This window comes from Coffea arabica, chromosome 11e (assembly GCF_036785885.1).
Source record: "Coffea arabica cultivar ET-39 chromosome 11e, Coffea Arabica ET-39 HiFi, whole genome shotgun sequence".
In the NCBI taxonomy this organism is placed as follows: domain Eukaryota; kingdom Viridiplantae; phylum Streptophyta; class Magnoliopsida; order Gentianales; family Rubiaceae; genus Coffea; species Coffea arabica.
In genome coordinates, this window is record NC_092331.1 from 43,184,731 (window position 1) to 43,256,819 (window position 72,089).

Genomic DNA, 72,089 nt, shown 5'->3' on the forward strand with positions numbered 1-72,089 from the left:
TTTTATATATGCCTATAAAATTTCAGCTCAATCGGAGCAACGTAGCTTGTGAAAAGACGAAAATACCCTCGCTGATCTAGGTTACTTTCCAGAATTCCGCGTGGACAGTTTAGTCTCTTTGGTTGTGTTTGTTTACTATAATCCGTTCAGATTTAGCCAATTGTCAAAACATGAAAGTTTTATTACCCTGTATTAGCTTTTCAACGCCGCCAAGAACGTCTTAAACGGACCTCGGTAGACTGGGATATGGTCATTTGAATGCAGTGCGGTTAATTGACCAACTAGTTGGATTTTGGATCTGTAAAGTGGGCATTTGACTAGATTGCACTGTAAATCTGACTAAGTCATCTTCATGAGAATTGTATACATTTGTCTTAGCTTTCATATGGCTTTGGAATTATTGGATTTGGAGTTATGTGTGCGGAGATTAGAGTGGATGAATCAAGACTACCACAGTAAACCTCGAACTAGAAAATCTGGGATCATTTTGATAAATTTGACCTAGATACAGGGCAAACTGGACTGAGTGGCCTTCTTCAACATTGTAGTCCTGTGTCTTAGCTTCGAAACGGCTTAAGTTTCATCCCAATCCGATAAGTGTAACTCCGGTTGTGACCGTTATGCATGAACCCGTCAAAGCTGTCTTTTGTCAAATTGCATTTCCGCACTTGTTATTCCTTTGATTTTGTTCTTATATTGTCTTGAGCCTATGAAATGGCTATTATGATGAGTTTGTGCTGTACATGACTTTGGGATTGGCTGAGAAAAATCATGAAGCCATAAATGGCTGGAAATTAGGTAAACACAAAGGGCATGCTGCCCAAATTTTCGCCCGAAAGCTAAGTTCTATTTGAACTTGTATAATACTATGACCGTTTTTCCATCTTAAAAACATGATCCTTCTTCAATTGGAAACTCCAAATGTTTACTTACTCTTACCAAATAAAGAGGAGTGGTTTAGGATTTTCTTGAGTATTTTGTCCACGGGTCCAAATGTCCTCGTTCCACTTTAAAGTCTCTTTTTATACGTTCTACTCATCATTCGTCGAGTTTCTTTGATTGCACCTAATTGTTTGTGATAAATGAGTGGTAATATTCTTTTCATTTAATTTTAGGTTTTCTCAGTGACTAAAGATAATATCCGGAAGGATATTTTGCACGTTGTTGTGCGTAAATAGGTGAGTGTTCTATATACCCGTGTTTTCTGTGACTACCTGATTACTTGACTATCTGTTTACTCGATTTCCAATTTATGTGATTACGTGATATCCGTGAATTACATGCTCCCATGAAATCAATTTGTATTGCTTACGTGCTAAGTGTCCACTTGATTACTTAATTATCATGAATCACATGCTATATGAAGTTGTCCATCATTGTTAGGCGAGTGTGTACTTTACCTCATTCGACCTATTCAATTGATGAATTTTACCATTTACCGTTTACCGATTTACTTGGTTAGTTGTGCATGTTGTAAGCTCTAAGCTGAACTTGGGCCCCGCCTCGGTTACCGACCTACTCGAGCCAGGACTGGGCTCGGTCGGGTAGGTTGGAACCCTGGACAACCGTCGGTATACTCGAGTATTACCACTGGAGGGATAAGGTGATGGCCAGTCAACCGTGGGGATTCGGAAGTTATAAGGTGCAGAGGACCGACAAAGTTCCACCGGAACACCGTATCCTTCAGTATATGGTTACCGTGTATCATGATAATTGTTCCATGCTAAAATGCCAACATGAAATCATGTGTTATACCTGTGATATGCTCCATACCTGTAATAAGTCCCAACCACTCATGATCTATACATAAAGTTTTCTGGATTAATTGTTATTACATGACTAATGTTCCTTGTTTAATTACTTGTTTATGTATATAGAACCTCACTGGGCTTTTTAGCTCATACCACGTCAATTGTTTTCCTTAGCAGGGGAAGGCGAGCAAGGACGAGAGTTCTGTATAGTCTAGTTGATCTAGTTCTTTGGCCTTGTAATGGTTCTCGCCCTAGTGCTTGGCACGGGCTGGTTGTATGAGGAATGAGAACCCTTGTATATTCGATGGTTGTACTTGAATGGTAAAAACTTTGAAGACTTCTGGTGTGTAGAAGTTTCTTATCTTTTACTTGAGCATCTATTGTCTATGGATGTATATACATGATTCGAGTTCCATAGTGAGTGAGTCCTGGCGAGAGCTGGGCAGGCGACCCGCTGAACCCTTTGGTACGCCCTAGGGGGAGGTGGGGCCGTCACAGGCTCCTTGTTTTTTTTTTTTTTCCAAAAGATCTTCCTTCAAAACCTAGCCGTAACCCCTTTTTCTTTTTGATTTTTGTTCCCCCAAAATTACCTAAACCAACCAAGTGTCCCAACATCTCACCTTCTAGGTGTTGTGTTGTCAAAGACACAAAGGGACACTTGTTCCACATGCAAGCTTATACATATTCACATATTTTTTCTTATTATTATTTTTTGTGTTTTTCTTTCAAAAATTAATTTAAGTAAAGAAACAAAATTATATATATTTTTCAAATTGAATCTAAAATGATTAAAACAACTTTTTGTGGAAATTTTCTTTTTCTGAAATTTAAATACTAAAAATGTCTTAAAATAAAAACTAAGAGACTAAAAATGAATAATAATTAACATTTAATCAATGAAAATAAAAAAAAATAAATAGAACTAAATACAAAATTTAAGGTGATAGTCGTTGTGATGTGTTTTCCCAGCTGTCGCGCCCCATTTTTTTTTCAAAAAATAAAAATAAATGACAAGTTTAGGAAAAATGGATTTTGATTCAATTTTTTATTGGAAAATAAAATTTTGATTTAAAAAGAAAATGGGCCTAAATGGGACTTGTAATGTGACGATTTGGGCCCAAATTATAGTTTAAAAAGGGGTTTTGAATAAAAAATCGGAGTCGTCACTTGGTATAGAGTTAAGGTGTACCAAGTCACCTAAAAATAAATTTTAAAAGAAAAAATAGAATACCCTTTTTAAACGGCTCCAAATCTACGAAAATCAAAGAAACGTGTTCGGGAGTCACATTTGAAGAAAGGGAAGGCAAGAGTAAAATCCAATGCACCCTTTCAACCTAACCAAAACTAGTTGCGTGATTTAGTCAAAGATTTTCTTATTTTAACCTAAGAATTTATCACATTTTGACGTACTATATGAATGCAAACCTTAGATCTAGGAGGGTGTCGGGGGGTCGAAATGTATCTTCAAACTTATTTGGTATCATTCACATTAATTGTGACACCTAATAAAGACTCTTCAAAGAAGTCACGAATAATGCAAAAATATGAGACCCTAAGAAAAAGGAAGGAAAATAATAAAAATAATCATAATTATACAAATATACATGTGCTAGAGGAATGCATCATGTCGGGTACGGGGAACTAATGTTTGTGACTCAATTTTCCCTTTAACAGAGGGAATATGAGCGTGCTAAGGCTAGAAAGTCAAATTCGTCCATATCCCATATTCAAGGGGTTTTCGCTAATCTAATCAAGGAAATGTACTAATCTATCTCTAATTTTTCCTACATGAAATGCAAATATAATGTCATGTCTCATGCATAAAATTATATAAAGAAAAAATAAAAATAGGGGATATGGATATAAGAGGGAATATGGGATAGGGGATATATATAAGGGGAACATGCAAAAAATGATAAAAGACCCTAGAAAGTGAAAAATATGCATGAGATGAAATGATTTTATCACACAATCATGATCTAATGCTCGAAGGGCTCTTAAGGGTATAGCATTGGACTAACCCACATCTATAAATCCTCACTAGCATTGGACTAGTGAAAAATCGGGGCAAAGGGTCACAACTAGCATTAGACTAGTGTGGAGTCGAGAAAGGGGTCATAACTAGCATTGGACTAGTGTGGTGACGTCACACATTAATTATAACTAACTAATTATATAAAACATAATAAAAGCATGTAAACACATAATATCACATAAACACATAATACATAATCATGATATCTAGATTCAAGATCCTAAGAAAGCGGTAACACATAGCACATAGGCATGCAAATCATACAAGGCAAATAAAGCAACTAAAACCCTAACTATTACATTTAGGGGATCCTAACTACAATTTAAAAGGGGAAAGGAATAAAAATAAATAAATAAATAAACTCCTAACTATTACAACTCGGCATTTAAATGCATTTCAAATAATAAAAAATGAACTAAAATAAATATACAAAATTAAAACAAATAAAGCGAATAAATAAATAAATAAAATGAAAAAATTCAAAAGGCATGCAATTAAGCACATAAAATCACATTTGATACCCTAATGAGACGAAATTACTTATTTACCCTCCAAAAACAAAGAAAGGATCAAAGCATCACTTTAATTGAGAAAACTAAAGAAAATATGCAAACACAAGTTCAATTGGTCATAAAGCCCTTAAAATTATGAATTAAATGTAGTTTAAACAAAATATGGTGGCTAATTGAAGCAAACAAGCAATGAAGTTGCGAAATTAAAGCTGCCAAGGATCAAATCGCAAATATTAGAAAGTTTTTAGGACCAAATCATGATTTCCAGAACTTTTGGGGCCAAACTAGAAGGAAAGATAAAGTTCAAGGACCAATTTGCAAATTGTATCAGGGACCCAATTGAAAGCCTTTATAAAAGTCTTGGGGTCAAATTATAAAATCCTGAAAACTTTGGGGTTAAATTACGAAGAAAGAGAGGATGGAGGGGCTGAAATTATAAACCTAGTCAAATGATCATCTTGTCCAAACGGTTTAAGCATCAGTACCGCATTTTCATCTTCTTATCAGAGCAATACCAAAAAACAGTTTTGACTCTAGCCATTCCCCATCAGACAACGAAATTCACAAACATTAATTCGGATTCATACAAAGGGAAGCATGAGGAAACGAAAAACAGAACAAGTGCAAGACACCAATACACCAAATTTCTCAAATGCAAGAAGACAAGCTCGCTGACTTATCTGGTTTCTTCATACGTAAAAATGCAAACAAATCATCTTTCAATTAGGACTTTCAATCAAGCATTTCATCAAACAGGTTAAGGGAATTAAAAATTTCATCAATCCTTTGCTCCATTGGGACTACAATCGGCCCCAAAATTATTCAGAAAACAAAGATTTCAGTCAAAATCAAACACATAGATTGTGTGTGCTCGAAATTGCAACAACAGATTCACAAGAGATGTGCTTGGGGTAGGAATTTTCAGCATTTGTGCTTGAAAGGCAGACTGATATTCGAAGAAAAAAAAATGACTTACAGTGCTTCTTTGGTGAGGATTTCTTAGGCACTAATGGCGATTTGCGGTGGTGGCGGTGGATTCTAGCGGCGGCAACTGCTCCAATTTCTTTCATCGAATTTCCTTTTGCCACTCTGTTTTAGCCGAAGTGTGACAGCCCCACCTCCCCCTAAGGCGAACCAGAGGGTTCGGCGGGCCGCCTGCCCAGCTCTCGCCGGGACTCAGTCGTTCACTAAAGTCCTCAAATAAATTACGAGATAAATCTCAAATATTACATCAAATTCTCCAATAATTACATGTCATAAGCGAACCGGAAACGATTCTCAACTATACATAAAATGATTCCAAATCCAAACTGTACAAGAGATACGGCATCCAACTATACAAATAACGTAGTACAAGCTCTTCCTTCGCTTTGAGCCCTGTGGAGGGGAATAAAATATTTTTGGGGTGAGCTAGAAGCTCAGCGAGTAACCAGAAAAATCATTAAACAAATATATTTCACAATGTTGCATTTCGATCATTTCGATGATGTCATGATTCAGAGATCAAATGTACGTTTATTGCTCTCGTGAGCCAGTGAAATCATTGCACTTGAACACCCAACGCTCAAATAGATCATTTAACATTAACAGAGAGGGAGCCCCTTTTTGAGCTCCAGATAAACATGAACATGAACCGTGAACAGAGGTGGAGACGTTGGTGTCTAGCACAAGACTTTCCCAGAACTCATTGAAGCCAAATCATGTCATGAACTCACATGCAAGCACGCATGATATGCAATCGAGTACATAATGCAAGAAACATTTCACAAGTACTTTGGAAATAGTTTAGGGTCACTCACCTCCACGGCTCAGAAATCATCCAGCATATAACATTGCCTTGCTCAAATCCAAGTCTTAGATCACAAACTCAATGCAAACAAATCCCTTCAAAGCTCGGACAGCACTTCCCCTGAATTTGCTAACTTTTCCAGCCATCATGGCTTCATTATTTCCTCAGCCAATCCCAAAGGTACACACACAACAACAAGTTCATCCAATAGCCATTCAGCAAGCTCCAAGTAGTACTAGTACAAGTCAAGCTAGGGAAAAGTCCGGAAATGAAAGTTAAGCTCAAAACCAGAAAAACAGGTTTTGACGTCATTTTACGGTAATGACACCAAAGGCACTACGATTATCGGATGAAGGTGAAAGATACACCGTTTCGAAGCTAAGAGATAGGGCTACAATATTACAGAAGGTCACTCAACCCAGTTTCGAGTGTAACAAGGTCAAAAATGCAAGAAACTACACCAGAACCGAAAAAACAGATTCACAGAACGCATTCTAGCGGAAACATCATAAATCAGGCTATCCAAGTCAAAATCCAGAAATTCCAAAACCAGATGAAAGCTAAGAAACAGGGATACATTTCATCAGAAGGCCTCAACAACCAATTCGGAATCAATTCCAGCCAAAACAACCAATTACAGGCGCAATTCCTACATTCGGATAAAACCAGAACAGCAATAGTAATTTCGACTTTTCTCACTCTACGCTACTCCGATTGACCTGAAATTTTGTAGACACCTCTAAAATATCATTCCCTACAACTTTCATGTTTTAAGCCAAGGCCAATTCGGCCTCTAACTAGGACCTAAAAATTCGGGCAGAATGTTCCTTCACAAAACCTAATTTTCTGAAATTTCTTCCAAACCAGAAATTGGTTGCAATTAATCACTTTTTCCACCTCCTAGAGTCCTTAAACATCATTTCCAATCATCATATATAGCCACACAATCATGTTCATATGAAAACAGAAAAATCCCCAAAAATTATAAAAGTTCATCAATTCAACCACAACTCAAAATATAATCCATCAAACCATCTCTTTAGCCATCACAAGTCACTAATTCACCATTATTGGAAACAAACAATGAATCTTTACACACCATACCTTGATACCTCACAAAAGATAGTAGCTTAGTGGTTTCTTTTCCAAAATAACTCCACCAAGACCTTGGAATCTCCTTAGTAACCAACTTTTATGGAGTGATTTGCAATTCCATCGGTTAAAACTCAAGATTGAAGTAAGAAATTGGAGTGAAAGATGAAGGTTTTTCTCTCTCTCTTGCTCTCCAAGTTTCAGCCATGAGAAGGAAGAAATGGCTTGATTTTTTGTCAAATTTTGGTTTTAGTAAAGTTAAGGTAAGATGGTCAAAAGTCCAATAGTGAATAGGATGGTGACACTTGTCACCTTTTGATTTAAAACTTATCTTTTTGTCTCTCCAATACAAATATCTTAATACTTTGTAAAATAATATCACTTAATACAAAATGCCAACAAGTTGTCAAAAATATAATGCATTTACCGCACTAGCGGGTCCCACGTTCAAAATACGCTTTTAATTTCTCAAAAATTAACCGATACTAGAAAAATCATTTTAAAACTATCTTTGCTCATAAACTTTATCTGGGGAATTTTTCTAATAAAGAAAATGTAGAAAAGGCGGGCGATTAAAAAAAATAAACCCTAGAAAATTTCTTTCGGGGCGTCACACGAAGCCCTTTCCCTTCCTTTTGTTTCCCTTTTTCTCTGATTCGTGGCCCTTTCCTGGATTTCCTCAACTTTTCTTGCCTATCCGTCTTTGTCCGCCGCCCCTCTTTTGCTCTGTTTTTCCTTTGCTTTTCCCCTTGCTCTCAGATGAGGCTCCCTGTTTTTTTTTTCCAAAAGATCTCCCTTCAAAACCTAGCCGTAACCCCTTTTTTCTTTTTGATTTTTGTTCCCCCAAAATTACCTAAACCAACCAAGTGTCCCAACACCCCACTTTCTAGGTGTTGTGTTGTCAAAGACACAAAGGGACACTTGTCCCACATGCAATCTTACACCTATTCACACATTTTTTCTTATTATTATTTTTTTATATTTTTCTTTCAAAAATTAATTTAAGTAAAGAAACAAAATTATATATATTTTTCAAATTGAATCCAAAATGATTAAAACAACTTTTTGCGAAAATTTTCTTTTTTTGAAATTTAAATACTAAAAATGTCTTAAAATAAAAGCTAAGAGACTAAAAATGAATAATAATTAACATTTAATCAATGAAAATAAAAAAATAAAACTAAATTAAAAATTTAGTATCTACAGTTTGCCCCTCTTTGTCTGACACTATATACTCACCTCTAGTTATTCTGCCCTGAACTAAAACCTGTAAGCGTAAAAAGGTCAACGGGATAAAATCCGAACTTGCCTAAATTCCAAATCCATCATAATAGAACGGTCAGAGGGACATACCCAAGCCTGCCAAGATTGGTGGCACAAAATCCAAGTCTAATGGGATGAAGTGGAGTGAAATGAAATGTTAGTGGGACTGACCCATGTCTAAAGATAATATGTAATGCACATTAGTGGGATTAACCCATGTTTAATGGCAATGCGATGAAATGCTCACTAATGGGACTAACCCATATTTAGTATCGATGAAAATGAAATGCTCACTAGTTTAGTGGCCAAATAAATGAAATGCTCACTAGTTGGACTTACTCATGTTTAGTGGCGATGAAAATGAAATGCTCACTAGTGGAACTAACCCATGGTTAGTGGCGATGAAAATGCAATGCTCACTAGTGGGACTAACCCATGTTTAGTGGCAGTGTGAATGAAATGCTCACTAGTGGGACTTACCCATGTTTAGTGGCAGTGTGAAAGAAATGCTCACTAGGGGGACTAACCCATGTTTAGTGGCAGTGCAAATGAAATGCTGGCATGTATGAAGAAATTGCATAAGACTTACTTGAAAAATTATCCAAAGATTTGCCCCTATTTGATGTGCTGTCATTTTCATTTGAAACTTTCCTACAAAAGCGAAAAACAAAGAAATTGCCACTATCATTGTATCCACTCGCCTTCGAAAATCGTATAAACATGAGCCTTTGTGCGACTTTTCCCAATCTTATTATCCATGATGTCCATTATTGTCCGTCAAGCTGTTTTGTCATCAAGCCCTTTTGAGACTTTCGATTTCTGACATTCCATTAAGACAAACTTCTCTGTCTGGAATCAAGATTGTCAACTGTTTGTTGTTCCATTGTGCTTTCCAAGGGATGAACAGATCCAAATACTCTTTTAGTAAATCAAGGGATTGTCACTTGCCCAAATCTAATGATTATGATCATACACTATGTGCAAGACTTATTTTATAACATAAAATGATCATGCAAAACCTATTTTAATATCATGAAGCAAGATGCAGAAGAAACAAATTGAATTATAATTACGTTATCCATAAACTAACAATGTATAATGCAAAACTTTTATTGAACAAATGATTGCAAAACATCGTTGTAAAGAGAGTCAAAATAAAGTGGCCTTTCGCATGAAACGTCATCCTTGGCCCTTTTGAATATCTCTGCTCCGGAGTTCGGTGTTGGCGAAAGCACTACAAAGATGTGGAGAAATCCAAATAAACTGAGTCGCCAGCTGTTTCAACTCATGCCTGCTGTTGAGAAAACCTTACCTTAGTACCCTTTCGGATTTTCGTTAAGTTCACACCCACCCATTTTGTTTTGTTTTTCTTTTCTTTTTGCTCTTCTTTTTTTTCCTTTGTTTCTTCTTCATTTTTTGAGGTGCCCTTTCGGATTTTCACCTAAAAATAATGGAAAGCCTTGACCATTATCGACTCAAGAATGTGAATTGAAGATTTCTGGCAACAGTAGAATGCTTTTCCCTCATAAATTTAGGTGAAGGTATTATGGACTTCACTTGCCAGTTGATTAGAAAATTTTCAATAGAAATATAGCAAGTGACAAAAATCAGGACTTTGAGTTTTTTGCAATAAGATCCGGTGGGATGTTTTGAAAAAGGTTGAAACTTGAAAGTAGATTTGATGAAAGGTGTAAAATAACCTGAAATTGCATCATTTTAAAATTATCTCCAATTTTTGAACGAAACTAAGGAAAATTTGCCCCAGTTTGATCGAATTTTTCTCTCTTTGCATTTTCTTCAATGTATTTTCCTCACTTTTGCATTTTTTTAAATTAAATTTGCTCTAGTGTGAGGTTTTTCTTTTCTTTTAATTTCTCTCTTTTTTCGATCATCTCTCTTTCAAAATAAATTTGTCCCAGTGTGGGGTTTGCAATTATCAGGGGCTATCAAATGAAAATTATTGTTCTGATTACTCAAAGGGGATGACAATAGATGAAATATTTTGATTGGAAAGGAAGATGACCTGACTTTTGTCTCGTCCCTTGCATAACTTCTAAAAAAAATTTGCATAATCAAATAAAGAACTTCTTACACACGTCTGAGTTGATAGGTTGAGGGAATGTCTGTCCATCCATCTCTGCTAGAACAAGTGCTCCGCCCGATAGCACCTTTTGAACGACAAATGGGCCTTGCCAGTTTGGGGCAAATTTGCCTTTAGCTTCGTCTTACATTGGCAAAATTCGCTTTAGCACTTTGTCACCATATCGTCAAACGACCAGGCAAACACATCTTGGAACATGGACAAAAATTCAATCATCTCCTTTTTCTGCTTTTCATTCAAATGTATACTGATCTTTATTTCTTTGACCTCAGTCTTAGTGCCAATGTTAACAATCTCTGCCTCTTCTAGGTTCGGTTTGGATTTCTCTTCATATTGTTCGAGACCTTTTGAAAAGGAATCAGATACTTCCTCATATCACTCTCGTTTTGAATTTCAGATTCCATAATCTCAAAATTATGAGTGATATCGAGATTGTCACCATCGGATTCCAGAACGGTGATATCCAAAGGGTCAAATAATTTTATTTTTGTCTATCTAAAAGAATTTAGAAGGAAATTAAAAACAGTAAACAATCAACCAATATAAACAAATTGATATCAAACAAACAAAAATAATGAAAAGATGTAACTATGCACTCTATTGAAAAATTCTAAAAATAACACAGGAACTTGTTAATGCAAAAATTGTTTTAGCCAAAACTTGATTGAACATGATAAAACTATTTACGCAAAAGAAAACAGTGACAATTTTTATGAATTTTAGGAAATGACAATCCCCAAATTTACCGAGATTCCCTGCGAGAGGAAAGATACTCGGCAATCCAATTGTGCAAACCTCATTCAAGATTTCCAAATTTCTTCATTGGAGGTGGATGCCTCAAAGGCGTCCTTGTGTTCGGGAAAGAGATTTGTATTTATACTTGTGACAGTTCTCAGGGTTTCCCCTAAGGCGAACCAGAGGGTTGGCGGGCCGTCTGCCTAACTCTCGCCAGAACTCACGCAAGCAAGCTATCAAAAATCCTTCTGAAGTATAACCTAATCTATTACAACATCGTTTCCCTCCAAATAAGCCGGTTTCTAGAATCACATTAACTTCAGAGATAACAGTGCCTTAAGATAGCCAACGTCGATTCTTAAAATACCTTCCCGAATACAACCCAAGAAACAAAACATCAATTCAAATACATCCTTACAAGCCAAGTAACAAATTCATACAAGACACATACAAATCCAGGGTTTACACTTTTCCAGCTTCAAATGGCAACCTAAGGCAAAACTACAACGTTTAACTCGAATTACATTCATGAAAGTAAACAATCTAGTACTACTTCCGAGCACCTTTGGTCTCAAATCCTGTAAAAGAAAATCACACGTGGAATGAGCTACACAGCCCAGTGAGGTTCCAAGACACTCTAACAGTTCAAACAAATCAAGAAAGTTGTGCATGTCATATGCATGGTTCGAGGTTACACAATGGCAGGTTATCATGAGGTGATAATCATTACTCGGGTAATTGCTACTTTGAAAACACATGTAGTAGTAGTACTTTTATTGGTAACTTTACTATGAGTACAACTCATAAATTATCTAAAATCACTAACGTATTTTTGGAATGAATGACCATATAAATATATTTTCATGAATTTTTAGTCAAACAAATAGTGGCTCGTCTGACTAGAAGAACATTACAAGGATTGCTTCATCTCAGAGATTAATGCTCGTGAGGAGTCTTACCCGAGAAATGTCAACTAGGAGAGCAATAACATTACTAATAGCAAAGCAAGCACAAAAGAATACAGTACTCGGTCCACTTCTCGTCCTTATAACTCCGATCGGTAACTCCTTCGATTGACTGGCCATCACCTTATCCCTCCAGTGGTAGTACTCGAGTATACCGAAACGGTTGTCCAGGGTTCCAACCTACCCGACCGAGCCCAGTCCTGGCTCGAGTAGGTCAGTAACCGAGGCAGGGCCAAGTTCAGCTTATAGCTTACAACATGCACAGGTAACCAAGTAATTCGACAAAAAGTAAAATTCATCATTTGAATAGGTCGAGTGAGGTAAAGTACACACTCGCCTAACAATGATGGACAACTTCATATAACATGTGATTCATGATAATCAAGTAATCAAGTGGATACTTAGCACGTAAGCACGTAAGCAATACAAGTTAATTTCATGGGAGCATGTAATTCACGAATATCGAATAATCATATAGATTAGAAATCATGTGAGCAAATAGTCAGGTAATCAGGTAGTCATGTGGGTTGGTAAACGGTTCACAGTTAACGGTTAACGGTTGACGGTTGAGTAATGACGGTTATTTGGCAGGCATTTGCCATATTAATAGGCCATCATTGGCCGTTATCCCATTTTTACCATGTGAGAGTCGAGGAGATTCACTCCAATGACGTATGCAACCATAGCATACCAAGTAATGTTATTCGAGCATTTTCAAGCATGGGTATGGTAAATATTTAACACATAGTACTTAACACTTGGAAATCGTGAAATGAGCATGTCCTAAACTTATTCCATTACGTATTCCTCTATGGAACACTCACCTAGTCAAACAAGCGCAATAGGTCTCAAACAAGCGTTTTAGGCGTCCGCTCCAAGTTCCTCTTGGAGATCTCCTCGATTGCCTGAGCAAACAATAATTCAAGTACCACTCAATATCGCTACGAATTCTCTAGTTTTCGATGAAGATTGTACGCTAGTGCAATCTAAGAAATTAACGCGGAGACGAGCCTAGAATTCGTGTAACTCGAGGTTCAAAAGTGGGGTTTTAAAACACAAGACAAATCTGATTTCCATCTTTGGATTCAAATGTAAAACAATCAAATGATATTGAAAGAAATGAAGAGTTCGAAACCCCTTAGTTTTCTTTAAGTTAGAAAATTCCAGATTTAACAAGTAATCTTTGAAAAATCATATCTTACTCTCTACAAGCCCAAAATTGGAAAACTTGGTACTATTGGAAACCTCTTTGAATGTACTAAAAGTTCCTAGAATACACTTTTCCATGATTCTAAATGGAAGATAGTCAAAAATGGGCTCAAAGTTACTGTTTTGGTTCATAAGGCAGATTTAAGTTGGTTTTTGGCCAACTTTGGAATTTCGGAAAAATTCACTTGTTTGGAACTAGCTTTTGGAATTTTTAACTCTATTAGTGTTGTAATCCAAGAGTATAGCAAAACAAACGGAACGAGAAATGGGGTTTTGAGCACAAAGATACGGTAGCTCAAAGTTACTAAAATTCCCTTGTGAAACATGGGTTTTTCAAACTCGAGTCATGAACTTTGGTAATTTATTTGACCCATGAAACGGCCTCAGAATAACACCATAATTAGCAGTATAATACTACCATATAAGGGTTGTTCCTCTACCAAATTTCATGGAAAAATAACTTCGGAAAGGTGGTCAATCAAACACCTAAAATTTCACAAATACTAAGACAAAACTGCCTTGAACCTTTTGTTTCTCCATTTCAGACATTTGGTCAAAGAAAGATTCCTCCAAACCTGGTTCATTTGTTTAGGCAAAACTTAAAGAACGTTCATGGTACATTTGGTAAGTGTTTAGCATCAAAATATTCAGTTAGCAAGTCTTTGCCAAACCTTGCATCAAATCTGTCTAAAAATCAGGGTTTTCAAGGGCAGAGCAGGTTTCATATTTTGATCACAGATCACTCAAATTAACTCGGAATTTGGCATGGTTTAAGGCGTTGGAAAAAAAATTCATAGAGCTATAATTTCACAGAAGAAATCATTTTGAAATTCGGCACACAACTAGCTCGAATTCGAGTCACAAGTTGCAGCCTCAGCATTTTGTTCTTGTAAAACAGAGAACAAAACAGCCGACTTAAAATAGTTGGTTTGGCTCACATATGTGGAACCAGAATGTGCATTTTATATCGTCGGAAAGGTTGGAATGTCTAGTTTCAAATTCCGCTGACGGCACTCGATTTCGACATCGGAGCACAGAGTTATGGCCGAAATATGAAAGCGGGTCAGAGCATTACGAAAACAGTTTTCCAGATTTACTAGCTTCACGAAATTGATTCCTTTGACCAACCAAACCTCAATATTTTTAAATGAAACTTTGTACACCGTATATTCAACATATAAACATGATATGTAAGTCATGAAACCCTCAAAATTTTGCAAAAAGGGTGCGATTAAAACAGGGCAAATCTGAACATTTTTGAACTACACATCCCTTGAAGTCGAGACTAGCTAGGTATCATTAATCTACCCATTTAAGCACTAAACTAGCATTGTAACCATCATCAATCATTAATCCAAGGGTGGGAGTTCATAGAGCCCACCATCAAAATTTTCCAACCATCATTTACCAAAGAAAAATTCCAGAACAATTGCAAAATTTCAGTTTCACTTCCTCGGCTTTCACAAAAATTTCCAGCAGCTAGTTGGTCATAAACCCAACTTTTTACTCGGCTAAAACATGATATTAAGTACTCAATTTCGGCATGCAATTCCTTGGCTAGCCAATTAACTTTTCCAGTTCAAAATTAGATTCAAACGACAGTTATAATCATCCCAAAAATCCAGAAATTTATTCAGTTTTCCTCGGCTAAGCTTGCATGTAAGCTGATCCATTTCATTTATATCTTTTTTTTCTTGCTTAACCGAGCCAAGGAGCTGTATGCAAAGCTTAATCATCTTGTTCTTAGTTAGATCGACTCATTTATCAGCTCAGACTACTACAAAGAGACAGAATTGAAGCTGTATTTCCCAAAACAGTCTCACGGCAATTCCAATTTCTTCCTAATCAGATTTTCTCATGCCTTGATTGCATCATCCGTGTGCACAGCTCAACAGGCAGGTCCATAGATAGTTCAATCTATCACTAATCAACTTATTCTAGCTCAGTAATTACCTCACAAAGAAGATTATACGCACGGCAGAAAGCTGAAGTTTCTCCCCTCTTGGTTCACACGCGATTGAACGTGATGTTCCTGGTTGCAGTGGTTGCAATAGTTGCGGCTGGAACTGATGGAAATGGTGGCAATTAGCAGCTGGGTGAGGTTTAGAAAATGCAAAGGAAACTCACGCACGGCCTCTCCCTCTCTTTCCTCAAGCTCACTGACAGAAACAGAAAAGATTTCAGCTCGCAGCTTCCTTTTCTTTCCTCTCGGATTGCAGAGTGCGGCTCAGTCTCTCCCTCTCTATCTCAGTCGATGTTAACAAGGTGAAGGTGGAGTGTGGTCTGAGGTGAATTGTTGCAGAGGAGGTGGAATGGAGTTGCGGTAGTGGTTTGTGATATAGAAATGAGGAGGGAGAAAGGTGGTGCCGCGGTTTTGAGAAGGGGTTGAGTGTAGGAGTGGTAAAAGTTTTGCATTGGGCGGTTAGGGTGGTGGAGTTATAATGTTGTCCAGAAATTTTGATGGGTTTGCATGGTCATTTGTGAGGTAGTGGAGGGTATTTTGGACTTTTCACTTTTCCTTCTAATGACCACTTAAGCCCTTGATTCGAGCATAATCTCACGAATTATCCCCATGCGTGATTTAAACTCCTAATAGTGTACTAATCTCGCGAGGGTTTCGATTATCGAAATTTATCGATTACAATTTAATATTAAGGTTCCTAGTAATTCCTAACATTATTACCTAATTATTTAAACTATAAAAATCAAGTTTGACCTTAATATATAAATTTAATATTCTTAATATTCGTTTATCCTTTTATATCAAAACTTATTAACTTAATCATTATTAACGCTTAAGATTAGCTATCGGAATTCAAAGAAATTTAATTGTTAAATCAATGAAATAATTTACCTTCGAAATATGAATTTAATGTAACAAAACTAGGAAATTTAACCACTTATTCGTTATATGTAATTTCTTGAATCGATTATTTACTCCAATCGCGTATTTACTATTTTCACTTAACGAGCTTACAGAAATTAAATTTCGAAACGAATTGCTTTAAAAATATAACTAAACTGTGGATACGTTTAATTAAACCTAAAAAGCTTACAAAATAATACTCAGAGAAATCGGGTGAGTAAATACTTATTTTAGCCAGTAAAATAAATAAAATAAGCAAAATTTTCGGGTCCTCACAACCTACCCTCCTTAAAGAGAATTTCGTTCTCGAAATTCATACCTTCTGAAATCTCGGATAACCCTGAACCATGTGGTGTGATCATGTCATATGTTCGTTCAGACGCCACTGGTCGGTTCCTCCTTCCATTGACTTGTCGAGGGACAGTTCCATTTCCCTGTTGAGCAGTGGTTTCTCGTGGATACCTCCTTGGACAGTCATGAACTTTATGGCTAGTACTCCCACATCCCATACACTTTCGTCCCTTTAGCCAACAGTTTTCTTCAATGTGATTCGTCATTCCACAATATCCACAAATTGGATGAGGTGTTGTGACCTGACTTGTTTGCGAGGTTTTCTTTGATCGTGTCTGACCTACTGAAGTCTCTCGCGACATAGTCCTTTTGGTTCCTTTATCCTGAGTGGTGCAGGAAGTAACAGTCCTACTCCATCCACTTCTTTTCTAACTTTGGGTGGTGGTCCATTTTCTCCTAGTGTACTGTCAGATGCGTCTCTTTTCCTTGCTTGAAAAGCTCTCAGTTGAGATTTTGTGATTTCTACCCTTTGCGCTTTTTCGAGAGCGTCACTAAATGTTTCAACCTGTGCTGCGGCAAGGGCATCTTGGATTTCCAAATCTAATCCTTGGATAAACCGTCTTATTCTCTTCCTTTCAGTAGCCACCAATTCTGGGGCATATGTAGATAACTTCGTAAAGCGTGTTTCATACTCAACTACACTTAAAGTTCCTTGACGAAGCTTTATGAAATCATCTTCTCTCTTTTCTTGGACTAGTGGTGGAAGAAATTTTCCATTAAATTCTAGGACAAAGTTCATCCAAGTTCTCGGAGTTTGTTCCCTTTCCCACTTATTTCTTATAACATTTCACCATGCTCGAGCCGGCCCTTCAAGTTGGAACACAGCAAAATTTACTTCTCTCTCCTCGGAATAATCTAGTGCATCAAATATATTTCTTATATTTTCTAACCAATTCTCAGCCACCTCTGGATCAGGTCCTCCAGCAAACTTAGGCGGGAAGAATTTCTGAAACCGCTCTAAAGTTCGATCCTCCCCTATTTCTTGGTTTCCCTGTCCAACACCTTGACCTTGTTGAGCTACTAAGAGCTCTAGTATATCCGTCATGCGGGTTAGAACTTGTCCCATTTGTTCATTTCCTCTCCCAGCACTGGGCTCGGCATTTTGGTCAATATCAGATCCATTATCTACTCTTTCATTTCGGGGTTGTCTAGGTTGACGTCCCTTTCGTCGTCTCCCAGCTTCCATTCTCACAACTAATCTATACAAATATGTGCAAATGGCTCGCTAAACTAAAAATTATCTATGCACACGTATATTTAACAATTTTCAAAATGAGCAATAAAACTATATCCACAGATGACATTTTCACAAATAGCACATTAACAGTTAACATAGAATTTAAACTAGTCTCAATTAGGTTGCATACCATTACAAAATTAGAGCTAATCAAGTCATAATACAAGTTGAAATCAAAGGTCATTTATCCAAAGTTTAAAAATCTTTAGCAAGCCAGCCAATAACTAAAGTGCATTCATCTCCAAGAATAACCAACCTTGGGATTTCTAGTTAAAGCCCCAAGGACCATTTTCAAACTCAGGGAATATGTACAACTGGCTCACCTAAGCGTCAAGTAGGAATCAAGTCAATTCGCACTAGGACTGGCCATCTCCAGATGCAAATCAACTCAATCGCCACCATTCCTCAAAGAAAATTTCACAAAATGTCTCACTCAAGCAATCGATCCAAGATTCACATTCAATTTCATACATATACTTACGAAGATTACAAGCCTAGAGGACACCTCGAATCTTACAATTTACCCAGTCAAATTCGATCTTATAGATATCAACTAGTACCAATGCTCAAGAAGCTCAACTGTCACTTTCCAAATCAATTCTCACATAATTCTCTTCAGTTTCTTACAATATAAGAAACCCTAGTGTGTAAACCCACTTAAAAACAAACACTTCAATATTACTCAATCAACCATCAAGTATTAAGATCACATTCCACTTACTAAACAATCAAACTCCACAGTCCGGCATCTTATGCTTAAAGCCTAAGATACACTACAAAGATCTAGAGCCTAAGCTCTGATACCACCTGTGACAGTTCTCAGGGTTTCCCCTAAGGCGAACCAGAGGGTTGGCGGGCCATCTGCCTAACTCTCGCCAGGACTCACGCAAGCAAGCTAGCGAAAATCCTTCCGAAGTATAACCTAATCTATTACAACATCGTTTCCCTCCAAATAAGCCGGTTTCTAGAATCACATTAACTTCAGAGATAACAGTGCCTTAAGATAGCCAACGTCGATTCTTAAAATACCTTCCCGAATACAACCCAAGAAACAAAACATCAATTCAAATACATCCTTACAAGCCAAGTAACAAATTCATACAAGCCACATACAAATCTAGGGTTTACACTTTTCCAACTTCAAGTGGCAACCTAAGGCAAAACTACAACGTTTAACTCGAATTACATTCATGAAAGTAAACAATCTAGTACTACTTCCGAGCACCTTTGGTCTCAAATCCTGTAAAAGAAAATCACACGTGGAATGAGCTACACAGCCCAGTGAGGTTCCAAGACACTCTAACAGTTCAAACAAATCAAGAAAGTTGTGCATGTCATATTCATGGTTCGAGGTTACACAATGGCAGGTTATCATGAGGTGATAATCATTACTCGGGTAATTGCTACTTTGAAAACACATGTAGTAGTAGTACTTTTACTGGTAACTTTACTATGAGTACAACTCATAAATTATCTAAAATCACTAACATATTTTTGGAATGAATGACCATATAAATATATTTTCATGAATTTTTAGTCAAACAAATAGTGGCTCGTCTGACTAGAAGAACATTATAAGGATTGCTTCATCTCAGAGATTAATGCTCATGAGGAGTCTTACCCGAGAAATGTCAACTAGGAGAGCAATAATATTACTAATAGCAAAGTAAGCACAAAAGGATACAATACTCGGTCCACTTCCCGTCCTTATAACTCCGATCGGTAACTCCTTCGATTGACTGGCCATCACCTTATCCCTCCAGTGGTAGTACTCGAGTATACCGAAACGGTTGTCCAGGGTTCCAACCTACCCGACCGAGCCCAGTCCTGGCTCGAGTAGGTCAGTAACCGAGGCAGGGGCCAAGTTCAGCTTATAGCTTACAACATGCACAGGTAACCAAGTAATTCGACAAAAAGTAAAATTCATCATTTGAATAGGTCGAGTGAGGTAAAGTACACACTCGCCTAACAATGATGGACAACTTCATATAACATGTGATTCATGATAATCAAGTAATCAAGTGGATACTTAGCACGTAAGCACGTAAGCAATACAAGTTAATTTCATGGGAGCATGTAATTCACGGATATCGAATAATCATATAGATTAGAAATCATGTGAGCAAATAGTCAGGTAATCAGGTAGTCATGTGGGTTGGTAAACAGTTAACAGTTAACGGTTGACGGTTGAGTAATGACGGTTATTTGGCAGGCATTTGCCATATTAATAGGCCATCATTGGCCGTTATCCCATTTTTACCATGTGAGAGTCGAGGAGATTCACTCTAACGACGTATGCAACCATAGCATACCAAGTAATGTTATTCGAGCATTTTCAAGCATGGGTATGGTAAATATTTAACACATAGTACTTAACACCTAGAAATCATGAAATGAGCATGTCCTAGACTTATTCCTATATGGAACACTCACCTAGTCAAACAAGCGCAATAGGTCTCAAACAAGCGTTTTAGGCGTCTGCTCCAAGTTCCTCTTGGAGATCTCCTCGATTGCCTGAGCAAACAATAATTCAAGTACCACTCAATATCGCTGATAAGTGAATATTTAACGTACATTTTGTACGAATTTGGCAAGAATTTTTGGTATGTTTTGAGAAGATTAAAGCCATATTTGAACTCTTTTGGTGATAATTGCCTAAATATTGTTTAAGAGTTAAGAAATTGATAAATGAGTGGATTAATGCGTAATTTTGTGAAATTGTGAAGGTAATTGATGTATGAAATTCATGCACAAGTTGAAAGAAATGTCAGGGTCATCCAGAGGACAAAGTACACAAGAAATTGGGAGCAAAAATGTAGAAAAAAGGGAAGAAGTGAAAAACTGGAAAAATTGCTTAACACGGATCCGAGCTCGGATCCGTGTGTACAAGAGGGATCCGACCCCTCGTCTGTACTTCTGGCGGAGTGTATCCGAGGTCAGGACGATCCGACCTCGGATCCATCATGGGAAGGCCTCGGATCCTATAATCCGAGCTCGGATCCATTATCACTCCTCGGATCCGAGGCTCGGATCTGTCTCTCTCCTCAGCAAGTGGCACAGCCGTTTTTCTTTACCTTTCTCACAACTTTTACAGCTATTTTGAGGGACAGAAATCGGTGGCACATGCTTCTGCAATAGAAGAGAAGACCAAATGAGTATGGACAAAAGGAACATCATATCTTTGACTTCTTTTTACAAAATCTAAGTGGAGGAAATTATGAAGTGAGAGGAATGGAATTTCTACCAGCTTTTATGCAGAAACACAAGGGAGAAGCCAGGATGACCATACGTAGTTTTTTTTTCATTTTGTAACATTTTTTTCTCTCTAGATAGGAGTACTTGGAGAAGCATTTTTTTGAGAGTTTTCACTTGTAATCATATTGTGCAAGAACATAGCAGGAATTGGAGAGCTTCACCTTCAATTGGCTAAGCTTTCTTTTATCTTTCTTATACTTGTACTTTATGATGTTTTGCATTAATAAACTTGTGAATTTGATTGTTAAATCATTCATGAGTAGCTAAACTCCTTCATCTAGGGAGTAGATGAAACTTATGGCTAAATAATACTAATTGAATGTGATTTACACTTGTTATATCTTGAGTTAACTTGTCTACTTGTGTAGCTGTGATTTCTTGTTATTGATTGATCACCAATAACTTGTTTACAGTTGTTATTGTTCAATGAGAATTGGTAATAACAATGGAAACACATGAGTAGAGATTGAGTTGTATGTTCATGAAAATAGAAATACACTTAAGTGGATTACTTAGTATTTCATGAATTAAAACAGAGTTGTAGTAGTATTTCACCATGGAAATAGGGAAATCTATATTGCTCTAAGCCATTTCATCATGGAAATGAGACTTGGTAATCTTGGAAATAAATCTCTGGTTAAACAAGAATAATAGCAGGAAGTAAATCCATTCATTTGTGTAGTTTATGCCATAAGTGGAATCTACATCCCTAGAATCTTATTTAAGTGAAATTTCTTTATTTGCATTCAGCATTTGTTAAACTAGATTTGTATATCAAATTTGTAGATTATAGCATTAGACTTTCTCTGCTCAAATTAATTGTAAGTCTAAATAATAGAGAGAACAGGGGCTTAGTAATTGTTTAAATTGCTCCTCGTGGGATCGACCCGATACGCATCTTGTACTAAAATTGCGACCTGTATACTTGCAGTCCAACGGGTGTAAAATCGGAATTAAACTTGCATTGATACAAAAATCCCGTCAAGTTTTTGGCGCCGTTGCCGGGGAGCGGCAATATTAGGGCCTAGTCATCTCTATTAATTTAGACATTTTCATTGTTTTTATCCAAGTTGTTGAATTAAAACTGCAAAAATTTCTCTTATTTTTATTTGTAGTGCATGCACCGATCAAATAGAGAAGTTGCACATTTTGATCCTGAAATTGAAAGAACATTGCGGAGACAAAGGAGGAATACACTGCATCAAGAGGAACAAGAGGTTTGGCAGCCAATAGAAGATATCTTGATAGAATTACCATTTGAAGAAGAAATGGCGAAAAATGACCTAAATAGGCGAGTTCTGCGAGATTTTACTATACCAGGAACACAAGGTTCACAAACGAGCATAGCAAGGCCTGCGGTAAATGCTAACAACTTTGAGATTAAACCATCACTTATCCAAATGGTTCAACAATCTCAATTTGGAGGTAATGCAGTAGAAGATCCTAATACACACTTAGTTACATTCTTGGAAATTTGTGATACAATTAAAATGAATGGAGTTAGTGATGATGCTATAAGGCTAAGATTGTTCCCATTTTCATTGAGAGATAAGGCCAAACTTTGGCTACACTCTCATGCTCCCAATACTTTCACTGGATGGGATGAATTATCAAGAGCATTCTTAAATAAGTATTTTCCACCAGGTAAGACTGCTAAGCTTAGAATGGATATCACTAGTTTTAGCCAATTGGAAGGTGAATCATTATATGAGGCATGGGAAAGGTTTAGAGATTTGCTTCGGAAATGTCCACATCATGGACTGCCGGAGTGGTTAATCATACAAACCTTCTATAATGGTTTAGTTTTTTCTACTAAAACTATGATCGATGCAGCTGCAGGTGGAGCTTTAATGGGTAAAACACCCCAAGAAGCTCATAATTTGATAGAAGAAATGGCAGCAAATAACTACCAATGGGCCAATGAGAGAGGTAATACAAGACGTCACGCAGGTATGATAGAAATGGACACTCTCAATATGCTGAGTGCTCAAATGAATAATGTGATGAAATTGCTAAGTAGACAAGGTCCAAGTTCATCTAATGCACATGTAGCATGCTGTTCTGTATGTGGAGGTGAACATGATACTAATGAGTGTGTCGATTCTGAACAGGTACAATTCGTCAATAATTACAATCGTAATGCTCAAAATAACCCCTACTCGAATACTTACAATCCGGGATGGAGAAATCATCCAAATTTCGGATGGAAGGATCAAGGAAATCAACCAAGGCCAACCAATCCACCGGGATTTCAATCAAGGCAACAACAAGCTGAAACTAAATCTGGTTGGGAGATGGCAGTGGAAAAGCTCGCAAAAGTTACTTCAGACAGATTTGAGCGAGTAGAAGGAAGGTTGGACCAACTCACTACAATGTACAGGAATGTAGAGGTCCAAATTGGTCAAATTGCTAGTTCGTTGAATAATCGAAATCAAGGCGAATTACCTAGCAAAACAGAGGTCAATCCTAAGGAGCATGTGAAAGCCATTACTCTTCGTAGTGGTAAGCAATTAGAAGATCCTCCAGTGATGGAAGTTGAAAAAGATGAGAATGAAAAACAAGAAGAAAAGCAGAGGAACCAAGAGGCGATAGTGGAAGAAAATAGTCGGGAGGAATCAAGAGAAAATCAACCATCATCTTCCGCTACCATTCCAATACCCCCTGCGGTTCCATTTCCACAAAGATTAAAGCAAAATAAGTTTGATAAAGATTTTGAAAAATTTGTTAAACTTTTCAAACAATTGCACATTAACATTTCTTTTGCCGATGCTATTTTGCAGATTCCATCTTATGCGAAATTTCTCAAGAAAATCATGACTAGAAAAAGAAAGTTGGAAGACTGCGAAACAATAGCATTAACGGAGGAATGTAGTGCAATTATTCAAAATAAGCTACCACCGAAGTTGAAGGATCCAGGGAGTTTTTCTATACCTTGCACCATAGGTAACGTTGATTTTTCTAAAGCATTGTGTGATCTTGGTGCTAGTGTATCATTAATACCTTTAACGGTGGCTAGACAATTGGGTTTGCATGAGCTTAAACGCACAAATATTACTTTGCAACTAGCGGATCGGTCTATTAGATATCCATTGGGAGTGTTGGAGAATGTATTAATAAAAGTTCAAAAATTTATCATTCCAGTGGATTTTGTGGTATTAGATATGGAAGAAGATATATCTATGCCAATTATTCTAGGTAGACCATTTTTAGCTACTGCAGGCACTATTATTGATGTAAAAAACGGCAAGCTTAAGTTTCAAGTAGGTGAAGAAGAGGTAGAATTTAATTTGAATGAAATGGAAAAATACCCTTCTTTTACCGATCATGCTTATTCTATTGGCACAATTGATAAACTAACCCAAGAGATGAGTCAATTCTACCTTGACTTAGATCCTCTTGAGCATTGTTTAATGAGTTTAGGTAAGCAAGAAGATGTTTGTGAAGAAATTGAAGAATTGGCCAAGTACTTGGATTTTCAAGCACCTTATAAAAGAGGTAAATTGTATGAAAGTCTTGGCCAAGGAAAAGGGTTTTCACAACCTTCAGAAATTGAACCTCCAAGGTTAGAGCTTAAGCCACTTCCAACTCATCTAAGGTATGAATTTCTTGGAGAAAATAGTACTTTGCCTGTAATTGTTAGTGCTGATCTTGATGATGAGCAGTGTACAAAGTTGCTAAGAGTTCTAAGGAAGCGTAAGAAGGCAATTGGATGGACAATTTCAGATATTAAAGGTATAAGTCCTTCTATATGCATGCATCGCATTTTATTGGAGGACAATTGCAAACCAGTGGTGGAAACACAAAGAAGACTCAATCCAAACATGAAAGAGATGGTAAGAAATGAAATTCTTAAGTGGCTTGATGCAGGTATAGTCTTTCCTATCTCCGATAGTGTTTGGATTAGTCCAATTCATGTGGTACCAAAGAAAGGTGGAATAACTACAATCGTGGGTAAAAATGATGAATTGATTCCATCTAGACTTGTGGTAGGGTGGAGAGTGTGTATTGATTATCGTAAGTTAAATACGGTAACAAGAAAAGATCATTTTCCCCTACCATTTCTTGATCAATTATTGGAGCGAATAGCAGGATATGAATTTTACTGTTTTCTTGATGGTTTTTCAGGATATAATCAAATAGCTATAGCTCCAGAGGATCAAGAAAAGACCACATTTACATGTCCTTATGGCACTTTTGCCTTTAGAAGAATGCCATTTGGTTTATGCAATGCTTCTGCAACTTTTCAACGATGCATGATGGCTATTTTTTCTGATTATATTGAGAAAATTGTGGAGATATTTATGGATGATTTTTCTGTGTATGGTTCATCTTTTGACCATTGTCTTCATAATTTGGAATTGATTTTGCAGAGATGCGAGGAAACAAATATTGTATTGAATTGGGAGAAATGCCATTTTATGATAAAAGAAGGAATTGTCTTAGGGCACAAGATTTCCTCCAAGGGAATTGAGGTGGATAAAGCCAAAATAGAAGTTATCGAAAAATTGCCACCCCCAAGTAATGTCAAGGGGATAAGGAGTTTTTTAGGACATGCTGGCTTTTATAGACGTTTTATTAAAGATTTTTCTAAAATAGTAAAGCCGTTATGTGATTTATTATGTAAAGATACTCCTTTTCAATTTAATGACAATTGTTTGGTTGCATTTGAAAGGTTGAAGAAGGAATTGATTTCGGCCCCAATTATAACTTCACCCGATTGGTCAATACCATTTGAATTGATGTGTGATGCAAGTGATTATGTAGTTGGAGCAGTTTTGGGACAAAAGAAAGAAGGACGATTGCACGTCATTTACTATGCTAGCAAGTTGCTAAATGAGGCACAACTCAATTATGCAACGACAGAAAAAGAGCTATTGGCAGTGATATTTGCTTTGGACAAATTTAGATCCTATTTAGTAGGATCTAAAGTCATTATATATACGGACCATTCAGCTCTTAAATATTTGCTGCATAAGAAGGATGCAAAACCTAAACTAATTCGGTGGATTCTTTTATTGCAGGAATTTGATGTGGAGATAAAAGACAAAAAGGGATCGGAGAATCTAGTTGCAGATCATTTATCACGTTTGGAATATATCCCAATCAAAGATCAGGTTCCAATTCAAGAGAATTTTCCGGATCAGTTTGTCCTAGCACTTAGAAATTCTCCATGGTATGCAGATTTTGCTAACTACTTGGTCAGTGGAGAGATTCAAAAGGGATTTAATTATCATCAAAAGAAGAAATTCTTACATGACGTCAAAAGTTACTTTTGGGAGGAACCATTGCTATACAGACATTGTGCTGATGGTATGATACGTAGATGTATTCCTGAAGATGAGGTACATAATGTTTTATATCATTGTCATAACCTTGAAACAGGTGGTCATTTCAGTACTTCAAAAACTGTGGCAAAGGTATGGCAATCAGGATTTTATTGGCCAACTATGTACCGAGATGCTAGGGAATATGTTAAAAATTGTTATGCATGCCAAAGAACTGGAAATATATCTCGAAAAAATGAAATGCCCCTGACTACGTTCTTGGAAGTTGAGTTATTTGATGTATGGGGTATTGATTTTATGGGACCATTTCCGAGTTCATATAATAATAAGTACATTCTCTTAGCAGTCGATTATGTTTCCAAATGGGTGGAGGCCATTCCTTCACAAACTAATGATGCTAAAGTTGTATTTAAGTTCCTTAAGCGGAACATATTTTGCAGATTCGGAGTCCCAAAGGCAATAATAAGCGATGAAGGTAAGCATTTTTGCAATAAAATCATTGACACTTTGTTGCTTAAATATGGATGCAGGCATAAAAAGTCACTCCCTTATCATCCTCAAGCCAATGGCCAAGCGGAGTTGGCCAACCGGGAAATTAAGCTCATTTTAGAGAAAACGGTTAACCGCTCGAGGAAAGATTGGTCAAATAAGCTTGAAGACGCTTTATGGGCATATAGAACGGCATTTAAAACTCCATTGGGAATGTCTCCATATAAGCTGGTTTATGGGAAAGCATGTCATTTACCTGTAGAAATAGAACATAAAGCTTATTGGGCTGTTAAGGCTATTAATTTTGATTTTAAATCTGCAGGTGAGAAGAGAATGCTTGAGTTAAGTGAATTGGAGGAATCGCGGCTAATCTCATATGAGAATGCCAAGATTTATAAAGAAAGGGTGAAATTTTGGCATGATAAGCACATTATTCCTAAACACTTTGAAGAAGGGCAAAAGGTGTTACTATTTAACTCAAGGCTAAAATTATTCCCTGGAAAGCTTAAATCTCGATGGTCCGGGCCATTTGAAGTGGTTAGCATGTTCCCATATGGAGCAGTGGAAATAAAGGGTGAAAATGGTGCCCCATTCAAAGTAAATGGCCAAAGATTGAAGTTGTATTTGGCCGGAGAACAGGTTCCTAAAGGAGTAATTTACTCCTTAGAAAATGCAATGGAGAGTTGAAGAAATTATAGGAGAGTCGAGCCAACGACTATAAACAAAAGCGCTTGTTGGGAGGCAACCCAATAATAATAGTGTATTTGTTTTTTTTTGTGTTTCTTACATTTTGGTGTGATTTAATGGATTAATTAGATGTATTTCACTTGTTTGTAGGAGATAAGGGAGTTTTATCATCCATCTTGGAGGTGCACTTGAAGAACATGTTGGCAGGGAGTTTTTCTAACCAAATCGCGTTTTAAGTGCTTAAAATTTCTATGCCTATACATACATTGTGCAATTCAAGTGAGTTTTGGTGATACCATGGTTATAAAGGTTCATGGATTCATTTGATGTGTATTTAATGCTCAAAAATGCCATTTTGATATAAAAATGCAAAAATGATCAAAGAACCTCATCCCTTGATTTTCAATGTAAATGTGTTTGTTGTGTTTTGAAAGGATGGATATTGTGTTTAAGGTATATTGCATGTGCGTGGGAGGTTAGAATTGATAACAGGTTTGTCCAATGTGTATTTTGGAATTGGCCGGAAAAGGAAAAAAAATTGCAGTTTCTGCAGTAAAGTGCAGAGAAATATGGATCCGAGCTCGGATCCTAAAAAACCCAGACAGATACGACCTCGGATCAATAGATCCGAACTCGGATCTTTGCCAACCCAGATAGATCCGAGGGATCGTCTGTGTTTCTGTTGAGACTGATCCGAGCCCTGTCGGATCCGAGGCCTTCCAGAACGGATCCGACCTCGGATCGGTTTGCGATATGTGTGGAACCGAGGGTTCGGTTCCTCATTTTCCAGCTTTCCTCTCATTCTCTCTCCCCGAAACCCTAGTTCCCCTTTCTATTCTTCCATTTCATCCGTTTAACCTCTAATCCTTCAACACAAAAACATCCCAAACACTCTTGTGAATATAAACCCTTAACAATTTTGTAGCAAAAACATCAATTTTGTGGGTTTTGATCTTCGAAAAGGGGATTTTGGCCGAACGGAAATTCTTCAATTTGGGGGGTATTTTGGCTCGTTTCTGTGTCAGTTTTTGCATCATTTTCATCCTCCACCATCAATCTACACATTTGAGGTAACAATTTGCGAATTTCTTTGACATTTTATAATTCTTATTTTACATATTTCTAGTTTTTGGGAATATTATGATAAATGCATATTTGTTGGAATTTCTTGATACAATTGTGCTACATTGTGCTTAAATAGATTGTTACTAATATCTTCATGCTTATTTTTGAGAAAACTATGGATTTGGTGATATTTTTTTAAGAATTTTTCTCAATTTTTGGGCTTGAGCATTTTAGTGATTTATACTCTTGAATTTTGCTTTCATTAAATATATGAACTTGTTCTGAGGAGCATAAATCACTGTCATATCAATTGAAAATGATATATCATCATTCGAACAATAGCTCATGGGGTAAAAGAGTGTGTTTCCGATCAAGTTAAGCACATTGAACCACTTTTACTTGAGATAAGTAGCATTTGTTTGGATGAATTGGAACTCATGTGAATGTAAATTGAGTGTTATGAATTGGATTGGAGATATTCTCAAGTGTTTGAGTGTCATTCTTGCAAACGGATACACTTTTCAATTGTTAGCACTTAATATGCATGAAATGATTCCTTTATTGGGAATATCCTTTCTAAATATGGGAATTGGATTTGAGAATTGTTAGGAAGTTATTTGTTTAATTTTGGGTACATTTTGGCAGGGAGTTTAACCCTTTTTCAAGGGGAAACTCTGCCGAAATTTTCTTAAATTCTCATTTCACATATGTGAGCAAGTTTCTATGATTTCTAATGAATGTTCATCTTATTTTTGAAGAGGAACTATGACTCACACAAGGAGGGCTCGCATTCGTACTCCTACTCCTTCCTCAAGTGAGGAACACACACCCTCTTTGCATGAGGAGTCACCTGAGGAAGAATCTCCTTTGCCGGAGCCGCCACCTCGCTCTCGCCGGAAGACCGCGTCTACTAGCCGTGCCGAGCCACCGCCGGACTACGATACCACATGATTCACCTCGCTTGAAAACCAACAGTGGTATGAAGCCGGACTGGACAAGGAGATCATAATCGAAAAACATTTGGCACCGGAGGTGGATGCGCATTATCACATTTCGACAGCATTCAAGCGACTTGGATGGGAGAACATCCTTCAGTTGCCCAAGTACTACTACCCCAACTTGGTGCGGGAGTTCTACGCCAATGTGGAGAACAAGCAGAGCCACAGTGGCAACCTCATCGTCCGGAGGAATCAAGAGAAAATCAACCATCATCTTCCGCTACCATTCCAATACCCCCTGCGGTTCCATTTCCACAAAGATTAAAGCAAAATAAGTTTGATAAAGATTTTGAAAAATTTGTTAAACTTTTCAAACAATTGCACATTAACATTTCTTTTGCCGATGCTATTTTGCAGATTCCATCTTATGCGAAATTTCTCAAGAAAATCATGACTAGAAAAAGAAAGTTGGAAGACTGCGAAACAATAGCATTAACGGAGGAATGTAGTGCAATTATTCAAAATAAGCTACCACCGAAGTTGAAGGATCCAGGGAGTTTTTCTATACCTTGCACCATAGGTAACGTTGATTTTTCTAAAGCATTGTGTGATCTTGGTGCTAGTGTATCATTAATACCTTTAACGGTGGCTAGACAATTGGGTTTGCATGAGCTTAAACGCACAAATATTACTTTGCAACTAGCGGATCGGTCTATTAGATATCCATTGGGAGTGTTGGAGAATGTATTAATAAAAGTTCAAAAATTTATCATTCCAGTGGATTTTGTGGTATTAGATATGGAAGAAGATATATCTATGCCAATTATTCTAGGTAGACCATTTTTAGCTACTGCAGGCACTATTATTGATGTAAAAAACGGCAAGCTTAAGTTTCAAGTAGGTGAAGAAGAGGTAGAATTTAATTTGAATGAAATGGAAAAATACCCTTCTTTTACCGATCATGCTTATTCTATTGGCACAATTGATAAACTAACCCAAGAGATGAGTCAATTCTACCTTGACTTAGATCCTCTTGAGCATTGTTTAATGAGTTTAGGTAAGCAAGAAGATGTTTGTGAAGAAATTGAAGAATTGGCCAAGTACTTGGATTTTCAAGCACCTTATAAAAGAGGTAAATTGTATGAAAGTCTTGGCCAAGGAAAAGGGTTTTCACAACCTTCAGAAATTGAACCTCCAAGGTTAGAGCTTAAGCCACTTCCAACTCATCTAAGGTATGAATTTCTTGGAGAAAATAGTACTTTGCCTGTAATTGTTAGTGCTGATCTTGATGATGAGCAGTGTACAAAGTTGCTAAGAGTTCTAAGGAAGCGTAAGAAGGCAATTGGATGGACAATTTCAGATATTAAAGGTATAAGTCCTTCTATATGCATGCATCGCATTTTATTGGAGGACAATTGCAAACCAGTGGTGGAAACACAAAGAAGACTCAATCCAAACATGAAAGAGATGGTAAGAAATGAAATTCTTAAGTGGCTTGATGCAGGTATAGTCTTTCCTATCTCCGATAGTGTTTGGATTAGTCCAATTCATGTGGTACCAAAGAAAGGTGGAATAACTACAATCGTGGGTAAAAATGATGAATTGATTCCATCTAGACTTGTGGTAGGGTGGAGAGTGTGTATTGATTATCGTAAGTTAAATACGGTAACAAGAAAAGATCATTTTCCCCTACCATTTCTTGATCAATTATTGGAGCGAATAGCAGGATATGAATTTTACTGTTTTCTTGATGGTTTTTCAGGATATAATCAAATAGCTATAGCTCCAGAGGATCAAGAAAAGACCACATTTACATGTCCTTATGGCACTTTTGCCTTTAGAAGAATGCCATTTGGTTTATGCAATGCTTCTGCAACTTTTCAACGATGCATGATGGCTATTTTTTCTGATTATATTGAGAAAATTGTGGAGATATTTATGGATGATTTTTCTGTGTATGGTTCATCTTTTGACCATTGTTTTCATAATTTGGAATTGATTTTGCAGAGATGCGAGGAAACAAATATTGTATTGAATTGGGAGAAATGCCATTTTATGATAAAAGAAGGAATTGTCTTAGGGCACAAGATTTCCTCCAAGGGAATTGAGGTGGATAAAGCCAAAATAGAAGTTATCGAAAAATTGCCACCCCCAAGTAATGTCAAGGGGATAAGGAGTTTTTTAGGACATGCTGGCTTTTATAGACGTTTTATTAAAGATTTTTCTAAAATAGTAAAGCCATTATGTGATTTATTATGTAAAGATACTCCTTTTCAATTTAATGACAATTGTTTGGTTGCATTTGAAAGGTTGAAGAAGGAATTGATTTCGGCCCCAATTATAACTTCACCCGATTGGTCAATACCATTTGAATTGATGTGTGATGCAAGTGATTATGCAGTTGGAGCAGTTTTGGGACAAAAGAAAGAAGGACGATTGCACGTCATTTACTATGCTAGCAAGTTGCTAAATGAGGCACAACTCAATTATGCAACGACAGAAAAAGAGCTATTGGCAGTGATATTTGCTTTGGACAAATTTAGATCCTATTTAGTAGGATCTAAAGTCATTATATATACGGACCATTCAGCTCTTAAATATTTGCTGCATAAGAAGGATGCAAAACCTAAACTAATTCGGTGGATTCTTTTATTGCAGGAATTTGATGTGGAGATAAAAGACAAAAAGGGATCGGAGAATCTAGTTGCAGATCATTTATCACGTTTGGAATATATCCCAATCAAAGATCAGGTTCCAATTCAAGAGAATTTTCCGGATCAGTTTGTCCTAGCACTTAGAAATTCTCCATGGTATGCAGATTTTGCTAACTACTTGGTCAGTGGAGAGATTCAAAAGGGATTTAATTATCATCAAAAGAAGAAATTCTTACATGACGTCAAAAGTTACTTTTGGGAGGAACCATTGCTATACAGACATTGTGCTGATGGTATGATACGTAGATGTATTCCTGAAGATGAGGTACATAATGTTTTATATCATTGTCATAACCTTGAAACAGGTGGTCATTTCAGTACTTCAAAAACTGTGGCAAAGGTATGGCAATCAGGATTTTATTGGCCAACTATGTACCGAGATGCTAGGGAATATGTTAAAAATTGTTATGCATGCCAAAGAACTGGAAATATATCTCGAAAAAATGAAATGCCCCTGACTACGTTCTTGGAAGTTGAGTTATTTGATGTATGGGGTATTGATTTTATGGGACCATTTCCGAGTTCATATAATAATAAGTACATTCTCTTAGCAGTCGATTATGTTTCCAAATGGGTGGAGGCCATTCCTTCACAAACTAATGATGCTAAAGTTGTATTTAAGTTCCTTAAGCGGAACATATTTTGCAGATTCGGAGTCCCAAAGGCAATAATAAGCGATGAAGGTAAGCATTTTTGCAATAAAATCATTGACACTTTGTTGCTTAAATATGGATGCAGGCATAAAAAGTCACTCCCTTATCATCCTCAAGCCAATGGCCAAGCGGAGTTGGCCAACCGGGAAATTAAGCTCATTTTAGAGAAAACGGTTAACCGCTCGAGGAAAGATTGGTCAAATAAGCTTGAAGACGCTTTATGGGCATATAGAACGGCATTTAAAACTCCATTGGGAATGTCTCCATATAAGCTGGTTTATGGGAAAGCATGTCATTTACCTGTAGAAATAGAACATAAAGCTTATTGGGCTGTTAAGGCTATTAATTTTGATTTTAAATCTGCAGGTGAGAAGAGAATGCTTGAGTTAAGTGAATTGGAGGAATCGCGGCTAATCTCATATGAGAATGCCAAGATTTATAAAGAAAGGGTGAAATTTTGGCATGATAAGCACATTATTCCTAAACACTTTGAAGAAGGGCAAAAGGTGTTACTATTTAACTCAAGGCTAAAATTATTCCCTGGAAAGCTTAAATCTCGATGGTCCGGGCCATTTGAAGTGGTTAGCATGTTCCCATATGGAGCAGTGGAAATAAAGGGTGAAAATGGTGCCCCATTCAAAGTAAATGGCCAAAGATTGAAGTTGTATTTGGCCGGAGAACAGGTTCCTAAAGGAGTAATTTACTCCTTAGAAAATGCAATGGAGAGTTGAAGAAATTATAGGAGAGTCGAGCCAACGACTATAAACAAAAGCGCTTGTTGGGAGGCAACCCAATAATAATAGTGTATTTGTTTTTTTTTGTGTTTCTTACATTTTGGTGTGATTTAATGGATTAATTAGATGTATTTCACTTGTTTGTAGGAGATAAGGGAGTTTTATCATCCATCTTGGAGGTGCACTTGAAGAACATGTTGGCAGGGAGTTTTTCTAACCAAATCGCGTTTTAAGTGCTTAAAATTTCTATGCCTATACATACATTGTGCAATTCAAGTGAGTTTTGGTGATACCATGGTTATAAAGGTTCATGGATTCATTTGATGTGTATTTAATGCTCAAAAATGCCATTTTGATATAAAAATGCAAAAATGATCAAAGAACCTCATCCCTTGATTTTCAATGTAAATGTGTTTGTTGTGTTTTGAAAGGATGGATATTGTGTTTAAGGTATATTGCATGTGCGTGGGAGGTTAGAATTGATAACAGGTTTGTCCAATGTGTATTTTGGAATTGGCCGGAAAAGGAAAAAAAATTGCAGTTTCTGCAGTAAAGTGCAGAGAAATATGGATCCGAGCTCGGATCCTAAAAAACCCAGACAGATACGACCTCGGATCAATAGATCCGAACTCGGATCTTTGCCAACCCAGATAGATCCGAGGGATCGTCTGTGTTTCTGTTGAGACTGATCCGAGCCCTGTCGGATCCGAGGCCTTCCAGAACGGATCCGACCTCGGATCGGTTTGCGATATGTGTGGAACCGAGGGTTCGGTTCCTCATTTTCCAGCTTTCCTCTCATTCTCTCTCCCCGAAACCCTAGTTCCCCTTTCTATTCTTCCATTTCATCCGTTTAACCTCTAATCCTTCAACACAAAAACATCCCAAACACTCTTGTGAATATAAACCCTTAACAATTTTGTAGCAAAAACATCAATTTTGTGGGTTTTGATCTTCGAAAAGGGGATTTTGGCCGAACGGAAATTCTTCAATTTGGGGGGTATTTTGGCTCGTTTCTGTGTCAGTTTTTGCATCATTTTCATCCTCCACCATCAATCTACACATTTGAGGTAACAATTTGCGAATTTCTTTGACATTTTATAATTCTTATTTTACATATTTCTAGTTTTTGGGAATATTATGATAAATGCATATTTGTTGGAATTTCTTGATACAATTGTGCTACATTGTGCTTAAATAGATTGTTACTAATATCTTCATGCTTATTTTTGAGAAAACTATGGATTTGGTGATATTTTTTTAAGAATTTTTCTCAATTTTTGGGCTTGAGCATTTTAGTGATTTATACTCTTGAATTTTGCTTTCATTAAATATATGAACTTGTTCTGAGGAGCATAAATCACTGTCATATCAATTGAAAATGATATATCATCATTCGAACAATAGCTCATGGGGTAAAAGAGTGTGTTTCCGATCAAGTTAAGCACATTGAACCACTTTTACTTGAGATAAGTAGCATTTGTTTGGATGAATTGGAACTCATGTGAATGTAAATTGAGTGTTATGAATTGGATTGGAGATATTCTCAAGTGTTTGAGTGTCATTCTTGCAAACGGATACACTTTTCAATTGTTAGCACTTAATATGCATGAAATGATTCCTTTATTGGGAATATCCTTTCTAAATATGGGAATTGGATTTGAGAATTGTTAGGAAGTTATTTGTTTAATTTTGGGTACATTTTGGCAGGGAGTTTAACCCTTTTTCAAGGGGAAACTCTGCCGAAATTTTCTTAAATTCTCATTTCACATATGTGAGCAAGTTTCTATGATTTCTAATGAATGTTCATCTTATTTTTGAAGAGGAACTATGACTCACACAAGGAGGGCTCGCATTCGTACTCCTACTCCTTCCTCAAGTGAGGAACACACACCCTCTTTGCATGAGGAGTCACCTGAGGAAGAATCTCCTTTGCCGGAGCCGCCACCTCGCTCTCGCCGGAAGACCGCGTCTACTAGCCGTGCCGAGCCACCGCCGGACTACGATACCACATGATTCACCTCGCTTGAAAACCAACAGTGGTATGAAGCCGGACTGGACAAGGAGATCATAATCGAAAAACATTTGGCACCGGAGGTGGATGCGCATTATCACATTTCGACAGCATTCAAGCGACTTGGATGGGAGAACATCCTTCAGTTGCCCAAGTACTACTACCCCAACTTGGTGCGGGAGTTCTACGCCAATGTGGAGAACAAGCAGAGCCACAGTGGCAACCTCATCGTCCGGAGGAATCAAGAGAAAATCAACCATCATCTTCCGCTACCATTCCAATACCCCCTGCGGTTCCATTTCCACAAAGATTAAAGCAAAATAAGTTTGATAAAGATTTTGAAAAATTTGTTAAACTTTTCAAACAATTGCACATTAACATTCCTTTTGCCGATGCTATTTTGCAGATTCCATCTTATGCGAAATTTCTCAAGAAAATCATGACTAGAAAAAGAAAGTTGGAAGACTGCGAAACAATAGCATTAACGGAGGAATGTAGTGCAATTATTCAAAATAAGCTACCACCGAAGTTGAAGGATCCAGGGAGTTTTTCTATACCTTGCACCATAGGTAACGTTGATTTTTCTAAAGCATTGTGTGATCTTGGTGCTAGTGTATCATTAATACCTTTAACGGTGGCTAGACAATTGGGTTTGCATGAGCTTAAACGCACAAATATTACTTTGCAACTAGCGGATCGGTCTATTAGATATCCATTGGGAGTGTTGGAGAATGTATTAATAAAAGTTCAAAAATTTATCATTCCAGTGGATTTTGTGGTATTAGATATGGAAGAAGATATATCTATGCCAATTATTCTAGGTAGACCATTTTTAGCTACTGCAGGCACTATTATTGATGTAAAAAACGGCAAGCTTAAGTTTCAAGTAGGTGAAGAAGAGGTAGAATTTAATTTGAATGAAATGGAAAAATACCCTTCTTTTACCGATCATGCTTATTCTATTGGCACAATTGATAAACTAACCCAAGAGATGAGTCAATTCTACCTTGACTTAGATCCTCTTGAGCATTGTTTAATGAGTTTAGGTAAGCAAGAAGATGTTTGTGAAGAAATTGAAGAATTGGCCAAGTACTTGGATTTTCAAGCACCTTATAAAAGAGGTAAATTGTATGAAAGTCTTGGCCAAGGAAAAGGGTTTTCACAACCTTCAGAAATTGAACCTCCAAGGTTAGAGCTTAAGCCACTTCCAACTCATCTAAGGTATGAATTTCTTGGAGAAAATAGTACTTTGCCTGTAATTGTTAGTGCTGATCTTGATGATGAGCAGTGTACAAAGTTGCTAAGAGTTCTAAGGAAGCGTAAGAAGGCAATTGGATGGACAATTTCAGATATTAAAGGTATAAGTCCTTCTATATGCATGCATCGCATTTTATTGGAGGACAATTGCAAACCAGTGGTGGAAACACAAAGAAGACTCAATCCAAACATGAAAGAGATGGTAAGAAATGAAATTCTTAAGTGGCTTGATGCAGGTATAGTCTTTCCTATCTCCGATAGTGTTTGGATTAGTCCAATTCATGTGGTACCAAAGAAAGGTGGAATAACTACAATCGTGGGTAAAAATGATGAATTGATTCCATCTAGACTTGTGGTAGGGTGGAGAGTGTGTATTGATTATCGTAAGTTAAATACGGTAACAAGAAAAGATCATTTTCCCCTACCATTTCTTGATCAATTATTGGAGCGAATAGCAGGATATGAATTTTACTGTTTTCTTGATGGTTTTTCAGGATATAATCAAATAGCTATAGCTCCAGAGGATCAAGAAAAGACCACATTTACATGTCCTTATGGCACTTTTGCCTTTAGAAGAATGCCATTTGGTTTATGCAATGCTTCTGCAACTTTTCAACGATGCATGATGGCTATTTTTTCTGATTATATTGAGAAAATTGTGGAGATATTTATGGATGATTTTTCTGTGTATGGTTCATCTTTTGACCATTGTTTTCATAATTTGGAATTGATTTTGCAGAGATGCGAGGAAACAAATATTGTATTGAATTGGGAGAAATGCCATTTTATGATAAAAGAAGGAATTGTCTTAGGGCACAAGATTTCCTCCAAGGGAATTGAGGTGGATAAAGCCAAAATAGAAGTTATCGAAAAATTGCCACCCCCAAGTAATGTCAAGGGGATAAGGAGTTTTTTAGGACATGCTGGCTTTTATAGACGTTTTATTAAAGATTTTTCTAAAATAGTAAAGCCATTATGTGATTTATTATGTAAAGATACTCCTTTTCAATTTAATGACAATTGTTTGGTTGCATTTGAAAGGTTGAAGAAGGAATTGATTTCGGCCCCAATTATAACTTCACCCGATTGGTCAATACCATTTGAATTGATGTGTGATGCAAGTGATTATGCAGTTGGAGCAGTTTTGGGACAAAAGAAAGAAGGACGATTGCACGTCATTTACTATGCTAGCAAGTTGCTAAATGAGGCACAACTCAATTATGCAACGACAGAAAAAGAGCTATTGGCAGTGATATTTGCTTTGGACAAATTTAGATCCTATTTAGTAGGATCTAAAGTCATTATATATACGGACCATTCAGCTCTTAAATATTTGCTGCATAAGAAGGATGCAAAACCTAAACTAATTCGGTGGATTCTTTTATTGCAGGAATTTGATGTGGAGATAAAAGACAAAAAGGGATCGGAGAATCTAGTTGCAGATCATTTATCACGTTTGGAATATATCCCAATCAAAGATCAGGTTCCAATTCAAGAGAATTTTCCGGATCAGTTTGTCCTAGCACTTAGAAATTCTCCATGGTATGCAGATTTTGCTAACTACTTGGTCAGTGGAGAGATTCAAAAGGGATTTAATTATCATCAAAAGAAGAAATTCTTACATGACGTCAAAAGTTACTTTTGGGAGGAACCATTGCTATACAGACATTGTGCTGATGGTATGATACGTAGATGTATTCCTGAAGATGAGGTACATAATGTTTTATATCATTGTCATAACCTTGAAACAGGTGGTCATTTCAGTACTTCAAAAACTGTGGCAAAGGTATGGCAATCAGGATTTTATTGGCCAACTATGTACCGAGATGCTAGGGAATATGTTAAAAATTGTTATGCATGCCAAAGAACTGGAAATATATCTCGAAAAAATGAAATGCCCCTGACTACGTTCTTGGAAGTTGAGTTATTTGATGTATGGGGTATTGATTTTATGGGACCATTTCCGAGTTCATATAATAATAAGTACATTCTCTTAGCAGTCGATTATGTTTCCAAATGGGTGGAGGCCATTCCTTCACAAACTAATGATGCTAAAGTTGTATTTAAGTTCCTTAAGCGGAACATATTTTGCAGATTCGGAGTCCCAAAGGCAATAATAAGCGATGAAGGTAAGCATTTTTGCAATAAAATCATTGACACTTTGTTGCTTAAATATGGATGCAGGCATAAAAAGTCACTCCCTTATCATCCTCAAGCCAATGGCCAAGCGGAGTTGGCCAACCGGGAAATTAAGCTCATTTTAGAGAAAACGGTTAACCGCTCGAGGAAAGATTGGTCAAATAAGCTTGAAGACGCTTTATGGGCATATAGAACGGCATTTAAAACTCCATTGGGAATGTCTCCATATAAGCTGGTTTATGGGAAAGCATGTCATTTACCTGTAGAAATAGAACATAAAGCTTATTGGGCTGTTAAGGCTATTAATTTTGATTTTAAATCTGCAGGTGAGAAGAGAATGCTTGAGTTAAGTGAATTGGAGGAATCGCGGCTAATCTCATATGAGAATGCCAAGATTTATAAAGAAAGGGTGAAATTTTGGCATGATAAGCACATTATTCCTAAACACTTTGAAGAAGGGCAAAAGGTGTTACTATTTAACTCAAGGCTAAAATTATTCCCTGGAAAGCTTAAATCTCGATGGTCCGGGCCATTTGAAGTGGTTAGCATGTTCCCATATGGAGCAGTGGAAATAAAGGGTGAAAATGGTGCCCCATTCAAAGTAAATGGCCAAAGATTGAAGTTGTATTTGGCCGGAGAACAGGTTCCTAAAGGAGTAATTTACTCCTTAGAAAATGCAATGGAGAGTTGAAGAAATTATAGGAGAGTCGAGCCAACGACTATAAACAAAAGCGCTTGTTGGGAGGCAACCCAATAATAATAGTGTATTTGTTTTTTTTTGTGTTTCTTACATTTTGGTGTGATTTAATGGATTAATTAGATGTATTTCACTTGTTTGTAGGAGATAAGGGAGTTTTATCATCCATCTTGGAGGTGCACTTGAAGAACATGTTGGCAGGGAGTTTTTCTAACCAAATCGCGTTTTAAGTGCTTAAAATTTCTATGCCTATACATACATTGTGCAATTCAAGTGAGTTTTGGTGATACCATGGTTATAAAGGTTCATGGATTCATTTGATGTGTATTTAATGCTCAAAAATGCCATTTTGATATAAAAATGCAAAAATGATCAAAGAACCTCATCCCTTGATTTTCAATGTAAATGTGTTTGTTGTGTTTTGAAAGGATGGATATTGTGTTTAAGGTATATTGCATGTGCGTGGGAGGTTAGAATTGATAACAGGTTTGTCCAATGTGTATTTTGGAATTGGCCGGAAAAGGAAAAAAAATTGCAGTTTCTGCAGTAAAGTGCAGAGAAATATGGATCCGAGCTCGGATCCTAAAAAACCCAGACAGATACGACCTCGGATCAATAGATCCGAACTCGGATCTTTGCCAACCCAGATAGATCCGAGGGATCGTCTGTGTTTCTGTTGAGACTGATCCGAGCCCTGTCGGATCCGAGGCCTTCCAGAACGGATCCGACCTCGGATCGGTTTGCGATATGTGTGGAACCGAGGGTTCGGTTCCTCATTTTCCAGCTTTCCTCTCATTCTCTCTCCCCGAAACCCTAGTTCCCCTTTCTATTCTTCCATTTCATCCGTTTAACCTCTAATCCTTCAACACAAAAACATCCCAAACACTCTTGTGAATATAAACCCTTAACAATTTTGTAGCAAAAACATCAATTTTGTGGGTTTTGATCTTCGAAAAGGGGATTTTGGCCGAACGGAAATTCTTCAATTTGGGGGGTATTTTGGCTCGTTTCTGTGTCAGTTTTTGCATCATTTTCATCCTCCACCATCAATCTACACATTTGAGGTAACAATTTGCGAATTTCTTTGACATTTTATAATTCTTATTTTACATATTTCTAGTTTTTGGGAATATTATGATAAATGCATATTTGTTGGAATTTCTTGATACAATTGTGCTACATTGTGCTTAAATAGATTGTTACTAATATCTTCATGCTTATTTTTGAGAAAACTATGGATTTGGTGATATTTTTTTAAGAATTTTTCTCAATTTTTGGGCTTGAGCATTTTAGTGATTTATACTCTTGAATTTTGCTTTCATTAAATATATGAACTTGTTCTGAGGAGCATAAATCACTGTCATATCAATTGAAAATGATATATCATCATTCGAACAATAGCTCATGGGGTAAAAGAGTGTGTTTCCGATCAAGTTAAGCACATTGAACCACTTTTACTTGAGATAAGTAGCATTTGTTTGGATGAATTGGAACTCATGTGAATGTAAATTGAGTGTTATGAATTGGATTGGAGATATTCTCAAGTGTTTGAGTGTCATTCTTGCAAACGGATACACTTTTCAATTGTTAGCACTTAATATGCATGAAATGATTCCTTTATTGGGAATATCCTTTCTAAATATGGGAATTGGATTTGAGAATTGTTAGGAAGTTATTTGTTTAATTTTGGGTACATTTTGGCAGGGAGTTTAACCCTTTTTCAAGGGGAAACTCTGCCGAAATTTTCTTAAATTCTCATTTCACATATGTGAGCAAGTTTCTATGATTTCTAATGAATGTTCATCTTATTTTTGAAGAGGAACTATGACTCACACAAGGAGGGCTCGCATTCGTACTCCTACTCCTTCCTCAAGTGAGGAACACACACCCTCTTTGCATGAGGAGTCACCTGAGGAAGAATCTCCTTTGCCGGAGCCGCCACCTCGCTCTCGCCGGAAGACCGCGTCTACTAGCCGTGCCGAGCCACCGCCGGACTACGATACCACATGATTCACCTCGCTTGAAAACCAACAGTGGTATGAAGCCGGACTGGACAAGGAGATCATAATCGAAAAACATTTGGCACCGGAGGTGGATGCGCATTATCACATTTCGACAGCATTCAAGCGACTTGGATGGGAGAACATCCTTCAGTTGCCCAAGTACTACTACCCCAACTTGGTGCGGGAGTTCTACGCCAATGTGGAGAACAAGCAGAGCAACAGTGGCAACCTCATCGTCCGGAGGAATCAAGAGAAAATCAACCATCATCTTCCGCTACCATTCCAATACCCCCTGCGGTTCCATTTCCACAAAGATTAAAGCAAAATAAGTTTGATAAAGATTTTGAAAAATTTGTTAAACTTTTCAAACAATTGCACATTAACATTCCTTTTGCCGATGCTATTTTGCAGATTCCATCTTATGCGAAATTTCTCAAGAAAATCATGACTAGAAAAAGAAAGTTGGAAGACTGCGAAACAATAGCATTAACGGAGGAATGTAGTGCAATTATTCAAAATAAGCTACCACCGAAGTTGAAGGATCCAGGGAGTTTTTCTATACCTTGCACCATAGGTAACGTTGATTTTTCTAAAGCATTGTGTGATCTTGGTGCTAGTGTATCATTAATACCTTTAACGGTGGCTAGACAATTGGGTTTGCATGAGCTTAAACGCACAAATATTACTTTGCAACTAGCGGATCGGTCTATTAGATATCCATTGGGAGTGTTGGAGAATGTATTAATAAAAGTTCAAAAATTTATCATTCCAGTGGATTTTGTGGTATTAGATATGGAAGAAGATATATCTATGCCAATTATTCTAGGTAGACCATTTTTAGCTACTGCAGGCACTATTATTGATGTAAAAAACGGCAAGCTTAAGTTTCAAGTAGGTGAAGAAGAGGTAGAATTTAATTTGAATGAAATGGAAAAATACCCTTCTTTTACCGATCATGCTTATTCTATTGGCACAATTGATAAACTAACCCAAGAGATGAGTCAATTCTACCTTGACTTAGATCCTCTTGAGCATTGTTTAATGAGTTTAGGTAAGCAAGAAGATGTTTGTGAAGAAATTGAAGAATTGGCCAAGTACTTGGATTTTCAAGCACCTTATAAAAGAGGTAAATTGTATGAAAGTCTTGGCCAAGGAAAAGGGTTTTCACAACCTTCAGAAATTGAACCTCCAAGGTTAGAGCTTAAGCCACTTCCAACTCATCTAAGGTATGAATTTCTTGGAGAAAATAGTACTTTGCCTGTAATTGTTAGTACTGATCTTGATGATGAGCAGTGTACAAAGTTGCTAAGAGTTCTAAGGAAGCGTAAGAAGGCAATTGGATGGACAATTTCAGATATTAAAGGTATAAGTCCTTCTATATGCATGCATCGCATTTTATTGGAGGACAATTGCAAACCAGTGGTGGAAACACAAAGAAGACTCAATCCAAACATGAAAGAGATGGTAAGAAATGAAATTCTTAAGTGGCTTGATGCAGGTATAGTCTTTCCTATCTCCGATAGTGTTTGGATTAGTCCAATTCATGTGGTACCAAAGAAAGGTGGAATAACTACAATCGTGGGTAAAAATGATGAATTGATTCCATCTAGACTTGTGGTAGGGTGGAGAGTGTGTATTGATTATCGTAAGTTAAATACGGTAACAAGAAAAGATCATTTTCCCCTACCATTTCTTGATCAATTATTGGAGCGAATAGCAGGATATGAATTTTACTGTTTTCTTGATGGTTTTTCAGGATATAATCAAATAGCTATAGCTCCAGAGGATCAAGAAAAGACCACATTTACATGTCCTTATGGCACTTTTGCCTTTAGAAGAATGCCATTTGGTTTATGCAATGCTTCTGCAACTTTTCAACGATGCATGATGGCTATTTTTTCTGATTATATTGAGAAAATTGTGGAGATATTTATGGATGATTTTTCTGTGTATGGTTCATCTTTTGACCATTGTTTTCATAATTTGGAATTGATTTTGCAGAGATGCGAGGAAACAAATATTGTATTGAATTGGGAGAAATGCCATTTTATGATAAAAGAAGGAATTGTCTTAGGGCACAAGATTTCCTCCAAGGGAATTGAGGTGGATAAAGCCAAAATAGAAGTTATCGAAAAATTGCCACCCCCAAGTAATGTCAAGGGGATAAGGAGTTTTTTAGGACATGCTGGCTTTTATAGACGTTTTATTAAAGATTTTTCTAAAATAGTAAAGCCATTATGTGATTTATTATGTAAAGATACTCCTTTTCAATTTAATGACAATTGTTTGGTTGCATTTGAAAGGTTGAAGAAGGAATTGATTTCGGCCCCAATTATAACTTCACCCGATTGGTCAATACCATTTGAATTGATGTGTGATGCAAGTGATTATGCAGTTGGAGCAGTTTTGGGACAAAAGAAAGAAGGACGATTGCACGTCATTTACTATGCTAGCAAGTTGCTAAATGAGGCACAACTCAATTATGCAACGACAGAAAAAGAGCTATTGGCAGTGATATTTGCTTTGGACAAATTTAGATCCTATTTAGTAGGATCTAAAGTCATTATATATACGGACCATTCAGCTCTTAAATATTTGCTGCATAAGAAGGATGCAAAACCTAAACTAATTCGGTGGATTCTTTTATTGCAGGAATTTGATGTGGAGATAAAAGACAAAAAGGGATCGGAGAATCTAGTTGCAGATCATTTATCACGTTTGGAATATATCCCAATCAAAGATCAGGTTCCAATTCAAGAGAATTTTCCGGATCAGTTTGTCCTAGCACTTAGAAATTCTCCATGGTATGCAGATTTTGCTAACTACTTGGTCAGTGGAGAGATTCAAAAGGGATTTAATTATCATCAAAAGAAGAAATTCTTACATGACGTCAAAAGTTACTTTTGGGAGGAACCATTGCTATACAGACATTGTGCTGATGGTATGATACGTAGATGTATTCCTGAAGATGAGGTACATAATGTTTTATATCATTGTCATAACCTTGAAACAGGTGGTCATTTCAGTACTTCAAAAACTGTGGCAAAGGTATGGCAATCAGGATTTTATTGGCCAACTATGTACCGAGATGCTAGGGAATATGTTAAAAATTGTTATGCATGCCAAAGAACTGGAAATATATCTCGAAAAAATGAAATGCCCCTGACTACGTTCTTGGAAGTTGAGTTATTTGATGTATGGGGTATTGATTTTATGGGACCATTTCCGAGTTCATATAATAATAAGTACATTCTCTTAGCAGTCGATTATGTTTCCAAATGGGTGGAGGCCATTCCTTCACAAACTAATGATGCTAAAGTTGTATTTAAGTTCCTTAAGCGGAACATATTTTGCAGATTCGGAGTCCCAAAGGCAATAATAAGCGATGAAGGTAAGCATTTTTGCAATAAAATCATTGACACTTTGTTGCTTAAATATGGATGCAGGCATAAAAAGTCACTCCCTTATCATCCTCAAGCCAATGGCCAAGCGGAGTTGGCCAACCGGGAAATTAAGCTCATTTTAGAGAAAACGGTTAACCGCTCGAGGAAAGATTGGTCAAATAAGCTTGAAGACGCTTTATGGGCATATAGAACGGCATTTAAAACTCCATTGGGAATGTCTCCATATAAGCTGGTTTATGGGAAAGCATGTCATTTACCTGTAGAAATAGAACATAAAGCTTATTGGGCTGTTAAGGCTATTAATTTTGATTTTAAATCTGCAGGTGAGAAGAGAATGCTTGAGTTAAGTGAATTGGAGGAATCGCGGCTAATCTCATATGAGAATGCCAAGATTTATAAAGAAAGGGTGAAATTTTGGCATGATAAGCACATTATTTCTAAACACTTTGAAGAAGGGCAAAAGGTGTTACTATTCAACTCAAGGCTAAAATTATTCCCTGGAAAGCTTAAATCTCGATGGTCCGGGCCATTTGAAGTGGTTAGCATGTTCCCATATGGAGCAGTGGAAATAAAGGGTGAAAATGGTGCCCCATTCAAAGTAAATGGCCAAAGATTGAAGTTGTATTTGGCCGGAGAACAGGTTCCTAAAGGAGTAATTTACTCCTTAGAAAATGCAATGGAGAGTTGAAGAAATTATAGGAGAGTCGAGCCAACGACTATAAACAAAAGCGCTTGTTGGGAGGCAACCCAATAATAATAGTGTATTTGTTTTTTTTTGTGTTTCTTACATTTTGGTGTGATTTAATGGATTAATTAGATGTATTTCACTTGTTTGTAGGAGATAAGGGAGTTTTATCATCCATCTTGGAGGTGCACTTGAAGAACATGTTGGCAGGGAGTTTTTCTAACCAAATCGCGTTTTAAGTGCTTAAAATTTCTATGCCTATACATACATTGTGCAATTCAAGTGAGTTTTGGTGATACCATGGTTATAAAGGTTCATGGATTCATTTGATGTGTATTTAATGCTCAAAAATGCCATTTTGATATAAAAATGCAAAAATGATCAAAGAACCTCATCCCTTGATTTTCAATGTAAATGTGTTTGTTGTGTTTTGAAAGGATGGATATTGTGTTTAAGGTATATTGCATGTGCGTGGGAGGTTAGAATTGATAACAGGTTTGTCCAATGTGTATTTTGGAATTGGCCGGAAAAGGAAAAAAAATTGCAGTTTCTGCAGTAAAGTGCAGAGAAATATGGATCCGAGCTCGGATCCTAAAAAACCCAGACAGATACGACCTCGGATCAATAGATCCGAACTCGGATCTTTGCCAACCCAGATAGATCCGAGGGATCGTCTGTGTTTCTGTTGAGACTGATCCGAGCCCTGTCGGATCCGAGGCCTTCCAGAACGGATCCGACCTCGGATCGGTTTGCGATATGTGTGGAACCGAGGGTTCGGTTCCTCATTTTCCAGCTTTCCTCTCATTCTCTCTCCCCGAAACCCTAGTTCCCCTTTCTATTCTTCCATTTCATCCGTTTAACCTCTAATCCTTCAACACAAAAACATCCCAAACACTCTTGTGAATATAAACCCTTAACAATTTTGTAGCAAAAACATCAATTTTGTGGGTTTTGATCTTCGAAAAGGGGATTTTGGCCGAACGGAAATTCTTCAATTTGGGGGGTATTTTGGCTCGTTTCTGTGTCAGTTTTTGCATCATTTTCATCCTCCACCATCAATCTACACATTTGAGGTAACAATTTGCGAATTTCTTTGACATTTTATAATTCTTATTTTACATATTTCTAGTTTTTGGGAATATTATGATAAATGCATATTTGTTGGAATTTCTTGATACAATTGTGCTACATTGTGCTTAAATAGATTGTTACTAATATCTTCATGCTTATTTTTGAGAAAACTATGGATTTGGTGATATTTTTTTAAGAATTTTTCTCAATTTTTGGGCTTGAGCATTTTAGTGATTTATACTCTTGAATTTTGCTTTCATTAAATATATGAACTTGTTCTGAGGAGCATAAATCACTGTCATATCAATTGAAAATGATATATCATCATTCGAACAATAGCTCATGGGGTAAAAGAGTGTGTTTCCGATCAAGTTAAGCACATTGAACCACTTTTACTTGAGATAAGTAGCATTTGTTTGGATGAATTGGAACTCATGTGAATGTAAATTGAGTGTTATGAATTGGATTGGAGATATTCTCAAGTGTTTGAGTGTCATTCTTGCAAACGGATACACTTTTCAATTGTTAGCACTTAATATGCATGAAATGATTCCTTTATTGGGAATATCCTTTCTAAATATGGGAATTGGATTTGAGAATTGTTAGGAAGTTATTTGTTTAATTTTGGGTACATTTTGGCAGGGAGTTTAACCCTTTTTCAAGGGGAAACTCTGCCGAAATTTTCTTAAATTCTCATTTCACATATGTGAGCAAGTTTCTATGATTTCTAATGAATGTTCATCTTATTTTTGAAGAGGAACTATGACTCACACAAGGAGGGCTCGCATTCGTACTCCTACTCCTTCCTCAAGTGAGGAACACACACCCTCTTTGCATGAGGAGTCACCTGAGGAAGAATCTCCTTTGCCGGAGCCGCCACCTCGCTCTCGCCGGAAGACCGCGTCTACTAGCCGTGCCGAGCCACCGCCGGACTACGATACCACATGATTCACCTCGCTTGAAAACCAACAGTGGTATGAAGCCGGACTGGACAAGGAGATCATAATCGAAAAACATTTGGCACCGGAGGTGGATGCGCATTATCACATTTCGACAGCATTCAAGCGACTTGGATGGGAGAACATCCTTCAGTTGCCCAAGTACTACTACCCCAACTTGGTGCGGGAGTTCTACGCCAATGTGGAGAACAAGCAGAGCCACAGTGGCAACCTCATCGTCTCATGGGTTCGAGGCAGGAGAGTGACTCTCAATCGAGATACACTGAGAAGTTTCGTCCAACTCAAAGATGCAGGCGAAGATGTCAAATTGACCAAGGAGTTCACGGCTCGAGACCCTTGGCAGGTGGGAGAGGCGGTTGGACGCCTAAAGGGCCAGTATCGAGAGAGAGGAACTGCAAAGAAGCTTACAGTTTACGCCGATTCCTTCGAGCATAGGTACCACTTGATTTTCTACCTCTTTGCCTTCAATGTGGTACCAAAAAGAAGTGGAAAACGGGAGCTCCGCAACAGTGATCTCTACTTCTTGGACAAGATGATGCATGGTGTGGGTGCGCAGTTGACCGGTATTCCTCTACCCAGCATTATCATCAGCTATATGCGGACCACAGCTCGCATGAGGGCCGGCGAGACTTGCTTCGGATTCCCTCGACTGCTATCCCTCGTGTTTGAGAAGCTCAAGGTTCCTCGTGGAACCGAGAGAGTGGTGGTAACTAGGTCTGCCGAGGAGGTAAATGCTTCTATACTCAAGGCTTTGGGTATTTCTACGGATTTTGGAGCTGCTTTGATCCGGGACACAGGGGAAGCTTCAACTTCCACTCAACCTCCGCCTCACAGTGAACCACAAGCAGAAAATCAAGAGACGGAGGCACAGCAGACTCTTCCTCCTCCGATTCCGCGACCACCTCCTCAACCGCGCTCCAAGTGGCAAGAGCTTCTCAATGCTATTTGTTGTATGGAGACGCGAGTCGTCGAGCGCATTGACCAGACGGAGCGGATGATGACTGAGTGCCTCGACCGACATGATCGCCGCCTTCGTGCGATCGAGGATCATTTTCATATCCGACGGTCTCCTACTCCGACACCTCATCAGGAGGAGGGCCATATTGGTACCTCACAGGGTTCTCATGGAGCCGAGGAGGCAGTAGACCCTCGTTCCGAGCAACCATGATATTTTTTAGCGGATTAGATCTTTTATTTCTTTATTTTTCTTTTCTTTTGTTAAGACAAACTTTGTGATTTCAGTTTTCTTTTATTTGAATCATCTTGTGCTACTTATGGTGTTTGGTACCCTTGTTGTCTCATTTTGGGCAGAATTTGGATGATCGTGATGATTAAGGGCTTCAAATTGCATCACCACCTATTTGAGGGAAGTTTCAGTTCTTTTACCTTCCTCTACAATGAGGACATTGTAGATTTGAAGTGTGGGGGAGGGATCACTTTATCTTATGGGTGATTGTGTCTTGAAATGCATGACTTTAGTTGTTTAGAGCTTAAAAATGTTGGAATTATATTTGGAGATATTGTCATGAGGATAATTTTTGTGAAAATGAGGTTGTTGGCAGGGAGTTTCATCCATTTTTATGGGGAAACTCTTGGATAACAAGCTATGTGTATTTTGGAAAAGTTTAATTCTTATTTGGCTTGAAATGAATTATTATGCAAGTAAGATTTTTACATTTTAGAAAGTATATTTGCTTAAATAAGAAAAGTTATGCTTAGAGTTTTGCAAGATTAATGATATTTATCATTTTTACTTAATTTTATAAGTAAGTGATTGATATAGTCAAAGAAAGGCCAAATTCTTCCTTTAATTATACTTAGAGGGAAAAAGAAATTGATTTGAAAAAAAAAAAGAGAGAAAAATAATATTAGTAATTTTCTACTCCAATGATTCACATACTGAGTAACCGGGGGTCGGCATTTACAAATGTCGACATTCGCGTAAAAAGGTATTGGAATTAAGAGTATGATTGGCAATTTAAATGAGTGAAATGTTGAGTAACCGAGAATTTTCACCTAAAAGTGTTGATTTTCGCGTAAAAAGACGTTTTCACTATTTAAATAAGATGAAATGTGAATAAATCCCTCTAAATTGTTAAGTTTTGGGATGAGGAAGGCCATAAAATTGACTATGTGATATACTTATTTGTGGAATTAGGATAGAATGAGAGAATTGATTTGAATTTGTCAAAATTTAGGCATAATTATTTTTATTTAATTGAATATTATGAGTATTTAGTGTAATCTGAGAAATGGCATAATAATTGGTTTCTAGGTTTTTGAGGAATTAAATTTGACAAGAGCACGCATACTGTTTTCTCTATTGAATATTTGAAGTAAGTTTTGTGTAAAATTGCTTGAGGACAAGCAATGATTCAAGTGTGGGGGAATTTGATAAGTGAATATTTAACGTACATTTTGTACGAATTTGGTATGAATTTTTGGTATGTTTTGAGAAGATTAAAGCCATATTTGAACTCTTTTGGTGATAATTGCCTAAATATTGTTTAAGAGTTAAGAAATTGATAAATGAGTGGATTAATGCGTAATTTTGTGAAATTGTGAAGGTAATTGATGTATGAAATTCATGCACAAGTTGAAAGAAATGTCAGGGTCATCCAGAGGACAAAGTACACAAGAAATTGGGAGCAAAAATGTAGAAAAAAGGGAAGAAGTGAAAAACTGGAAAAATTGCTTAACACGGATCCGAGCTCGGATCCGTGTGTACAAGAGGGATCCGACCCCTCGTCTGTACTTCTGGCGGAGTGTATCCGAGGTCAGGACGATCCGACCTCGGATCCATCATGGGAAGGCCTCGGATCCTATAATCCGAGCTCGGATCCATTATCACTCCTCGGATCCGAGGCTCGGATCTGTCTCTCTCCTCAGCAAGTGGCACAGCCGTTTTTCTTTACCTTTCTCACAACTTTTACAGCTATTTTGAGGGACAGAAATCGGTGGCACATGCTTCTGCAATAAAAGAGAAGACCAAATGAGTATGGACAAAAGGAACATCATATCTTTGACTTCTTTTTACAAAATCTAAGTGGAGAAAATTATGAAGTGAGAGGAATGGAATTTCTACCACCTTTTATGCAGAAACACAAGGGAGAAGCCAGGATGACCATACGTAGTTTTTTTTTCATTTTGTAACATTTTTTTCTCTCTAGATAGGAGTACTTGGAGAAGCATTTTTTTGAGAGTTTTCACTTGTAATCATATTGTGCAAGAACATAGCAGGAATTGGAGAGCTTCACCTTCAATTGGCTAAGCTTTCTTTTATCTTTCTTATACTTGTACTTTATGATGTTTTGCATTAATAAACTTGTGAATTTGATTGTTAAATCATTCATGAGTAGCTAAACTCCTTCATCTAGGGAGTAGATGAAACGTATGGCTAAATAATACTAATTGAATGTGATTTACACTTGTTATATCTTGAGTTAACTTGTCTACTTGTGTAGCTGTGATTTCTTGTTATTGATTGATCACCAATAACTTGTTTACAGTTGTTATTGTTCAATGAGAATTGGTAATAACAATGGAAACACATGAGTAGAGCTTGAGTTGTATGTTCATGAAAATAGAAATACACTTAAGTGGATTACTTAGTATTTCATGAATTAAAACAGAGTTGTAGTAGTATTTCACCATGGAAATAGGGAAATCTATATTGCTCTAAGCCATTTCATCATGGAAATGAGACTTGGTAATCTTGGAAATAAATCTCTGGTTAAGCAAGAATAATAGCAGGAAGTAAATCCATTCATTTGTGTAGTTTATGCCATAAGTGGAATCTACATCCCTAGAATCTTATTTAAGTGAAATTTCTTTATTTGCATTCAGCATTTGTTAAACTAGATTTGTATATCAAATTTGTAGATTATAGCATTAGACTTTCTCTGCTCAAATTAATTGTAAGTCTAAATAATAGAGAGAACAGGGGCTTAGTAATTGTTTAAATTGCTCCTCGTGGGATCGACCCGATACGCATCTTGTACTAAAATTGCGACCTGTATACTTGCAGTCCAACGGGTGTAAAATCGGAATTAAACTTGCATTGATACAAAAATCCCGTCAATCGCTACGAATTCTCTAGTTTTCGATGAAGATTGTACGCTAGTGCAATCTAAGAAATTAACGCGGAGACGAGCCTAGAATTCGTGTAACTCGAGGTTCAAAAGTGGGGTTTTAAAACACAAGACAAATCTGATTTCCATCTTTGGATTCAAATGTAAAACAATCAAATGATATTGAAAGAAATGAAGAGTTCGAAACCCCTTAGTTTCCTTTAAGTTAGAAAATTCCAGATTTAACAAGTAATTTTTGAAAAATCATATCTTACTCTCTACAAGCCCAAAATTGGAAAACTTGGTATTATTGAAAACCTCTTTGAAAGTACTAAAAGTTTCTAGAATACACTTTTCCATGATTCTAAATGGAAGATAGTCAAAAATGGGCTCAAAGTTACTGTTTTGGTTCATAAGCCAGATTTAAGTTGGTTTTTGGCCAACTTTGGAATTTCGGCAAAATTCACTTGTTTGGAACTAGCTTTTGAAATTTTTAACTCTATTAGTGTTGTAATCCAAGAGTATAACAAAACAAATGGAACGAGAAATGGGGTTTTGAGCACCAAGATACGGTAGCTCAAAGTTACTAAAATTCCCTTGTGAAACATGGGTTTTTCAAACTCGAGTCATGAACTTTGGTAATTTATTTGACCCATGAAACGGCCTCAGAATAACACCATAATTAGCAGTATAATACTACCATATAAGGGTTGTTCCTCTACCAAATTTCATGGAAAAATAACTTCGGAAAGGTGGTCAATCAAACACCTAAAATTTCGCAAATACTAAGACAAAACTGCCTTGAACCTTTTGTTTTTCCATTTCAGACATTTGGTCAAAGAAAGATTCCTCCAAACCCGGTTCATTTGTTTAGGCAAAACTTAAAGAACGTTCATGGTACATTTGGTAAGTGTTTAGCATCAAAATATTCAGTTAGCAAGTCTTTGCCAAACCTTGCATCAAATCTGTCTAAAAATCAGGGTTTTCAAGGGCAGAGCAGGTTTCATATTTTGATCACAGATCACTCAAATTAACTCGGAATTTGGCATGGTTTAAGGCGTTGGAAAACACATTCATAGAGCTATAATTTCACAGAAGAAATAATTTTGAAATTCGGCACACAACTTGCTCGAATTCGAGTCACAAATTGCAGCCTCAGCATTTTGTTCTTGTAAAACAGAGAAACAAAACAGCCGACTTAAAATAGTTGGTTTGGCTCACATATGTAGAACCAGAATGTGCATTTTATATCGTCGGAAAGGTTGGAATGTCTAGTTTCAAATGCCGCTGACGGCACTCGATTTCGACATCGGAGCACAGAGTTATGGCCGAAATACGAAAGCGGGTCAGAGCATTACGAAAACAGTTTTCCAGATTTACTAGCTTCACGAAATTGATTCCTTTGACCAACCAAACCTCAATATTTTTAAATGAAACTTTGTACACCGTATATTCAACATATAAACATGATATGTAAGTCATGAAACCCTCAAAATTTTGCAAAAAGGGTGCGATTAAAACAGGGCAAATCTGAACATTTTTGAACTACACATCCCTTGAAGTCGAGACTAGCTAGGTATCATTAATCTACCCATTTAAGCACTAAACTAGCATTGTAACCATCATCAGTCATTAATCCAAGGGTGGGAGTTCATAGAGCCCACCATCAAAATTTTCCAACCATCATTTACCAAAGAAAAATTCCAGAACAATTGCAAAATTTCAGTTTCACTTCCTCGGCTTTCACAAAAATTTCCAGCAGCTAGTTGGTCATAAACCCAACTTTTTACTCAGCTAAAACATGATATTAAGTACTCAATTTCGGCATGCAATTCCTTGGCTAGCCAATTAACTTTTCCAGTTCAAAATTAGATTCAAACGACAGTTATAATCATCCCAAAAATCCAGAAATTTATTCAGTTTTCCTCGGCTAAGCTTGCATGTAAGCTGATCCATTTCATTTATATCTTTTTTTTCTTGCTTAACTGAGCCAAGGAGCTGTATGCAAAGCTTAATCATCTTGTTCTTAGTTAGATCGACTCATTTATCAGCTCAGACTACTACAAAGAGACAGAATTGAAGCTATATTTCCCAAAACAGTCTCACGGCAATTCCAATTTCTTCCTAATCAGATTTTCTCATGCCTTGATTGCATCATCCGTGTGCACAGCTCAACAGGCATGTCCATAGATAGTTCAATCTATCACTAATCAACTTATTCTAGCTCAGTAATTACCTCACAAAGAAGATTATACGCACGGCAGAAAGCTGAAGTTTCTCCCCTCTTGGTTCACACGCGATTGAACGTGATGTTCCTGGTTGCAATGGTTGCAATAGTTGCGGCTGGAACTGATGGAAATGGTGGCAATTAGCAGCTGGGTGAGGTTTAGAAAATGCAAAGGAAACTCACGCACGGCCTCTCCCTCTCTTTCCTCAAGCTCACTGACAGAAACAGAAAAGATTTCAGCTCGCAGCTTCCTTTTCTTTCCTCTCGGATTGCAGAGTGCGGCTCAGTCTCTCCCTCTCTATCTCAGTCGATGTTAACGAGGTGAAGGTGGAGTGTGGTCTGAGGTGAATTGTTGCAGAGGAGGTGGAATGGAGTTGCGGTAGTGGTTTGTGATATAGAAATGAGGAGGGAGAAAGGTGGTGCCGCGGTTTTGAGAAGGGGTTGAGTGTAGGAGTGGTAAAAGTTTTGCATTGGGCGGTTAGGGTGGTGGAGTTATAATGTTGTCCAGAAATTTTGATGGGTTTGCATGGTCATTTGTGAGGTAGTGGAGGGTATTTTGGACTTTTCACTTTTCCTTCTAATGACCACTTAAGCCCTTGATTCGAGCATAATCTCACGAATTATCCCCATGCGTGATTTAAACTCCTAATAGTGTACTAATCTCGCGAGGGTTTCGATTATCGAAATTTATCGATTACAATTTAATATTAAGGTTCCTAGTAATTCCTAACATTATTACCTAATTATTTAAACTATAAAAATCAAGTTTGACCTTAATATATAAATTTAACATTCTTAATATTCGTTTATCCTTTTATATCAAAACTTATTAACTTAATCATTATTAACGCTTAAGATTAGCTATCGGAATTCAAAGAAATTTAATTGTTAAATCAATGAAATAATTTACCTTCGAAATATGAATTTAATGTAACAAAACTAGGAAATTTAACCACTTATTCGTTATATGTAATTTCTTGAATCGATTATTTACTCCAATCGCGTATTTACTATTTTCACTTAACGAGCTTACAGAAATTAAATTTCGAAACGAATTGCTTTAAAAATATAACTAAACTATGGATACGTTTAATTAAACCTAAAAAGCTTAGAAAATAATACTCAGAGAAATCGGGTGAGTAAATACTTATTTTAGCCAGTAAAATAAATAAAATAAGCAAAACTTTCGGGTCCTCACAATGCTCGGTTCTTGTTCATTCTTTTTCCTTAACACTATTTCCCCTGCCTCGATCATGTCTTGGACTTTGTGCTTAAGTGTTTTACAATCGGCAGTTGGGTGGCCAGGTGCTCCTGAATGATAAGCGCAAGTGGACTGTAGATTGTATCCGGCAGGGACGCCATTAGGGTAAGTTGGAGGGGGAATTACACTGATTTTACCGGTGACTTTTAATTGTTCATACAATTGGTCCATGGGCCTACCAAGATTGGTAAATGTGCGATAACGGTTCTGATTTTGGGGTTCAATGGGTTTGAGGTAATTATAAGTGGGTCTATTTGGTGGAAAAAATTGTTGATTGTAGGGATGTCGGGACCGAATTTATTGAAAGTTAGCTTGAGATATTTGGAAAGGGGCTATAGGCGAGTTGGTGTAATTAGGGCGAGGTCGAGGATGAGTGATATTGGTATGGTAAACAGGATGAGGGTTTGAATAGTAAGGGTAAGATTTTGAGTAGGTAAGGTATTCTTGAGGTTTGGGTCTTGGGACAGGGTTTCGATCCCAGACAAAAGCAGTTTCCCCCTCTTTCTTTTTGAATTGTTGCTTTTTTCCACTACTACCTTGGCCTTGCAATGCTTCCACTTGAGTTTTCAGGTTAGACACATGAACAATTTTTCCAGCCCTGACGAAATCATCATATTCTTCAAACTTGTTGACAATAGCGGTGAATGAGCATCCAGTCATGCGAAAGATTTCCTCAAAATACGGGGGATCGTGTGCTTTTATAAAGGTGCGAATGATTTCATCTTTAGTCATTGGAGGCTCAACCTTTGCAGCTATTTTCCTCCATCTCTTAGCATAGGTTTTATGGTCCTCAGATGGTCTCCTCTTCGTTCCTTCCAGTGTGGTTCGTGTTGGAGCCAGCTCACAATTGTACTTGTACTGCCTCACGAAAGTATTAGACAAGTCAAGCCAGGTCTTTACTTCCTCAGGTTTCAAATTGGAATACCAATCGAGTGCATTCCCCTCCAGACTTTCTGGAAATAGCCTTAAAGGTATATTTTCATCATCTACTGGCCTACCTAACTTGTTGGCGAACAATCGGAGGTGTGTCTTGGAATTGCATGTGCCATCGTATTTGTTAAATTTCGAAGTGTTAAACCCCACAGGCAGTTGTACATTAGGAAAAAGGCAAAGCTCATCATAGTCCAGTAATCCTTGCTTGCTTAAACCTTGACTTTTTCTCATGAATCTATCAAAACAATCGAGGCGCTTGAGCAACTTCATGTCAACAGGAGCAGAAGATTCCCCTATCTCTGGTTTTACTTGGGCAGCGTTGTCTAACAGGAAAGACTCTGCAGTGGCTTGATAAAATGTCTGTGGTTCAAGGAAATATTGAAAGTAATTTGGGGTAGTGAAATTTGAGCATGGCTAGGATTGAATGAAGGATTAGGGGGGTAAGAGTATGATGAATTTACAACAGTGTAATTAAAGGTTTCTTCAAGTGGACCAATGAAAGAGGGATTGAAGGCAGTTTGGGTCTGTGGTCTGGTAATCATTGGAGGTGGAACGGTGAAAGATGGATTGAAAGTAGTTGGGGTAGGGGGTGGAAGTTCAGGCTCAGATTGTTTGGCAGGTATTGGTTCGGGCTGAACGCCACTGTTGATGAGTTGGTCGATTAGTTGGCTCTGGGCTGCCATCTCCATAGACATCTCATTGAACCTAGCAAGCATCTCAGTCAGCTGAGCTCCCAAACTTGTAGTCTCAGATTGGGTTGTTGTAGGTGTCTTCTCTGTTGGCTCAGATTGTGCACTCATGTCTACACCACTCTTTAGAACTTGACTGCGAGATCGTGTTATGATGAGATTTCGACGAAAAGCTATGTTTAAATATTGCCTGAGAATTTTGAAAGGAATTGCCTTTAGATTTAGCCCTCGCTTAACTTTTCCAACAAAAATGAAGAAAAAAGAAAAGATAAGAGTTAGTAGATATCCAAAATATTCGGATGCATATTCTATAGGGAACCTTTTTCGTGCAATGGGTAGACCTAACTTGAGAATGCAATCTTTTAGGGTAGGCACATACAATACCTGATGAATCCGACCAACTTATTGAGTGAAAAATAATTTGAAAAAATTTTGCCAATTGGAATGAGAAGAGACATTTGTCCTAAAAATGAGGACAAAGTCCGAATAGATTTCTTGTTTTGATCGACACATAAAATGATGTGAGAAAGAGCCTACTCTTGACAGGATTGCAATGTTTCGACTAGGTTATTCAGTGAACCTTAGACTGAAACCCTAAAAGATGATAAACGGGTCAAACGGATCGGATGAAATTGATGATTTATCTAAAAATTTGATTGGATCACCCTAAAAAAGGGTAAATTGGTCAAATGAATAATTTATTCAAAAATGATTAGATTGTCTTAAAAATCAATGAATTGATAAAATAAATTGGATGAATTTCATGATTTATTAAAAATTGGTTAAATCACCTAAAAATGGGTAAACTGGTCAAACAGATTATTTGAAATTGATAATTTATTTAAAATTGACCGGATTGACATAAAAATAAATAAACTGGTCAAATGAATTGAATGAAATTGATGATTTATTCAAAATTGACCGGATTGACCTAGAAATAAATAAATGGATAAAATGGGTTGGATGAAATGAATAAATTGATCAAATGGATTGAATGACATTGAAAGTATATATAAAAATAATCGATTGAATTGTCTGTCCACTTGTAATTTCAAAAAATCATTACAATACACTAGTCTATAAGTCTTCTAAAATCAAGATTTGGTCTTGATCTATTTATCGTCTCAACAATGAGAAATTATTTGTGAATTTTTTCAAATTAATGTCATTTACGCAAGGGAGTTTTACCAACTATATTAAAATGGCCAAAAGTTGATTATTTGATACTCATATTCTAGTGTGTAAAAATTGCTTTACCGTCTTAAAAAATATTGGATTCTACCTTTTCTCGTGCACTACCCTTTGGATGGTACAAAAAATATAGACGTGTAAGTTTCATTGAATTACATATCCGAGACACAAAGCGGCTTATTCTTATCGTGGGATCCCCTAAATGGCATTCTCTCTAAGGTTTATGCATGATGTTAATTTTATCAAAGCAATTAAATATGTAACGAAAGCATGACCTAACGGGACCCTTTGTATGCTAGGGTGGGTCTAAAATGATATGCAATTATTAACCTATAAATGCAATAAATTGAAATCTTAAACATGCAATAACGTATCTAAAAGAGTAGGTTCTAGAAGAGAATCATGCCAGATCTCTTATTTTCTAGTGTTGGTGAATGCAAAAGACAAGAAAACAAGGAAATGTTAGTTCAACAAATAATCACATAACACGTTGAGGCAATTAATTGATATAAAAGGCAATAAAGAAAAATAAGGTAAGAAGGGTGGAATCCCTCCCCTCGTGCCTAGTGTTCCTAATTCAGGATAAGGTCGACTCTACCCTAGGTAATTCTAATAAGGATGCATGAGGTTTGGCTCACTAATGCATCTAGACTCGATAAGTCTCAAGGTTCCCATGCCTTCAGACCTAAAGGCGAAGGGTCATCAATCCCAAGGCCTTTGATCGGTGGCTCGAGTGATTCCTTAGGCATTGCTATGGGCGCACACCATCCGCTTACCTAAGGAAATCAATCATAATCCTATAGGGAGATGTGGAATACTGCCCACGATAAAGAAAAAAAGGATAAATAAAACTATGCATGCACGTATGGAGTGCTTTTCTTTTGAGGGGAGGGATTATACTATCAAAATGCAGTCGACGATTCTAGGGTAACTCCCCCCCCCAAGATGCAAGCGCAATACAAGTAAAAGTAAATAAATAAACCATGCATTCATTACATACACATTGTGCGAGGAGTGATTACGTACGTGGTAGATGCAAAAACCCTAAAAAAGGAAAAATGCAATCCTAAACCTCCAAATGTGATATATAAGAAGTTTAAAAGAAGAAAAAGTTTGACTAAATCAATACGCTCGGACTCTCTAAATCCCCAGTGGAGTCGCCAGCTGTCGCGTCCCATTTTTTAAAAAATAAAAATAAATGATTTAAAAAAGTGAATTTTAATTCAATTTTTGATTGGAAAATGAATTTTTTATTTAAAAGAAAATGGGCCTAAATGGGACTTGTAATGCGACGACTTGGGCGGCCCAAATTTTAGTTTAAAAAGGGTTTTTGAATAAAAAATCAAAGTCACCACTTGGTATAGAATTAAGATGTACCAAATTACCCAAAAATGAATTTTAAAAGAAAAAGTAGAAAATCCTTTTTTAAACGACTCCAACTCTACGAAAATCAAAAAACGTGTGCGGAAGTCACATTTGAAAAAAGGGAAGGCAAGGGTAAAATTCAAGGCACCCTTTCAACCTAGTCAAAACTAGTTGCGTGATTTTGTCAAAAATTTTCTTATTTTAAACTAAGAATTTATCACATTTGGACGTATTATATGAATGCAAAGCCTAGATCTAGAAGGGTGTCGGGGGGTCGAAATGCATCTTCAAATCTTATTTGGTATCAATCACATTAATTGTGATGTCCAATAAAGATTCTTCGAAGAAGTCACGAGTAATACAAAATCATGAGACTCTAAGGAAAGGGAAGGAAAATAATAAAAATAATCATAATTATACAAATATATATGTCCTAAAGGAATGCATCATGTCAGGTACGGGGAACTAATGTTCATGACTTAATTTTCCCTTTAACAGAGGGAATATGAGCGTGCTAAGGTTAGAAAGCCAAACTCGTTCATATCCCATACTCAAGGGGTTTTGCCTTAATCTAATCAAGCAAATGTACTAACCTGTTTCTAATATTTCCTATATGAAATGCAAGTTTAATGTCATGTCTCACGCATAGGATTATATGAAATAGGGGATATATAAATATAGGAGGGAATACGGGATGGGGGATATATATATACAGAGGAAATGAGGGGAAAGGGTTATATGTATAAGGGGAACATGCGAATATGATAAAAGACCCTGGAAAGTAAAATATGCATGAGATGAAATGATTTTACCACACGATCATGATCTAATGTTCGTAGGGCTCCTAAGGGTCTAGCGTTGGACTAACCCATGTCTACAAATTTTCACTAGCGTTAGACTAGTGAAAAATTGGAACAATGAACCACAACTAGCGTTGGACTAGTATGGATTCGGGAAAGGGGTCACAACTAGCGTTGGACTAGTGTGGTGACGACATGCATTTGTTACAATCAAATAAATCAAATAAGACCTAATAAAAGCATGTAAACACATAATATCACATAAACACATAACACATAATCATAATATCTAGATACAAGGTCCTAAAAAAAGGGTAACACATAGCACATAAACATGCAAAAATACACAAGACAAATATAAAGCAAATAAAAACCCTAACTATTACATTTGAGGGGGGCTACTACAATATAAAAGGGGAATGTGAAATAAAATGAAGTAAAGTAAGCCTAACTATTACAACTTGGCATTTGAATGCCTTTTAAATAATCAAAATGGAACTAAAATAAATACTCAAAATTTAAACAAATAAAGCAAAGAAATAAATGAAATAAAATATTCAAAAAAGCATACAATTAAGCACATAAAGCCACATAAACACATAGAGTCAAATAAAGTGAAAATAAGGAATAGAATGTACCTCCCTTGAATTGGTGCCTTAAGGAAACAAAATTTCTATATTTACCCTCCAAAAATAAAGAAAAGATCAAGGCATCACTTTAATTGAGAAAATTAAAGAAAATATGCAAACACAAGCTCAATTGGCCATAAATCCCTTAAAATTATGAATTAAATGCAGTTTAAACAAAGTATAGTGGTTAATTGAAGCAAACAAGCAATGAAGTTGCGAAATTAAAGCTGCCAAGGACCAAATCGCAAATATCAACAAGTTTTTAGGGCCAAATCATGATTTTCAGAACTTTTGAGGCCAAACTAGAAGGAAAGATAAAATTCAAGGATCAATTTACAAATTATGGCAGGGACCCAATTGAAAGCCTTTATAAAAGTCTTGGGGTCAAATTATGAAGTTCTAAAAACTTTGGGATTAAATTACGAAGAAAGAGAGGATGGATGGGCTGAAATTATAAACCTAGTCAAATAATCATCTTTTCCAAACGGTTTAAGCATCAGTACCGCCATTTTCGTCTTCTTATCAGAGCAATACAACAAAAATAGTTTCAACTCTAGCCATTCCCCATCAGACAATGAAACTCACAAACATTAATTCGGATTCATACAAAGGGAAGCATGAGGAAACGAAAAATTGAACAAGTGCAAGACACCAATACACCAAAATTTTCAAATGCAAGAAGATGAACTCGCTGACTTATCTAGTTTTCTTCATACATAAAAATGCAAACAAATCATCTTTCAATTAGGGCTTTCAATCAGGCATTTCATCGAACAGGTTAAGGGAATTAAAAATTTCATCAATTCTTTGCTCCATTAAGACTACAATTGGCCCCAAAATTGTTCAGAAAACAAAGATTTCAGTCAAAATCAAACACATAGATTGTGTGTGCTCGACATTGCAGACAATCGACAAGATTGCAACAACAGATTCACAAGAGACGTGCTTGGTGTTGGAATTTTCAGCATTTGTGCTTGAAAGGCAGATTGAAATTTGAAGAAAACAAATGACTTACAGTGCTTCCTTGGTGAGGATTTCTCAGGCGGTAATGGCGATTTGCGGTGGTGGCGGTGGATTCTAGCAGCGGCAACTGTTCCAATTTCTTCCATCAAATTTCCTTTTGCCATTCTGTTTTAGCCGAAGCCTTTTCCGTTCCTTTTGTTCCCCTTTTTCTCTCGTTCGTGGCCCTTTCCTAGATTCCCTCAGTTTTTCTTGCACATCCGTCCTTGTCCGACGCCCCTCTTTAGCTCTGTTTTTCCTTTGCTTTTCCCCTTGCTCTCAGACGAGGCTTCCTGTTTTTTTTTTTCCAAAAGATCTCCCTTCAAAACCTAGCCGTAACCCCTTTTTCTTTTTCATTTTTGTTCCCCCAAAATTACCTAAACCAACCAAGTGTCCCAACACCTCACATTCTAGGTGTTGTGTTGTCAAAGACACAAAAGAACACTTGTCCCACATGCAAGCTTACACCTATTCACACATTTTTCCTTATTATTATTTTTTGTATTTTTCCTTCAAAAATTAATTTTAGTAAAGAAACAAAATTATATATATTTTTCAAATTGAATCCAAAATGATTAAAACAACTTTTTGTGGAAATTTTCTTTTTCTGAAATTTAAATACTAAAAATGTCTTAAAATAAAAACTAAGAGGCTAAAAATGAATAATAATTAACATTTAATCAATGAAAATAAAAAATAAAAAATTAAACTAAATTAAAAATTTGGTGTCTATAGTTTGCACCTCTTTGTCTGACTTTCGAAAAAATTCAAGACAAAGACGTAGACACCAAATACTCACCTATGGTTATTCTGTCCTAAACTAAAACCTGTAAGCGTAAAAAGGTCAACGGGATAAAATCCGAACCTGCCTAAATTCTAAATCCATCATAATAGAACGGTCAGTGAGACATACCCAAGCCTGTCAAGGTTGGTGGCACAAATCTAAACCCAACGAGATGAAGTGGAATGAAATGAAGTGTTAGTGGGACTAACCCATATCTAACGATAAGATGTAATGCACATTAGTGGGATTAACTCATGTTGAATGGCAAAGTGATGAAATGCTCACCAATGGGACCAACCCATGTTTAGTGTCGATGAAAATGAAATACTCACGAGTTTAGTGGCCAAGTAAATGAAATGCTCACTAGTAGGACTAACCCTTGTTTAGTGGCGATGAAAATGCAATGCTCACTAGTGGGACTAACCCATGTTTAGTGGCGATGAAAATGCATTGCTCACTGTGGGACTTACCCATGTTTAGTGGTGATGAAAATGAAACGCTCACCGGTGGAACTTACTCATGTTTAGTGGCAATGAAAATGAAATACTCACTAGTGGGACTAACCCATGTTTAGTGGCAATGCAAATGCAATGCTCACTAGTTGGACTTACCCATATTTAGTGGCGATAAAAATGAAATGCTTACTAGTGGGACTTACCCATGTTTAGTGGCGATGAAAATGCAATGCTCACTAGTAGGACTAACCCATGTTTAGTGGCAGTGTGAATGAAATGCTCACTAGTGGGACTAACCCATGTTTAGTGACAGTGTAAATGAAATGCTCACTAGTGGAACTTACCCATGTTTAGTGGCAATGTGAATGAAATGCTTACTAGTGGGACTAACCCATGTTTGTTTAGTGACAATGTAAATGAAATGCTCACTAGTGGGACTAACCCATGTTTAGTGGCAATGTAAATGAAATGCTGGCATGTATGAAGAAACTGCATAAGACTTACTTGAAAAATTATCCAAAGATTTGCCCCAGTGTGATGTGCTGTTATTTTTATTCGAAACTTTCCTGCAAAAGAGAAAAACAAAGAAATTGCCACCATCATTGTATCCGTTCGCCTTCGAAAATCGTGTAAACATGAGTCTTCGAGCGTCTTTTCCCAATCTTATTATCCATGATGTCCATTTTTTGTCCGGCAAGCTGTTTTGTCATCAAATCCTTTTAAGACTTTCAATTTCTGACATTCTATTAAGACAAACTTCTTTGTCTGGAATCAAGTTTGTCAACTGTTCGTTGTTCCATTGTGCTTTTCAAGGGATGAACAGATCCAAATACTCTTTTAGTAAATCAAAGGATTGTCACTTGCCCAAATCCAATGATTATGATCATACACTGTGCCCAAGACTTATTTTATGACATAAAATGATCATGCAAAACCTATTTTGATATCATGATGCAAGATGCAAAAGAAACAAATTGAATTATAATTACGTTATCCATAAACTAACAATGTATAATGCAAAACTTTTATTGAACAAATGATTGCAAAACATCGTTGTAAAAAGAGTCAAAATAAAGTGACATTTGGCATGAAACGTCATCATTGGCCCTTTTGAATATCTCTGCTCCGGAGTTCGGTGTTGGCGAAAGCACTACAAAGATGTGGAGAAATCCAAATAAATCAAGTCGCCAGCTGTTTCAACTCATGCCTGCTCTTGAAAAAATCCTACCTTAGTGCCCTTTCGGATTTTCGTTAAGGTCGCCCCCACCCATTTTGTTTTGTTTTTCTTTTCTTTTTTCTCTTCTTTTTTTTCCTTTTTTTCTTCTTCTTTTTTTGAGGTACTCTTTCGGGTTTTTACCTAAAAAATAATGGAAAGCCTTAACCATTATCAACTCAAGAATGTGAATTGAAGATTTCTGGCATCGGTAGAATGCTTTTCCCTCATAAATTTAGGTGAAGACATTATGGACATCACTTGCCAGTTGATTAGAAAATTTTCAATAGAAATATAGTAAGTGACGAAAACCAGGATTTTGAGTTTTTGCAATGAGGTCCGGTGGGGTGTTTTGAAAAAGGTTGAAACTTGAAAGTAAATTTGATGAAAGGTGTGAAATAACCTGAAATTGCATCATTTTGAAATTATCTCCAATTTTTGAACGAAACTAAGGAAAATTTGCCCGAGTTTTATCGGATTTTTCTCTCTTTGCATTATCTTCATTGCATTTTCCTCACTTTTGTATTTTTTTTAAAAACTAAATTTGCCCAGTGTGGGGTTTTTCTTTTCTTTTGATTTCTCTCTTTTTTCGATCATCTCTCTTTCAAAATAAATTTGCCCCAGTGTGGGGTTTGCAATTCTCAGGGGCTGCCAAATGAAAATTATTGTTCTGATAATTCAAAGGGATTGACTAGGGATGAAATATTTTGATTGGAAAGGAAGATGGTCTGACTTTTGTCTTGTCCCTTGCGTAGCTTCTAAAAGAATTTGCATAATCAAATAAAAAATTTCTTACACATGTCTGAGTTGATAGGTTGGGGGAATGTCTGTCCATCCATCTCTGCTAGAACAAGTGCTCCACCCGGTAGCACCTTTTGAACGACAAATGGGCCTTGCCAATTTGGGGCAAATTTGCCTTTAGCTTCGTCTTACATTGGCAAAATTCGCTTTAGCACTTTGTCACCATATCGTCAACCGACCAGGCAAACACATCTTGGAACATGGACAAAAATTCAATCATCTCCTTTTTCTGCTTTTCATTCAAATATATACTGATCTTTATTTCTTTGATCTCAGTCTCAGTGCCAATGTTAACAATCTCTGCCTCTTCTAGGTTCGGTTTGGATTTCTCTTCATATTGTTCGAGACCTTTTGAAAAGGAATCAGATACTTCCTCATATCACTCTCGTTTTGAATTTCGGATTCCATAATCTCAAAATTGTGAGTGATATCGAGATTGCCACCATCGGCTTCTAGAACGGTGATATCCAAAGGGTCAAATAATTTTATTTTTGTCTATCTATGTGGCGACCCCACTTCCCCCTAAGGCGAACCAGAGGGTTGGCGGGCCGTCTGTCTAGCTCTCGTCAGGATTCACGCAAGCAATCTAACCTAAATCCTTTCGAAGAATATCCTAAACTAATACAAAATCACTTCCCTCTAAAAAGGTTAATAACTAAACCACATTAACTTCAGAGATAGCAGTAATTTAAAATAGCCAATCGACGGCTCTTAAACCCCTCACGCATTATAACCAAGTAATAAAGTCGCACAATTCCAACTATATATAAATTTATACCCGCAAAAACACAATTCCAGAGCTTACACTTTTCCATCTTCAAGTGGCAATTCAAAATAAAAGTACACCGTTTAAATCGAAACACATTACAACCCACAAAGCGGAATTACAAGGTTCAACTACATTCATACGAAAAATACAAGTAGCTCAGATTTCATAACCGTCACGACCTGTCAAGGAAAACAAATAAATATGGGGTGAGCTAAAACTCAGTAGTGCCCCAAAACATGCAATCACATAAGGCAAGTAACGAGTATTTAAATTCAACAATTAGGAAAGCAGATAACAGCACAAGGTAGGATACAGGGGCTCTCAGGAGCCATTTCTCTACGAGCTTGATCAAATTTTCCGTAGTCAACCCTCCGTCAACTTTCACTACCTAAGGTCCATGTAGATCTTCTTATTTTTCTCAACTCCAGCCACCAATCATACCCCTTTACCGGGCCCGCACGACAAACACGAGAGTGGTAATACTCGAATATACCTTAGGGACTGGTCGAGAAATTCATCCAACGACGTTACGTCCAACACGTGGTTACCAGGTCAGGATAAAAGGCCCTCCCACCCTTAAGGTGTGGTACATTTCCCTGCCTAGTGAGTTAGTACTTGAGATAGGATAAGAGGCCCTCCCACCCTCAGGTGTGGTACATTCCCCTACTCAGTACTTAGCACATGAGATAGGATAAGAGGCCCTCTCACCCTCAGGTGTGGTACATTCCCCTACTCTGTGCTTAGCAAGTATTCCAAGGTTTTAGCACTTGAGATAGGATAAGAGGCCCTCCCACCCTCAGATGTGGTACATTCCCCTACTCAATGCTTAGCAAGTGCAAGCAGGATATTTCACAAAAATATTTCAAGCAAGTCATCACTCGAAAGAGTTAGTGCGATAAAGTACACACTGCCCACTTTGATGGATCAGAAAACCAATTTCTAATTATTACATATCAAGTCAAGAAAGTACTTTAATCAAGTAAGCATAGAACAAGCAGGGACACTCACCAAGAGTGAAGTTCAAAGGTCAAGATGGGATTCAAAATTCCACGTCCTCGCTATACCCTAGAAAATCAGGTTTTAAAACTATAAGTTTTACTATACAAGTGCTTGATTTATATATAAAATTATCGGGTTTTATAACTAGATTATTTTCTCGAAGTAACTTAACCATTCTTTTGAAATTAAAACTAGTAAAAGTGATAAAACATTCCGTATGGTTTCTTTTAAGAGAAATACTTTTCTTTCTAGAGGAGCAAATAGAACTTATTTATGTCAAGTGAGTTTTCTTGCCGAACAAGTTTTCTACGCCTTTTGTTTAAAACTATTAAAATCTTACGTTTGTAATGAATTTCTCAAAAACAACTAGCCAGGGACAAATTTTAAGGAAAGAAAAGAAAATAAAATAATACCTAGGGTTTTAAAAACAAGTGAAATCATTTTCTAAAAATAGTAAAGCTAATTTAAGCCAGGAAAAGAAACAACTAGTTGACAATGTATTTCAAATCCCGAATTTCTCACGTGATCGTACAAGACAAATTTTTGTAGTTTAATACATAGAGTAAAATATATTCACGTAGCCCGATTTGAAAAGACTCAAGTTCACAGGGTCAAAACGAACTTTTCAGATTCCGATTTACATGCACATTATATCTCAGATTTACCAATATAGCAAGATCACATTTCAAACGGCAATATCACTAGGGCTTCGTCGATCATTAGCCCTAGGTTTCAACAGATTCATTACTGATCAAAAATAAAACAAATGGCCAAGGCTTCGTCAATCATTAGCTCTTGGTTTCAACAAGCTCATATCAGATCACATTTAAACACAATAAATTCAAGGCCTCCAAGAAATTCCATCGACTAAACCGCAAGGGTTTTATCCATCAAGTAGAAATAATAACAAGTAATTCCAGCAGTTAATTTCATCAAAACTTTAATACTTGTAAAATCACTCAAATAGCCAAGGGCTTCATCAATCATTAGCCCTTAGCATCCAACAATCATTTCTTATAGCAATTTAGCCAAAACTTCAAATGTTTAAATTTACTAACAGGTACATAACACAGGGACAAGATTTGCAACACTATCTTATCCAAGATTTCAATCAAAATCTCATTGTTTCTAACCAAATACAGATTAAACATTTTCCAGCAAAATTTTTTTTATTCCAAAATATCCATTCCAATGCCAAGAATTTCATCTCAATATTTTAGTCGTAATAGAAATCAAATTATCAGTCGTATCAGAAGTTCTACCTCTACGTAGCTTCCTGGGCTTAAAACACACATTTCTCATGCATTTCTAAACCATTATATTCCAAGGAAAATCCCAGAAACCAATTAAAACTTCCAGCTCAACCTCGCGGCTTCCAAAATTTTTCTAGCAGCTTATTTATCTTAGATCAAATTTTTCCTCGGCTAAATCAGTGTTTTAAAGTGCTCAAACCCAACATGCAAGTGCTTAACTAGCTAATTAACATATCTAGTTTAGAAATTAAATTCGATCAACAACAAAAGTCATCCAATTCCAGAAATAGTTTCAGCTAGCCTCGGTTGATCATGCATGTAGCAGTTTTCTGTTTTATATTTTTTTTTCTTCTTTAGCCGAGGTGGTTAGCTGCATGCAAAGCTTAAACACATGGTTATCAACTAGTTAATCACAACTATAAGCTCAGATTATCGAAATTAAACAAGTTAGAAGCTACGTTTCTGGATCATCTCACGGCCCATTCCATTTCTTCCCAAAATCAGATTTTCTCTTGTTTCAATCTCATCATCCGAATGCATAAGCTCAACATGCACGGCCATAACCAGCTTAATCGTCCAAGTTTTAGTTAGCCAATCACAATTGCAGGTTCAGATTATCAAAATAAAGCAAATTGAAACCTACATTTCTTAATCACTCTCGGCAAAATTCCATTTTCAGCACACATCAGATTTTCCTCTCCTAAATCATCATCCGAACGGTTAAGATCAACATGCAAGCTCTGATACAGCTTATTCTATCAGTATATAGCTAATCTAAGATTCGAATTTACCTCAGTTAGGAACTCAGCTCACGCACAAGAAAGCTGTGAAATTTTTCTCTCGGCTTGCGCACGCTGTTTGGTCCTGGTTTTCGGGTTGCAGCTGGAATGGTGTTGCGGTGAAGATGATTGCAGTTGGTTGAGGGTGAAGGGTGCAACAAGGAATGAAGCTCACGCAGTGCTGCTCCCCTTTCTTCTCTCCAGCTCACGGATAGGGCGGAAGAAGAATACAGCTCGCGGTTTCTTTTCTTTCCTCTCGAATGCACGAATGCAGCTCACACACTCTCTCTCTCATCGATGATCACGAGATGGAGTCTGGAGAGGGAGTGTTTGCGGTTGTGGTCTGAGATGAATTGGTGCAGAGGAGATGGAATGGTGGTGCGAGGTAGTGGTGATATAAGGAAAAAGGAGGTGGTGCTCGGTTGAGTGTTTGTGAGGTTTGAGTGTTGGATTGGAGAAAATTTGCATTGGCCGAATGAAGAGGTTGGCCATGATGTTGTCCGAAAATGGTTTTGGGTTGCATGGTAGTTTTGTGAGGTAGTGGAGGGTAGTTTAGTCATTTCACATCTCTTCCTAATACCCACTTAAGACCTTAATTCTAACTTAACTCCAAAATCTATCCCGAATATAAATTAAGCTCCTACTAATACACTAATCTTGCAAGGCTTCAATTATCGTAATTTCATGTCTTAAGTATGTTTAGTATACTTGTGTCATGTTTATCTATAATTTGTTGACTGCATCTTAATACTAAGGTTCCTATTAACCTTTAACATTATTAACGATTAAAGTTTAGCTATCGGAATACGGAGAAATTAATTATTAAATAAACGAAATAATTTACCTTCGAAATATTAATTTAATATAATAAAGCCAAGGAATTTAATAGTTTAGCACAATTTTTTTATTTTGCACATAAAAATTTTTTTACGCACTTATTTAAAAACAATTAGATTTAATGCTAAAATTTATTAAAGAATTAAAAATACAAATAAAATATGCACTGATATTTATATATATATATTTTTAGGGTTCTCACAATCTAAAAGGATTTAGAAGGAAATTAAAAACAGTAAACAATCAACCAATATAAACAAAATGATATCAAACAAACAAAAATAATAAAAAGATGTAACTATGCACTCTATTGAAAAATTCAAAAAACAACACAGGAACTTGATAATGCAAAAATTGTTTTAGCCAAAACTTGATTGAACATGATAAAACTATTTACGCAAAAGAAAACAGTGACAATTTTCATGAATTTTAGTAAATGGCAATCCCCAGATTTATCGAAATTCCCTTCGAGAGGGAAGATACTCGGCAATCCAATTGTGCAAACCTCCTTTAGGATTTTCAAATTTCTTCATTGGGGGTGGATGCCTCAAAGGCGTCATTGTGTTCGGGAAAGGAATTTGTACTTATGATCGGTCCTTGTTCACCATTTTTCCTTAGCAATATTTCCCCTGCTTCGATCATGTGTTGGACTTTTTGCTTAAGTGCTTTACAATCGGCGGTTGGGTGGCCAGGTGCTCCCGAATGATAAGTGCAAGTGGACTGTGGATTGTATCCGGCAAGGACGCCATGAGGGTAAGTTGGAGGGGGAATTACGCCGATTTTACCGGCGACTTTTAATTGTTCGTACAATTGGTCCATGGGCCTGCCAAGATTGGTAAATGTGCGATAACGGTTCTGATTTTGGGGTTCAATGGATTGGAGATAATTATAGGTGGGTCTATTTGGTGGAGGGAATTGTTGATTGTAAGGATATCGGGACCGAATTTGTTGAAAGTTAGCTTGAAATATTTGGAAAGGGGCTATAGGCGAATTGGTGTAATTAGGGCGAGGTCGAGGATGAGTGATATTGGTATGGTAAACAGGATGAGGATTTGAATAGTAAGGGTAAAGGTTTGAGTAGATAGGGTATTGTTGAGATTTGGGTCTTGGGACAGGGTTTCAATCCCAGACAAAAGCAGTTTCCCCCCCTTTCTTTTTGAATTGTTGCTTCTTCCCACTACTACATTGGCCTTGCAACGCTTCCACTTGAATTTTCAGGGCAGACACATTAACAATCTTTCCAACCCTCACGAAATCATCATATTCTTCAAGCTTGTTGACAATAGCGACGAATGAGCATCCAGTCATGCGAAAGATTTCCTTAAAATATGGGGGATCATGTGATTTAATAAAGGTGTGAATGATTTCGTCTTCAGTTATTGGAGGCTCAACCTTTGCAGCTATTTTTCTCCATCTCTTAGCATAGGTTTTATGATCCTCAGATGGTCTCCTCTTCGTTCCTTCCAGTATGGTTCGTGTCGGAGCCAGCTCGCAATTGTACTCATACTGCCTCACAAAAGCATTAGACAAGTCAAGCCAGGTCTTTACTTCCTCAGGTTTCAAATTGGAATACCAATCGAGTGCATCCCCCTCCAAACTTTCCGGAAATAGCCTTAAGGGTAGATTTTCATCATCTACTGGCCTACCCAACTTGTTAGCGAACAATCGGAGGTGTGTCTTTATATTGCCTGTGCCATTGTATTGGTTAAATTTCAGAGTCTTAAACCCCACAGGCAGTTGTACATCAGGAAAAAGGCAAAACTCATCATAGTCCAGTACTTCTTGCTTGCTTAAACCTTGACTTTTCCTCGTGAATTTATCGAAACGATCGAGGTGTTTGAGCAACTTCATGTCAACAGGAGCAGAAGATTCCCCTATCTCTGGTTTTGATTGGGCAGCGTTGTCTAACAGGAAAGGCACTGCAGTGGCTTCATAAAATGTCTGTGGTTCAGGGGTAATATTGGAAGTAATTTGGGGTAGTGGAATTTGAGCATGACTAGGATTGAATGAAGAATTAGGGGGGTAAGAGTATGATTAATTTGCAACAATGTAATTAAAGGTTTCTTCAAGTGAACCAATGAAA

At 37.0% G+C, this 72,089-nt stretch overlaps 3 protein-coding genes, 2 long non-coding RNA genes and 1 other non-coding gene across 6 annotated transcripts in view; 4 read left to right on the forward strand and 2 right to left on the reverse strand.

Annotated features, from left to right (window-relative positions):
- Nucleotides 1-2,127, forward strand: part of LOC140021741 (uncharacterized) — a 2,699-nt gene extending 572 nt beyond the window's left edge. The window contains exon 2 of the long non-coding RNA XR_011825687.1: nt 1,116-2,127. This is a non-coding gene — a long non-coding RNA (uncharacterized lncRNA). The remainder of the gene's footprint in view (nt 1-1,115) is intronic.
- A 20,152-nt stretch (nt 2,128-22,279) lies between these two features.
- LOC140021298 (uncharacterized) lies at nt 22,280-27,622 on the forward strand. The gene is made up of 6 exons (XM_072072063.1): nt 22,280-22,519; nt 23,273-23,827; nt 23,942-25,028; nt 25,287-25,420; nt 25,532-25,679; nt 26,544-27,622. Exons 1-6 carry the CDS (start codon nt 22,280-22,282, stop codon nt 27,620-27,622), a joined length of 3,243 nt encoding a protein of 1,080 aa, XP_071928164.1.
- Nucleotides 22,817-22,923, reverse strand: LOC113719792 (small nucleolar RNA R71). Its single transcript, XR_003455037.1, has one exon. It is a non-coding gene; the product is annotated as a small nucleolar RNA R71 (small nucleolar RNA).
- A 2,453-nt stretch (nt 27,623-30,075) lies between the features above and the next one.
- Nucleotides 30,076-33,723, forward strand: LOC140021299 (uncharacterized). The gene is made up of 4 exons (XM_072072064.1): nt 30,076-31,129; nt 31,388-31,521; nt 31,633-31,780; nt 32,645-33,723. The coding sequence occupies exons 1-4, from the start codon at nt 30,076-30,078 to the stop codon at nt 33,721-33,723; spliced, it is 2,415 nt and encodes an 804-aa protein (XP_071928165.1).
- Nucleotides 33,724-36,176: 2,453 nt separating this feature from the next.
- Nucleotides 36,177-39,824, forward strand: LOC140021300 (uncharacterized). Its single transcript, XM_072072066.1, has 4 exons — nt 36,177-37,230; nt 37,489-37,622; nt 37,734-37,881; nt 38,746-39,824. The coding sequence occupies exons 1-4, from the start codon at nt 36,177-36,179 to the stop codon at nt 39,822-39,824; spliced, it is 2,415 nt and encodes an 804-aa protein (XP_071928167.1).
- Nucleotides 39,825-50,501: 10,677 nt separating this feature from the next.
- LOC140021095 (uncharacterized) lies at nt 50,502-54,695 on the reverse strand. Its single transcript, XR_011825066.1, has 2 exons — nt 54,259-54,695; nt 50,502-50,922 (listed from the first exon to the last, which is right to left on the reverse strand). It is a non-coding gene; the product is annotated as an uncharacterized lncRNA (long non-coding RNA).
- Between the last annotated feature and the right edge of the window lie 17,394 nt (nt 54,696-72,089).

Coding starts and splice junctions, on each gene's coding strand:
- LOC140021298 (XM_072072063.1), top strand. CDS start 22,280: ATGCACCGATCAAATAGAGAAGTTGCACATTTTGATCCTGAAATTGAA. Junction 22,520..23,272: donor CGAGCATAGCAAGGCCTGCG/GTAAATGCTAAC, acceptor GATTCTGAACAG/GTACAATTCGTCAATAATTA. Junction 25,680..26,543: donor CGAAAAATTGCCACCCCCAA/GTAATGTCAAGG, acceptor ACCTTGAAACAG/GTGGTCATTTCAGTACTTCA.
- LOC140021299 (XM_072072064.1), top strand. CDS start 30,076: ATGACTAGAAAAAGAAAGTTGGAAGACTGCGAAACAATAGCATTAACG. Junction 31,522..31,632: donor CTTTTCAACGATGCATGATG/GCTATTTTTTCT, acceptor TTGATTTTGCAG/AGATGCGAGGAAACAAATAT. Junction 31,781..32,644: donor CGAAAAATTGCCACCCCCAA/GTAATGTCAAGG, acceptor ACCTTGAAACAG/GTGGTCATTTCAGTACTTCA.
- LOC140021300 (XM_072072066.1), top strand. CDS start 36,177: ATGACTAGAAAAAGAAAGTTGGAAGACTGCGAAACAATAGCATTAACG. Junction 37,231..37,488: donor TCTTAAGTGGCTTGATGCAG/GTATAGTCTTTC, acceptor ATGGTTTTTCAG/GATATAATCAAATAGCTATA. Junction 37,882..38,745: donor CGAAAAATTGCCACCCCCAA/GTAATGTCAAGG, acceptor ACCTTGAAACAG/GTGGTCATTTCAGTACTTCA.